We start from the raw sequence: 72089 nt of genomic DNA, 5'->3' as shown, positions 1-72089 counted from the left end.
GTCCAGACATATTGTATAATCGGAATGTATATGTTTTTTGTTGGTCCATCCTCGTGAGCTAGGGTTGGAAAGATATAATATAACAAAATGATCACAGAAGCAACAGTATTACATTAAAGCGTATTGGGAAAAGCTTATCCTGTTATCCAATTGGGTCTAACTCTAACATCAAAGAAATGGACGTGAGTAACAGAGGGCGGAAAAAAAGCAAAGAAGTGGACGTGAGAACGTGATTTTTCCCTTGGTACTCTCCCTTTCTTTCCCACTGTAACTTGTTGTTTGTGGCCACATGGGGCCCTTCCACTCTTTCTTGCCCAATATGGGCTTTTTGGGTGCTTTTCTTTGGCCCACATGGGGCCCATCCTCGATGAGCTCCTCTATTGCATTAGGGTAATACAATCAATTTTACATGGGTTGTAATGCCTACACACCATTTTTAGAGTAATACAACCAAATTCTATATGGGTTGTAATATCAACTCACCATTTTTACTTCTTACATATTTTTCTTAATTTTCGATCGTCGGATCAAATGAATTGAAGAAATATCTACACACTCATTTTTACTGCTTATACATCTCTCTCAATTTTTAGCCGTCGGATCGATGAATTGAAGAAGATTAATGACAAAAAATTAACAAAAGTGTGTGAGAGGTAAAAGTTAGTGTGTGAATAACACTATTTTCTATATTATGCTACTTCAGATTAATTACTTGCTCTACAAGCCTCTTGCCCACCCAAAATGTAATCCTTTAATTAGGACCTTCCATTGCTAGAATGAATTTAATCATTTGAGTTACAAGCGCTAGTCCTTTGATTAAAATCTTCCGTCGCTGGGATGAATAATTATAACTATTTGAGCTACAAATTTTTTATTTTTATTTTTTTTTATGAAAATGCAAATTTCTTAGAATCCTTCAATTAGGATCTTCCACTGCAATATGGAATAGTTATTTGCATGCCCATGCTTTCATGTTCCAAATTAATATAAACGTTTGCAGCATTTGGGTTTACTTTGCATAATAAAACATGATTAAGTATGCTAATCTTTGGCACATGGTTGCAAACTTGCAATATATGCTGCAATGGCTTTCAATTCACTCCACTAGCTATCATCTTTCAAGTAATAATCTACACTTAATTACTTCTAAACTCAAAAGGTCTAATTATTATATGCTTAAACGATTCTCAAGGAATATTATGATATGGGTTGGACAACAAGGAAGGTTCTAATAGAAAGTGTTATATATAGTAAATTATTAATCAAACATTGTTGGTAAAGAACAACGGCGGTCACTATTACAACTAATTAATCATTGTAACACCTATATGCTTAATACTTTGTTTCTTTCACCATTAATTTTCTACTTTCTTTTTTTTTTCTTCGAAGAAAAAAGAAGAAAAATATATATTTAATTACTATTAGAAAAAGATGAAATGGTACAACTTGAAAAGGAAAGTGACAAACAATCTCTATAACAAATATTTAACAGTTAAAACATTCAGAATATCAAGTACTTTAGAGTTTCTAAAAAAAATTCCACATCAATAAATAATCAAGTGTGATAAAAGTAGGAACCATTCAAAAACATTATTCTAGCTGGCTAGCTAGCTTTGTTGATGGGTCACATTCATGTAATTACCTCTAGATCCCACATGGAAAATTAATAAGTTGAAAAAAGATAAAAAGAGAGAGAAAAAAAAATCATTAATTCCATGAGGTTGAGTGACACGAGTCTTAAATTGTTCTTGGTGGGCTCCTTGAAAATTAATATGTGATGCATAATTTTTTGTTATTAATTTAAGAAAAAGGTAAATAAAAAGGTGGTAGAAAATAAAAAATACAAATAAGAAAGAGTTGGCCCAAAAAAAAAAAGAAAAAAAAAATCAACTGGGTGTGGGCATGCTTAGCTGGTGACAGATAAAATCCATGGGGTTAAACCACATGGTAGACAGAAGTATGTGTGTACATTCACATCACATGTCCACCCATGTGAGTAAACCCTTTTGTCCACATGTAAAGTGTAAACTTTATTTTTCCAAATGGGCTGTAATTTATAAAATTCAGCCAGCTCTACATACATATTTCTTCACATTATTGTCAGATATTTCACACACGCTTCTTTATCATTGGTTATCGAGTCAACTATTTTACACACGCGTCTTTATCTTTCATTATCGAGTCAAAAAATCAAATGAAAAAAACCAAAAATGATAAAATAAATATGTGTTTATCATTTCTTATAATACATTTCTATATACATATATATTGGTTCAAATATCACCTTTCAAATATTCGAATATATATACACATATACAAGTTTCAAAAGAATTAGTCAAATAGAAAAATTGTCTTTTGATATTGTTGTGGAAATTTTCATTGTTAACATGCAATATTGTGTTCGTTTATTTACTATATTATAGTTCGGTGATTAAATTTTTTTTATTTGGCTAATTTTTGCAATGATTGTTTTGAAGTTGATTCAAATGTGTAATTAACGCCGTATCAACTTATTAATCGGTTGGTGTTTGAAGGTTTCCCTATATATGTTTAATTAATGTTTTTTGGTTCCGCTAATTTTCGCAAGGGTTGCCTTCAAATAATTACCGATAAACATTTAGACCATGAGATGACTTGTGGAGTGCACTCAAACATATAATTAACACTGTATTAACTTATCGCTTAGTTAGTCTTTGAAGGCTTCCGTAGATATATTTAAATAATTTCCTACATCTAATAAAAAGGAAAAAGAAAATGATGATAATGCTCCAAAACATTTTCCTAGTTCGAGGCATTTGTTTGTCTTATAAAAGTGAGGTAATCGTACGATACTATAAATAATATATATTACAATTACAAAGTAAACGTTGTATTTTAACCCAGCAGGCACAAACTGCAAAGGTTGGATCATATCGAAACGGTTCTGTTCCTATTCATTTAAATTTGTTGTATTTTTTTCGGTTTCTTACATTTTATAGCAGAATATCTGGCTTTCACAAGTCACCAAGATTGGTTTTTCCTACAAGTTGTTGCAGTAGAAGACAACTACGATCGAAAATAGTATTTCATTTTATCAATATTAGCAAGTGACGTATACGCATGCGTGTATATACGTTAATATTCTCTTTACCACACCTAATGTATCATACAAATTCTTATCTTGGAAAACTATGAATCTTGATTATTCATAAAAGTTTGCTTCTTTTTGATAGTATGACCGTAATGGCTGCAGGCTGCTATACACTACTGCATGCATCATGCATTCCTTGGTAAAAATGATAACTCGAGTCCAGAGTTTTATAGTGAATTATACAGTACAAGTACATTATCACTGCACATGTCATTATATTATTACAATAACGATGTGTTTGTACCATGTGAGTTCCGCAGAGAGAGAGAGAGAGAGAGAGAGTAGTTTACGTTGTAAAAGCTGTAAATACAGAATGGTAGAGAGAGGTAAGCAGTAGGTGTAAGGCTGTAAAATACAAAGTGGTGGGCATAGTGGAGGAAGGCATCTCGCTCGATCTCCAGCCAGCTAGCTTAGAGAGGTTGCACAAGGCATCTGTCATCTAAAGATCCTATCCAACTACAGATTTTACAGATATATATGTTCTGCCAGCTAAGCAGGCCATATATATATATGTGTGTGTGTGTGTATGTACAACCCAGTAAATCTAATGCCTTAATTATAATACAAGCAATATAATTAACATGTTTACTATTTGTTGATCGATGAGGCCAGATAATGACAGTTAACAATTGGTAATTAATTTGTGTACAACTTGTGCACAATCGATGGCGATTGTGTGATCGTTGTTTTCTAGTACAATATAATTATATATATAACTGGATTTGGCATACTCATTAGTCGATTATGGCGTACTGTCGACAACCGTCAAGTGTGCTGCTATCAGTATTACCCTATGTCATTATAGTACAACTATTAGAAGACAGGATCTCTTGCAGCAAGTTTTATTTAACTGGTAGTTGTTTTTGCTTAGTTGAAGATGTATCAAATTCGATTCATATACCTTATATGTATTTCTTATGTGTTTGATATTTAAGCGGAGGTTAACCCTATTATGGTGGCGTATGAATTACTCACTTCCAAGTAACGTCCTTCATTGTATAAATTTCATAATCAGAACTGTTGATCTTTTTATCACCATTTAAAGATATGATTTGTTGATTGTTACAAATAAAGTTACACATCACAATACTATAACAATTAGGTATGGATTCGAATTCACCATGAAGAATAGTCATCGTCATTCATGTGAGTCGATATGAGACCTACTCCAATTAAGTGCGGCCAAAGATCATTAGACCACAAGCCAATTGGTGCGGACATGATTAGTTAATTTAGTTGCACTCAGTCTCTATTTGGTTTGAGAAGGTTCAAAGTTTGACTCGCGTTAGTGAAAACTGTGTTTGTAGTGATTTTCAATACAAATGAGTGGTTCATTGTGATTTGGTGTAGGTGAGTTTTACCCCCCTTTATAAAAAAAATTCATGAATATCCTATCATTTGTTCATTTGTTATTTATCGATATTGGGCATAAGAGATTGGAGTAAGCCACAAGCCATGCCTAATTTGATACTAAATTCATATTCTATTGTAATGAAAGTCAAACTTAAAATTCACACCTAGAATAAGAGAAGGGGGGAACTTTCAATTTAGTCCTTGAATTATCACCTCAGTTAAAATTTGGTCCTTAATTTTTTTTTTTGGGGTAAAATAAGTATCAGTATTCATTAAAAACTGCTAATTTCATTCATAATATTATATTCAAAGCTATTTTATCCAATTTTCATCAGTTTAAGTCACATGACACATTTTAGATGATATTTAATGTCTAATTTATCATTAATGCTGTTATTTTCTAGCCTATGAGCCTTTAATGTCGCATATAGTTGCGAATTTAATGTCCAATTTATCCTTTGAAATTAACTCCATACATTATTTCTTCGAAGAAAATAAGTCTTTAACTTATGAAAATTTTCCAATCTACCCTCTAAAGTGTATTACATGCAAGTCACATAACTTAACTTGACGAAAAAGTGAATAGAATAACTTTGATCTAATATTAGGGATGTAATTGGCATATTTTTATTAGCTTGAGGACTGATTTTATAAAAAAAAAATAGTTTAAAGACCTAATTTTCACTATATTAATAATTTAAAGACTAAATTGACAATTCATCTTAAAAAAAAAAAAAAAAAAAGGAAAAAACTATTAACTAATTCGTAGTGCTATAGTGGCTACTCATATCCTATTCTTATAGTTTGTAAAGAAAATGGAAAACTAGTTAGTGCCAGTAAAAGCATATTTTAAAAGTGATTTTTTTTTTAAACAAATGATAACACATGGTGACTGTAACTAATTTTTATCATTATCAGTTACGTAAGGTTTACCCTTGTCCAAAATAAGGATTAAAAATAGACGGTGCTCATCCTTTCACGTTTACCTTACGTGTTACTCCACCTCTTCGTAATCATTTTACCAATATGCCCCTCTCCTCATCCTTGCTGATCGCTTTAACCAATCGCTTACGCTATTCGGTTGGCCCAAAATAATTACCCTCATCACACGATGATCACACAACTCCTTATATAAATGGTGGATTATATGTGTTAAAAGGTTAATAATTTAAAAATTAAAATTTTTTACACTTGCATAAAAACAAGTGATGTACCATCCGTATTTCCATCACAACTAAAAATTTCTCTCATCACACAATCTTCACGTTCTTTGGGTTTTTAACTTCCATTTTTATTTACTAGTGAAGGCGAATTTACATTTATTTCGTGTTTTGGTTTTCTCTGATTTTATTTTTTTTGATAGATTTCCTCTAATTTTATTATTAATTGATATGTGTTATCACGTTAGAAAATATTTTCGCAAATAAAATAAATAAATACAAAAAATTTGAACTCACTAATCCTAGTGTGTAAACATAAAAAGTTAATCTTCGATGATTTGTGCATTAAATGGCTTATTGATTCAAGGGGGTCCCACCTCGTTGCATTATATGGGTTGGGCAATCCACTTGTTTTTTCACCTCAATAATTGAGTTACGGAATTGATTGCAAATTGTAATGTTTTCAAAAATTTGATTTCCCTTTCCTTCTTCCTTTCCCCACAAGTTGATATATATATATATATATATATATATTTTTTTTTTTTTCACTTTGCCTTTTTATGCCAATATATTTTCCCAAAACCATTGTATATGCTAAATTCGGAAAATGATTAAACCGAATATAGGATCAATGATAAAAATTAAAGATTGGTCGATAATATTTATTGTAATTTATTTGAAATCTTAAAGAAAAACGTTGTATTATGCAACCATGTATGATCTTTTATCATATTCTTGTCTTTAATATACATTTTACTTTAGAGAAATGTTAAGGAGGCTCTCTCAAAGTAAAACTATTCATGACTTTCTGTCACTTTACAGTTTAACGTTAAATACTATTTCGACATTATAAAACATTGTCTAAAAAAATATGAGATAGCAAAGAATTTATAAAAAATAACATTTTTTTAGAGCGTCTACTTTGCATTTCTCTTTATTTTAAGAACATCAGTTGATCATAAAGTCCACCATGTACTTTAAAGAGTATTATAAATTTTCATGGATTTTTATGAGCTCGAAAAAGAAAACTACCCATAATTGCAACCCACTAGGTCAAAACTCATTTCTTGACCTTTGGCTAAGATAATGGCACAAGAATGAAGTTTTATTTGTTTGACACGGTAAGAGGGCATAATTCCTAACCGTGATAATTAACTATATTAATAAATAACGTTTTTAATAAACTTAATTGAAGAGATTTTAGATGTATAACATCTCACGCATGTAACATATCCAGACAAGTTCTCAAGCTACACGTTTTACAATGTTTTCGAAACTTATCTAACAGTGTAACATGTGATGTTGTCGTATTTGTAACTGGAACTTATGACTCAGAGTTATTGTACATGTTAGATATTCTGGAAAATTATAATTTTTTAATGCATGAAGGGTCAAAAATATTAATGTTAAGAAAACAAGTTTGCAATTCATAACAACCTCATAACAAAAAAGCAAAAGTCATATTCCGTTTCCAAGTGGAATTTAAAATACGAAAGAGAAATGTAACCATAGTAATAGTGTGTACAGTCGTGGCACAAATGGTGTATGTGTGGCTACAATGCTTTGATCATGACACAATTAGAGAACACATTGAATTAAATCACAAGCTAATGGTCCCAAAAATGTCCAAATTATTTCCGCATCCTCGTTGATGATTAGATCACAGCCGTCCAAAATTCCACAAAATTTATTGTGGTAGGTCGATAACCCAACTGAAAAATTGGCCCCCATTTACTCCTTTTCATAAATGGCTTTGGCCTAATAAAATGGCCTACATCTAACCAAAGAAAGATTAATTGAACTAATTCCAACAGTGGATCCCACTCCTAAATGTCTCTTTTAAGATAACAAATGGGTAACGATAAGGAGACTTAATTTGCAGACTAAAATTGCAAACTAAATTATTTGTCATTAATAGGTATGAGTACGTTTCTCAACGCTTAAGTAACAATCAAATCATCAGATCTATGTCATTTAGTTTACAAAATTTTTTCTATAAATTTAGCATTCCTAGTATTACCCGATAAGAAATTATTTTCTTTGCTCAATTTGCAAGAATATAATTTTGTCGAACTTTGATTGTCACAATCACAAGAGGCCCCTTAGGCGACATATTCTACAGTTATACTTCCACCCAACTAGTTGAAAAATATTAGGGGCATTTTTCTTATTAAATTTTTTAATTTAGAATAATACTACATAATATACTATATTACTAACATACTAATATTTAGTAGTTTTAGATAATATCGTTTGTTAAAAAAAGTTTGAGCATTTATAAGTTTTTACCAAAACAAAATGGCAAACAACAAAAAATTTGGTTCAGTCAAGTTTGCTAGATTTGTATGCTCCTTCATCTACCAACCAAGTTTAAATTCCTCTTTGTTATTGTTATTAATTTAGTGTATATTATATCTGGATTCACAGAGAATATATATGAGTATGTTTCAACAAAATCGAGGAAATTTACTTGCAAGAGTGGATTCCACATGAATATCGCTTTACATGTAGTGAAAAAATATGGTCGATAATATGTGGTCTAATAGCTTAATGGATAGAATGTTGAGTTTATATCCATGCATGCCATATTCGAAACTCCTCATCTTTTAAATTACGAGTAATATTACATTTACTACATATTTGTATTATATATCTAATAAAAATAATGCACACGGATCACATCTCTATTAAAAAAATATTATAAATGATGATACAAATATGTAATAATACTAACAATTTTGCTAAATTAAGGAACCAATTTCGAATACTCCCTTCACCTTAAAATATATGGTCAACAATATCATGCCAATAATTTTTATGTACTTTGAAATTTCTTTTAAACCAAGGGTGTTCTGGTAAATCCACGATTACCTAATTAAGCGAAAAAACTCTGAATTACATAAACAAAACCTGGATCTGCAATAGTACATATCCAATAAAATATACGTCACCAGATTAGCTTTCAATGATTAAAGGTCAATGGGACTCACGTTGGGAGTAAAGTGGTAATTTAACCCAATTGCACCCAACGGCCACTGAGCCTAAAAAATATGTAAATAAATAGAAATAAAAAATATCCTTAAGAGGAAAAAGCTGACCTAAACGGGACGGCTTTTATTTTACTTATTCTCTTCATCAATTTTTATGATTAAATATTTTTAATTGAATTTTTAAAAGACGTACGGAATAATTTATATATGAATGATCTTAATCATTAACACAAAAATTAAAAAAATCCTTAAAAAAAAGAAAAAAAGAGATAAAAAAGCTGACCAAGATGGGCTGGCTTTTTAACTAAATTTAGCTGGACACACAAAAACCAACTTATTATCATCATCGTCTCTTTGTGCAGCTGTTAGAAAATGTCTGTTGTAACACTACCACCGAAAAAAGAATAATCTCTTTCTACGTATACATACATACATACATACATACATACATACATACATACATATATATATATATATATATCTATATATATCTTTTCCTTCTGAAATAATACATTTTTGAAAAAAAAAAGAAGGAAAATGATCCAATAATGTTTTATTTCTTTTTACCAACTTACACAGAAAAATAAAAAAATAAAAAAAAGATTCCACAGAAAAAAAGAAAAAAAGAAGGAGATATATATATGTGTGTGTGTGTATACATAATAAAAAGGGAAAAGAAAAACAAGTTCCTTGAGATCGAGAAGCAGATCCCACCGAAATAAATTAACTTCACCCTTCACTCGTCTTCTTAAAACCCTTCTGTACAGAATTCACCATCTCTCTCTCTCCGTCTCTCTCTCTCTCTCTCGTGTGGGTGATATATTTTTATAAACTTCCATCAGCTGCTGTAAGTCGTAATTGTTAGTTTTATTATAGCTAGAGGTGAGTAATAAGAGAAGAAAAAGGGGAAGTAGACCAGCTGGTCCTATGCTGGGGGAATCTACTAGTGTCTTAGGGAGCTCCATCGGCCGCGATGCTGCGGCTGCAGCTGTGGCAGCTCCCGAAGGTGGTGGCGGCAGCGGCGATGGCTCGAATAATAATTCAGGTGAAGAAACGTTCAGAGGTGGTCAAGAGGAATTGTTAGGAGGTGGCGAGAGGAGCTTCGGTGGCAATCGGTGGCCGCGCCAAGAGACTTTAGCTCTCTTGCGTATACGGTCTGAAATGGACGTGGCGTTTCGTGATGCAAGTGTTAAAGGTCCTTTATGGGAAGAGGTTTCCAGGTTAAATTTTAATTACCATATCTATAAAAACTAGCTAATTATCTACTGCTAATTTGTTTTTGTTAATTTTTATTTCTTGATTAATTTTAGTGAGAATTTGAGCTCTTTTGGATCCATAGGGGGTTGAGATCTGAGGAGAACTGATAGAAATTTTCATTTCTTTGTACTATATTTTTATTTTGTTTTGTTTGCTTAATTATGATCTATTTCAAGTTCTTCACTTAGTTTAATTACTCTTTTGGGTAATTTTATTTTTGTTTTCATTTTTTGTGTCTTTCATTTGGTTTTAATTTTTACCTCTCCTTGGTCTATCTCAAGAAATTACGGAATCAACAATGGGAATAATAATAAATTCCACAAAAAAGTACAGAGAAATTTAAGACAAATGGAATCAATTCTTTCAATAATTGGATCATACAATTTCCAGAAGAGGTTACCGTCTTTCATCAATGAATCCCTTCTTGTCTTTCTTATTATATGTGTGTGTGTGTGTATATATCTGAAATATTCCTGCCAGCGTTAGCTGGATGTTAATTTCTTATATATTTATTTATCATAATTTTTCAAAATTTTATGTGTAAATGCTTTGTTTTTGTTGCTGAATTCAAGATAAACAGTTAATATGTTTAATTTATTAATTTTTATGTGTGTTGATTTTTGTGCAACTGTTCTTATCATTCAGCAAGCTAGCAGCGCTTGGCTATCATCGAAGCGCCAAGAAATGCAAGGAGAAGTTTGAGAACGTCTACAAGTACCACAGGAGAACCAAAGAAGGCCGCACCGGCAAGTCCGAAGGCAAGACTTATCGGTTTTTCGATCAGTTAAACGCCCTCGAAAATCAACCTCCGACTCCGGGCAATACTACTACTCATCATCAACCTAAGCCTCATCAGTCTACAACGGTGGCAGCTGCGGCAACAATGACAACAATGGCAATGGCTAACCCTCCCCCAACCATTTCTCATCTCAATAGTAGTACTACTGTTCCATCGTCAGCTGCCCCGCACCCTACAATTCCTACTGTGTCCTCTCAAGGCATTGCAACACCAACACTTAATAACCTCACACTCCCCAGTTCATTCCCACCAACAAACCCAATAGTTCTTCCACCACCGCCACAACCTCCGCCGCCTCAACCAACAACAACAAACCCTACAAGCAATCTCAGTTATCATCATCAGCAGCAGCACACTGCATTTCCAACCATACCCACTGACCTCCTTTCCAATTCCGCCTCTTCCTCCACCTCGTCTGACGAGGAGTTGGAAGGGCGGGCGAAGAAGAAGAGGAAATGGAAGGACTTCTTCGAGAGACTAATGAAGGATGTGATACAGAAGCAAGAGGATCTTCAGAAGAGATTCTTGGAGACCATCGAGAAACGTGAACAAGAAAGAATTGTAAGAGAAGAAGCGTGGAGAATGCAAGAGATTGCAAGAATCAATAGAGAGCACGAGATTTTAGCTCAAGAACGATCAATCAAGGCAGCCAAAGATGCCGCGGTCATGTCATTCTTGCAAAAGGTATCCGAGCAGCACCAAAACCAAAATCAAAACCAAAACCAAAGCACGCCGAACCAGTCACAGCAACTACCGTTACAACCAGCTCCACTTCCTCTTCCACTGCGGCAGCCTGCCCCACCACCACAAGCACAACCACAACAGAAGGTGACGACCTTTGACATTGTTCCGAAATCAAACAACAATGGGGAGAACGATAATTTGATGATGCCACCGAGCTCATCAAGATGGCCGAAAGTGGAGGTACAGGCGTTGATCAAGCTGAGAACCAGCCTTGATTCTAAGTACCAAGAGAATGGACCGAAAGGGCCGCTTTGGGAGGAAATCTCGGGAGGAATGAGGAAGCTCGGATACAATCGGAACGCAAAAAGGTGCAAGGAGAAGTGGGAGAACATTAACAAGTACTTCAAGAAAGTGAAGGAAAGCAACAAGAGAAGGCCTGAGGATTCGAAGACATGTCCCTACTTTCACCTGCTAGATAGTTTGTATAGAGAGAGGAACAATTTTGATCAGAACAATGTCAATAGTACTAGTACTACTAATTCTTCGAGCCAATTCAAGCCCGAAAATTCGGTACCTCTGATGGTGAGGCCGGAGCAACAATGGCCACCTGAGCCACCGCCGCACCAGCAGCAAGATCATCAGGGACTGATGACGGGTACTGATCATCATCAGAATCAAGGGGAGGATCATCATGATCAGCAAGATAAAGAGAACAATATCGGTGATGATGATGATGATGAGGAGGATGAAGAGGAGGAGGATGAGGAGGAGGAGGATGATGATGATGATGAAGGAGATGGGAACTATGAGATAGTGGCAAACAAACCAGCTTCAGTGGGTGCAGCAACAGCTGAATGACTGAGTCATGACTTAGAAAATGGGCAACATAACATGGATTCAAAGAACGTGGGTCAGATTTTGCAGGGCTTTCGGACGGGTGAGTGGGTCAAATACAATGTGGCGGGTCCTGAATTTTGGGAAGAAATTTAAAAGAGAGGCAAATGGTGAAGGTGAGTGGTGACTGGTAAGAGGAGAGTTACAGTCAGGTATCAAGTTATAATATGTTTATTTATAATTTATTTATTTATTTTTTTCTCTCTAAATAATAAGGTCACGAGGAAGAGATAAAGAGGGTTTATCAACTTCGAGTTCCACGATAAATAATAGACAGTTTTCAACTAGTGTTGTAATTTTCATTTTGGTTTTCTTTTTCATGGGGTTGGTGGTGTAAATTGTGAGTAAATGGTTATAAATTAGTCCTTGATCTTTCTGGATGCATTTATATTTTTTGTTTGTTTTCCTTAGCGCATCAACATTTTTAATTTCTTTCAGAGACATTAACAAACAAGAGTATTCATTTATCTCCGGATCTATATGCCTTCAAATCTTGCGGACCAAGTCATCTTGGCCGTTTGATTCATTTCATGTGATTAGATTTTAATTATTATTTCCCTTTCTTCTTCCACTTTCTTTACCACACCCTAATCTTTGCCTGCTAAAACTCCTTGAACCGGCCCGTATTTCGAGAAAGAAAGAGATAAATAGAAGGACATTTTCCAGCGACGAAGAGTGCGATGGCCGCCTGCAAGGTGGGGTGGCTGAGGGATTGGATCGTTGAGTAGCTGAAGGGGGTGGGAAATGACTTTGCGGAGAGAGATCGGTGGCTGCTGGTTCTAGGTTGTTATCGCCCCACGCGACAAATAAAAAAGAGAAGCCAAAAATAATTTCTGGCCTCAGGATGTGTGGGGAACCGCTATAATGAGTTATTCCGAACGGGATCCGCAAAAAATGATTCAGAGAGAATCCTGGACCGTCTATTTATATAAATATTAACTTTCAATTCAAACTTTTACTGACAAAATAAAGGGGATTTTGAACTTTAATCATTAAATAAGTTTGAAATCAAACAAATACCTAGTGTTAGATTAGATATTGATTCTAGTTTTTTTACTATATATCTAATGCGTATTTTCATTCCAAAAATTTCTCCTCGTCAATATTTAATTTTATGCTTAATTTCATCCAATTATAAATGAGAAAACATATCATAAACGTATTCGTGACACATATAGAAATGCAAATACATAATGAACCCAAATATATTAAAAGCTACTCAGTACTATGGTCTGGTGATATTCCTCTTTACTTGGAAGTGAGATGTCTTAGGTTCGAATCTCGTGGATGACGAATCTAATACCAAATTAGGTTGCCCATTGTGTGGTTAGCTGAACTCCCTCTCTCTTTAATGTAAAAATATCGATTTAGTAAGAAAAAATAAAACAAATAAATTCATATTAAAAGATTTACCTAAATGTATGTACTACAATATATTATATTGTACTTAACTATTTGTAACAAAATATATATTAATGTATCTAAATGTATTAGCGAAATATTATAATGAATTAAAGTATCTAAAATTTTATACTTAAATATATAAAATGAAACAATGTACCTAAATAAAGAACACAAAGTGTACCAATTTAAAAAAAAAAGTTAGTGTACCTAAATGTCTATATCAAAATACATTATGATGAATCAAAAGAAAAATAAGATTAAATGCAATACAATCTGTGAACACATGGTATTACTATTATAGGGAGAAAAAGAGTAACAAAATCTCAAAATACAAATAAAATGTGAGGTGAAAAATGCAGTGGCGGAGTCAGGATTTTTTAAATATGCCAAAAAACCTTCATTTGATCATTTTGTCGAGCACCTAGTAGGAACTTATCGATTCTTGCCAACATATGTCAACAATTATTATGATATGTTGAGGCTTGTCGAGGGTGACTATAGGAAATTGTAGAGTAATGTTGAAAATTGCAAAGGCTTGTCAACTGAGGCATTTCGTCAAGCATTTGGTATGCACAACAAAGACTCACACAAGAAGAGAGAAATAGAAGGCAAGGATGATAGAGAAAAATAGAAGACGAAGAAGTAGGAGGAGGAGGTTGTAATTTAGTTTGCCCTGACTATTTAGTTTGCCGTTGATTAAATGTATGTTGACTTGAACATTGAGTAAAAGGACTAGAATTAGTTTATAATCTTACACAAGGTTCTAATCCAAAAGTAATCTTTTTTCAAAGATTAAGTCTTTCTATAGAATAAATTGATTAGGAGAGAATGTAAGAAGTTAGAGAAAGAAAGCATATAGTATGGGTACACCGCTATTGTGTTATTCTGTGCTAGTAATATGGTGTAGACAAATATTTACACGTCTTTATATTATTAGATGGAACTATGTGGTAGTTTATAACCATGCCAAATTTACTTGTTACAAAATTTATGGTCACTCACATTCAGATTTAATATATGTTGGAGAATAGGATCTCACATTGAGTATATGACAAAAAAAAAATCTACAATTAATATATAGGAGATTTCACCCTAACATCACCGAGACATTTTTAGATAATACTTAACACCAGCCTATTAGTGATTAAGTTGAGACAATATCGATGATGTTAGTGGTGGACCATACTGAGCCTAAAAAGTTTATCAATATCAAGACTGGAGAATGAATGAATGTACTTTTAAATTTTAATATTTTAAACCCAATCATTAAAATGAAATCATTGGAAAGTATTCCACTCCACTATTTAGAGAGTGAGATAAGATAGTGTCCTCATATTGATTGTTTTGCGAACACGTTATTAACCATGTCTTGCTACATGTATAGTTAATTTGTGATCACGAACCATTTAATACTACTATCTATCCCGCTTTATAAACAATGTAGCGGAATCCATAGAAAGGCTAGTATATGTATGTATTATGTCAAGGGATTGAACAAAAAGAGTAATGCTACATTATATTTACAATATCATTTATACCATCTATTTAACAGAGGTAGGGTCCACCAACATATATATGTGGGTTCCATCTCTATTAAAGAGATGATACAAATGATGATACAAATATGTGGTAAGGTTGGGATCCACATTTTCTATATCACATTTGTATCATCTCTCTAATAGAGATGAGACACACATGTGTTGATGGACACTACCTCTATTAGAGAGGCGACAACAATGTAGTAAGTGTAACATTACTCGAAATATATTAAATTAATTAATGGTGTTGCAGATAAACAAGAAGATTAGGGAAAGCTCACTTAGGGCTCGGCTTTGTACAGTGCATAACAGCTTAAAAGGAGGGGACAATTTGGCTAGCCGTTTTTACAACAGGAGCCATATGTCCACAATATGTCAACATCCACATGTATTCATATTTATAGGGATCCCACCAAAAGGAATCTTCGTATTTCTTAAGCCTTTATATATTTACACCGGTTTTCTGTAAACGTCGAAGTCGTTTAATTTCCATTCAATTTAATTGATCAATTAATGTCAGTACCACAAAAGGATCAAGGGTCATAGTTTAATGACCTCCTCTACCTTCTCCTTTATTTAATTACTTATATAGTTATTAATTTACTTTGCTACTGTTGGGAGCTCCAACTCGATCAATATCTGCTGTAATAAACTGCGGCATGGAAATTGAGCTCAAATTAATTCATGTAAGATGATCGGTTAAAATGATGAACTCATTTTTCTGGTTATAAGATTACCATTAACTTAATTGTTTTGCTTGATGGTTGAATCACCGGTTTTATTGTGCACTCTAAAGTGAAGGTGAATTGGGTTAAGCTAAACAATGAATTAGTCACAATTAAGATTAAATTCAAAACAAATATTATGTGTACTTGATCATGTGAGTTGAACTTGAGATTTTTTACTTACAAGTGAAAACAAATCACTAGCCTAGTTTAAATGAGAGAAACTTGTGAGGAGTAAATGTTTCACTTCAAGGAGTTTTGAGATCCTACATTTTAGCCTAGACAACAATAAAAAGGAGTTGGCAAATGACGTTTTATCACAGTGATGGAAAGTAATAATGTCTATTCAATATGGTGCAAGTTTGATCCCCATTAATTTTCCTTCCTTTTAATATTTAGCAATTTAACCCACTTACGCTATCGGTATAACATCCAATATGTATGCATACAAGGTTCAGACATTAACCATTTAGAAAGTTAGTATGGCGCTACAACGTGTGTGTATATATGTGTGTATTTATGTATAGTGTGTGTGTGTGTGTGTGTGTATAAATTCGCCACACACATGTGCATATGAGAATGTGAAGGTAAATTAAGAGTCTCATATTGGTGAAAATAGGAATCTTGCAAGGGCTTATAAGAGGTTGGGCTACTTTCCATATGCAAATTGGTTTTATAGTGGAACCTCAACTTTCCTCATGGTATCAGAGTAGGTTAGCTCAAGTGTGAAACTCAACGGCTACACGTGCTCCACATCACCTAATTCGTGTTGTCCACGTGTTTGACTTGAAAATTCATCATGAATAAAGCGTTTGAGAATGTAAAGATAAATTAAATTCTCCTTATATTACCAATTAATTTTATAATAAAACATCAACTTTTTTAATTACAAACCATATCACTTTGTGCATCATGTATAAAAATACCGTGAGTTTCTTGAATATACATGCATGGTGACCATGTGCCCCACAAATTGATTGGACTGGCATATGGATGTGCACGAATAAATATTCTGCTACTCGATGCTACAGTATAAGACATAAAAGCAAATGTTACCATCAATATACATGCATATATAAAAGTATTTCCTCCTCCTAAAACTTTAGCGACAGCATCTTATCAAAAATAAAAAAAATAAAAAAAGAGAAAAAGTTACGACATCAACAATATCTTTAGAGCGGGTTTTCACTTTACTGCAGATTGAGGTACTTTTATGCAAAAGAGTCTTATGATTTTCACTGGTGGGTTTCGTATGTGAAATAAATTTACCTAGCTAGAACTAGAAGTGATACTTCTGGTCTTGAAATCAAACCCTAATGAAGCAAGGTTTTAATATTTACATAACATCAAGGTGGTTTTCTTTTCAGTCTAGCATATGTACGTTTGAATTCTTCAAAATACTTCACTGTTAAATTCCGCAAAATGTCATACATTACGGTACTTTATAATTTTCACATAATAAAATTATCAATTTCTTGATGGTGAAAATGACAATTTGTTGTTTGAATGTGCTGACCAAATTATTAGAAAGAAATCATTGTAGGTTGTATTTAAATTGCTGGAATTAGTAGATTTACAAGTATTTTTTTTAGTGTGCTAGAAATACGATCTTGTATATCATGTATCATAATAAAAATGATTGGATATTTAAAAAAAAAATTTAACCATTTATATAATAATACTTGGTGTGTTTCCGACCTATTGAAGTTTTTTTGCCTCGTCACAAGGTTATACATATGATATGATAGTTACTGTAAGTCTGTAATGTGCAAGTAATAAATAATAAAGAAATAGAAGACGCAAAGAACAAGCAAAGCATCTAATTTCTGCTTGTACAGAATACCCTTTTAATTTGGTTCCACCAGTCTGATTAAATAAAATAAAAAATAAAAAAAATTAGGTTCAACCAGTTGAAATTAATAGTAACGAACTAGTGGCCAACTGACACTGTCGTGTCTGACTCCGATGTTTAATGTTTATCTGCGATCATGACAAAATACAACTATTCGTATTCATTGGGGACAATTATTAATTTGCTAGTTTTTTTCAGAAACTAAAACCCTTGACAGATCGTAAGAGTTTAACTCAAAGAATTTTGGATCAAACTGAGGTGGAGATTTACAGTTTCAGTTCCTAAATACTTTAGATGGCAAATTCGATATTAATTGATTTTCTTATTCTTAATGTAAATTTATCGTTATATATATGTATATAAGTTATCTTGTACCAAAAAATCATAAGCTAAGTTTTGTGTAATAGAAAGAAAAAAATTATATAGATTCCGAGCCTCAACATATACCATCATCAGAATGCATTCCGTGTGGTATATGCATTGCCGTTTTAATATTGCCTTTTCAATTAATATACGTAAAACATGACTTCAAAATTCGATCTTTGTTTTGACCTAATGCGAACTTGGCTCAAGATTTGCGATGATGGATATCTTCCTACACTGAAAGTATATATTTATATAACATATATATATATATATATATTATTGTATCCTACGTCATGTTGCTCTAGTGGAGGGTAACGTGAAAGTGCCATGGATCATGTGATATGAGAAAAGGTGCTTAGAATTGCAAGGAGTTTATTTACTTGGACAACGTTAGACACGCGCAGGTGCGTCAGGAGCTTCAGACCAGAACCAAACCAACCCCCAACCCCCCCCCAAACACCAAAACAAAAATTTCATTTCAGCTTGTTTTGTTTTGTTGATTTTTGGTCCATATTTTTTTATTGCTTTTCGTTGCAATATGTCTTCTCACAATTGTGTTGAAGAATGTATTTATTTAAGCTAACCTTTTAATTTTTGTTTTTTGGTTTCAATAATGTTATGTTGTTTCTTTCAAAAATATTGGAAAGAAAAACAAACGGCTGCTAAAACAGAAGGAGTGGTCTTTGAAGGCGTAAGGGATCCTCTTTTGATAAGAACGCAGTATATACAATTGCACCGATAACTCATCTTTACATTATATTTTTTCAGATTGTGAATCTGAACACTGATAAAGTTTATTTACTGTTGACCTTAAAAACTACCAAACATACGTGGTGCGCAGGACGAGTAATTAATAAACTAACTACGTCTTTTGGTTGTGTATGGGACGTGCCAACTCGTCGGTCGAGCTCGGCCGAGGAGTAAAATGTGTTGATGTCACGTTAGGTGCACTGCTAACTTCTTGATCATGCGATTGCGGAGGAGGAAGGAACATGTCTCGACCTTTGAGTTCTAGAGCCTGAAGACAAGGCTGTTAGTTCTGCGAAGTTCAATATCAAATTCGGCTTTCAATGTGCCGAATGTAGTAACCTGTAACATCTCACTTCGTCGAGAAGGCTAATGAGATGACCTCTACCAATAAGGATTCAAAAATCCTTCTTGATCGAGACTTGGATAGATAACCAGTCGGCCTCGACGCAGTGCTATTTATCCAAACTGAAGGTACTCTACGGTTGACTAATTCTACGGTAACAGTGCTGTTTATCCAAACTGAAAATGTTTGCCGGTTGCCTTCACAATACTGTTTATCCAAACTGAAGATGTGTTGGCGGGAAAAAGAAAATAAAAATCTCAAGGTTGTTGAGATGTTTTGCATAGAGCGAGAATTTGCACATGACAGTTTGTCTGTTGAATTGGATGGAGCTCTACATGTTGCCTACAACTCTGTATTTATAGGCTTATAGCATCCATACTTTTTGCTTGGCACGACATGATATTTCTAGAGTCCAACTGCAATTCTAACTCGCGGGCCTTAAATTGATCTGTGTCTGAAGCCAAAATATATCCTTCAAATTACGGTTTGTGACTTTTCAAACAAGATAAAAACCTATCTAGGCTTATCACATCACATTAGAAGCCTAGCCCACCTATGCTTTTTACCTCATCATCAAGACTCCATCAGTAGCCTTGCTTTATCCCATTAAGCTGTCATTCATAACCAAGACTCCCAATGCAAACTATAAAGCTTTCTTTCCCACGACACCTGTGCAACCATGCATGCAATTTAATTGCAATATCAGCTAATCACTTGAGATGCCATCTACCATCAAATACCACTTTGCATAGGAGTCCTAATTATGCATATGTCACGTGGCCAAAGCAATACCACATATGCAAAACGTATCCCCAATATCTTTGCATGTTGTTATGTGATACCATGCCTTAATGCATATGCCCATATTTCATCATCATTCAAATTAGTTGGGATTTAGACAAGTATTAGGTTCAAATAATTTAATATATTACTAAGAGATAACATTATGATTAAAATCACAATATTATTTCTCAATAATAATTGAAAATTATTTCAACCATTTTGTCATTCAACGGTCTAAAATTCTACTCATTCAACAGCCTTGAGTGCTCAGACTGATAGTATAAAATCGGGTCCAAACATTTACACATTTGAATAATTTCTTATAAGCATGCATTTTTCCAATGTAGTTCGTTCAAAATTGAGGATCATCAACTTAAAAATTTGTTGTCAAGAAATTAATTAATATTTTCTTGTTAGAACTAATTAAGATATTCGAATTTCTCCGATCATTCAATAGGATTTTTTTTTTCCAGAATAAATATTAAAATTTCATAGCCGAATCAGTGATTTAGGACTCGTTTGATTGTGCTTTTGAAAGAGCCAAAAGCGCTTCATAATGAGTAAAAGTGCTTTAGTTAAAAAAAAATAGTTGTTTGGCAAACATTTTAAAAGTCCTTCACTAAGAAGCATTTTCTAAGAAGCACCTAGGAGCTGATTCCTCCTAAAAGTGTTGCACAAAGAAAACAAGGGAAGCAGTTTGCTCCCTTTAGTGAATTTTTTTCAATTCCAAAATTATCCCTATTTTTTAATTTGCAAAGTCTAAAATGCCATTCCACTTTGTAAAATCATCAAAACTACCATCACCAATTTTTTCTAGGGGTGCACGTTGAAAACCCAAAAGGTTTTTTATTTTCAAATTATTTTGAAGGCTAGAGTAGTTCACTTGGTCTCTATCTCTTCCTGTCCATCTTCCCAAATCTCTCTACATCTTCATAACCTGAAATTTTTGTGCAGTTATTTATGTTATTTCTTATCTTAAATTTGTACGTGGTGTGAAAATTTTTTTGATTATATATTATTTTTGTCGAAATCGTTGTGAATTGGCTCGAAAACAATAAAATATGGCCTTAGAATTGAAACAAAAAGGAGAAAACATAAACCAAACCTTCGGCCTCCTGTTGATAGAGAATAAGTGTTCCCTGCATATATGGATTTTTAAGACATCACACTGTTTAAGATAAAAGAAAGCCCTCTTATTATTATCTATAGCATTATATGAATCTTTAAAGTAGTAACGCAATACACAAAGTCATTCAAACAAGATGGTTTCTTATCCTTTGAGTCGAACATGCATATAGATTATTATTAGCCCACAGGTCATAACTAATTATTAGTCGAACATGCATATATATTATTACAACTTCCATGATAATATGAAGATCCCCATCAGGAATCTTGCCCTTGTTGTTAATATCCATGAGCTTAAATCCCTCATGTATGCCAGCAACTTCCTCTATCGACAAATGCTCAGTACTACATGTTAATTTAAAATCCCAAAAGAACCAAAAAAAAAAAAAAAAAAACCATTAGTAACCGCGCGAGGGCACATACAAATCGAACATACAATTAAAACAACTTAACAATTAGTTTCTTGTTAAGGTTACAAACACTACTACAATATTAGCTTTAGGTGGCAGATGATGTTGAGGGATATTAGAAAAATCCTGTCGGATAAATTATATCCGACACATCATTTAATTAGTGGCGGATATTAGAAAAATCCTGTTAGTTATATCCGACATAAAGTTCTGACGGATATTTAGTGGCGGATATCAAAAAAATACTGTCGGTTATAATCTTTTTTTTAAAATATTTTTGACATATTCTGACGGTTTTTAAGTTAATGGTGGCGGTTATAACCAATAGAAATTGACTATTTTATTATTTTACTTTCTGGCGGTTATTATTTTAGTATTCTGGCTGTTATAACTGACAGAAATGAAAATTTTATTATTTTAAAATATTATATTGATTAAAAATAAATAAATAAACACATATTTTAAATATTTTTTTTCACTTATTATTTTTGTAATAAGGATTATTCTCCCTCACAAGCAAGCAATAAGATACAAAGAAATTCAAACAATTTTTTCAATGCATCACAAAGCACATTGTCTGGCACATAAACACACATGAACATCTGGTGTACTCTATCATGTCTGATTTTATTATTTTAAAATGTTATATTGATTAAAAATAAATAAATAAATACATGTTTTAATTTTTTTATTTTTTCACTCATGGCCTGGTCGGATATAACTAACATGAACAAAGCAAAATTTTGGATGGCCACAAGAATAATTTCTGAATGTTTTTTTTTTTTTGTGATTTTTTACACATGCTATCTTGGAGTTTATACAAATATATTTGACGGTTAGATCGTTGAAATTAGTTTCATAGAATGCATATCCTATCAAATTGATAGACTTAACAAACACTGAAGAGTTAATGTTATACTTCCATTAAGTATAAAATAAGATTTATCCACTAGTGTAAATATTTTAAATTGAAGATCGAATTCATTCATTGCATTCTTATAGGATCGAGGAGTGTAGCTGCAAAAAATCATCAAAATCGGAGCTAAAATAACAGTTAAATTGTGATTTTTCGTTTATAACCATCGAAAACTTTTGTTCCGTTACCTAATCTCTAAATGTTTGTTTTTTGAGATTTTTTACGTATGCGATCTCGGAGTGTGTACAAACAAGTTTGACGGTTGGATCATTGAAAAACGTTTGGTAGAATGCGTATCGCATCAAAACAGTAGATTAAACCAACACTTAGGTTAATGTTATACTTCCTCATCAAGTATAAAATAAGATTTTGTGGTATCCACTAGTGTAAATATTTTAAATTGAAGATTAAATTCATTCAATGTATTCTTATAGGGTCGAGGAGTATAGCTGTAAAAAAATCATCAAAATCGAAGCTAAAATAACCGTTAAATTGTGATTTTTCGGTTATAACCGTCGAAAACTTTTGTTTTGTTACCTAATCTCTGAATTGTTGTGATTTTTTACGTATGATCTTGGAGTGTGTACAAATAAGTTTGACGGTTAGATCATTGAAAAAAGTTTCGAAGAATGTGTATTGCGTCAAAACGGTAGATTAAATAAACATTTAAGAGTTAATGTTATACTTCCATTAAATATAAAATAAGATTTTGTGGTATCCACTAGTGAAAATATTTTAAATTGAAGATCAAATTTATTCATTGCATTCTTATAGGGTTGAGGAGTGTAGCTGTAAAAAATCATTAAAATCGGAGTTAAAATAACTGTTAAATTGTGATTTTTCGTTTATAACCGTCAAAAACTTTTGTTTCGTTACATAATCTCTGAATTTTTTTTTAACCATTTTTTATGTATGCAATCTTGGAGTGTGTACAAATAAGTTTAACGGTTGGATCGTAGAATGCATATCTTCGTCAAATTTGCCTAAATTTTGAAGTGAGAAAAGTAATTTGTGCTAAATTTTTATTTATGTTTTTTCAAGTATTGATTAGACAATATTTAGTTTGTGTGATGACATTTTCATTGTACAATTATCTTTTTGTTTCTTTATTGCATATTTTACATGGGTTATTACTTATTATCTATTAAACCAAACAATTATTTATTTAGTTTTCAAAAACGTATTCTATTTAAATATATATTATTTATTTATTTATTAAACCAAACAATAATTATTTTATTTTTTAAAATCGTAATAAAATTTTGGGAGAGAATTTTGGAGGGATTTTTGCCGCCATTTTTTTTTGTTGGTTATAACTGACAGTAATGAAAATTTTCTGTTGGTTTTAACTGGCAGTAATAAAAAATTCAAACTTAAAACCCCTCCATCTCTTCCTTTACACGGATGCCTTCTCCCTTTTCTTCTCCTTGCATTTCCTTCTATTCTCCTATGAAAACCCGTTTTTGGTTGGATTTCTGTGAAGTTTTAAGATCAGAAAATAGGATCCTTCCCCATTTCCATCAGCCGGCCTTCTTTCTTTTTCTACAAATATCATCATGACCTTTTTAGCTTTTCAACAGCACCATCGTTACTTTTTATTAAATCTCTGTCACTTCTTCTCTCATGTCTCATCCTCCCAATTTTATTTTATTTCTTCTCCCCATCAGCCAGTTCTCTTCCCTCACATCTTTCTCTCTCTGACACACACCCCACTTTCCCGCTGCACTCTCCCTTCCTTCACGTTACTCCTTCTCAGCCACTCAATCTCTCTCTATTTTATATCTCTCTTTCCCTCAAACTCTTTCATTTCATTTGCACGCATAAAGAGCAGTGTTGCAGAGAGAGCAACGTAGAGAAGCAGGGGGAGAGGTCGAGGGTATGAATAAGTGCAAAGGCTTTCATTTGTTATCATGCAAAGGAGTTAGTCAGTATGCATGTAAGCTTAAGTTCTGGAGATTTTTAGATAGGTTGTCTTGTCAAAGCTCGAATTATCAAGGTGAGTGGGATCTTACATCTCTTCTCTTCTCCTCTTTCCTCATTTCCTTCTCCCTTCCCCCTTCCTTCCCCCTTCCTTCCCCCTTTCTCTCCTAATTATCTATTTCTTCGATTAAAGTGATGTAGCCTACGATGAGAAGCGGCAGAATTTGATTCGGAGAATCGATTTCGCTTGGGCTATGGAGAAGGACGAGAAAAAGAAGCAGAAGAAGTGCTCGAAAGAGAGCGCGGCGACGCAGTGACAATGGCAAAGCATGGTGGAGAACTTGCAGCTGGCGCACCAGAAGCTCTCCGTTATCATAGATCTCATCAACATTGTTAAGTATTTCAATTTTCATTTGATTTCAGGGAGAGATTCATTTGAATGAGCAATGCTTGCTGTGATTGAGTGATTCTGATGGAATGTGTATGCGTGCAGGTAGAAACACATGATGCTGTAACAGTGGCTAGCATGACGGGTCCTAAGCCGCTTCCTAATGAATCTATGTCTGATCTTACTGTGAATATGGAAAATGCAGTGAATGCAGGGAATATGGAAATGCAGAAAGTGGTTGTTTATATTTTTTTTATTAGTAGTAGATTTTCTGTCGGTTTTATCCGACAAGAAGGCTTTTATTTATTCTTATTAATAAATTTTCCGTCGGTTATATTCGATAGAAATTCTGACAGAAGTTCTGTCGGTTTTAGCCGACAGAAATTCTCTTATTTATTCATTATTAACATATTTTTTTGTCGGTTATCCGACACAATTTCTGTCGGTTTTAGAGTATTTTTTTGTCGAAAAATTCATTTCCTGATGCTGGCAATTCTGTCGCTTATTATATACGTCATTGCATCCATTTTTTGTCAGATTTTGCTTAAAATCCGATAGTAATATACGTTTTTTGTCATTTTTTGGACTGCCAGTTATAGATAATTTTATAGTAGTGAAATATTGCAAGCAGTGGTGTATTGCATTATATAGCAAGTATTAGATTACAAATCATGCATTATGGTTTTTAACTTACTTTCGTGTTGTTAGTTAGGACGTAAGCAATGGTGTATGCTCTTATTACGTGCTATGGTTTTTTCTTCCTTTCTCTTCATAGATATGTCAAAAAATATACTTAAGGATGTACAAGATGCACGTGGGGAAGGTAATGAAAAAAAAAAAAAAAGCAAGGCAATGTGGAATGATGCAAGTGTTGAGACATTTATAAGCATTTGTGTAGCTGAGACATTAGCCGGAAATCAAACAGGTGGTCATCTTAATAGGATTGGATGGAAAAATGTTATTAAGAAATTTTACTCAAAGGTCATATGTTCATAAACAACTCAAGAACAAATGGACATCACTGAAGAAAGAATGGCAATTGTGGACATCTTTAGTTGATAAGGAGACTGGCTTATGATGGGATCCTGTGAAGCAAACTCTCATTGCAAGTGATAAGTGGTGGGAGACAAAAATGAAGGTGAGAAATTATTATCTCAAATCAATGGAGAATCCAACTTCATATTATTTTAAGAAGGGAGCAACCACAAGCATCAACAAGATCAAGGGGACGAAGGGGCCGAAGAGGCCAACAATATTTATAGACTTTAAGCTTTGCTTTTTAGCTTTTGGTTTGTAACTTAATTATTGAAACTTTGGCTCATAACTAATTTTTTTTTATTTTGGGTTTGTTACTTTATTTATAAACCTTGGCTTGTAACTACTATTTTTGCTTTTGAGTTTGTTACTTTATTTATTACTTTATAATATGTCAAATTTTAGCCCAAAAACATAATATGTCAAATTTTAGTCCAAAAGCCCAAAAACATTTCGGGATTCCCGATTTGTCCCGAAATCCCGAAATTATTTTGGGATTCCCGAAAATTTGGTTTGGGATTGGGATTGAATTTGGGATTCCCAAAAATTTCGGTTTGGGAATCGGGACAATGGTTTCGGTATGGGATCCCATACGGAACCACCCCTACATATTTATGTTCTTTTATCACAATTTGTTAATTGTAGTTGGTAGTATTTCAGGAGAATCCTAAAGTTGCAAAATATCGAAATAGTGGACTGAAAATTGTTGACCAACTAAACGTTTTGTTTAAAGAATGAGCTGTTACAGGTGTAGGTGCGTGGGTACCCTCACAAGGGTTGATGAGTAATAATCTCCAGAAAGCTCCAATAGGTGAACAAAAAGACAGTCAAGATGATTTGGAGAATGAAATAGATAATAATGATGGACTTGACGACATAGCCGATGTTGAGACACCTTCCCCTGCTCAACCTTCAACGCAAGGAAAATGAACAAAAAGAAAAAGGGATTCTAAAAGAGTTGGAATTGGGGCCAAGATGATAAAACAATTAGATGGTATTTTAGAAGCTGTAAACAACTGTTCTAAAAGCAAAGATAAGCCTGGTTGTAGCATTGAGGAAGTGATGGAAGTTGTGGAAGGAATGCCTGAAGTTGTGAATGATGATGAACTCTTTATGAAAGCTGCTGATATCTTCACTGAAAGAAAAAAATAGAGAGATGTTTGTTGTATTGAAGCAATCTAACCGACAAATTATGTGGCTTAAGAGCAAGAAAGTTTGATTCGTCACATTTATTTTAGGAATATTGTATTTCGATATTATTATTATTATTATTTTAATTATTATTTTTTGCGGTTGAATAAGTATTTATTACATAATGGATTGTTTGAATATTTGCTTCTAATGTTTTTAATTATATGATTTTTATAACTTTCTCCAGATTGTGATCTTCATTTTTTGCCATGAATATATTTTTCTCTTTTATTAAATATTTCTTTGTGTTTACAGGTATGATTAATAGTAGCAGTGATAGTAGCAATACAAACACCTCTACTGATGGAAGTGATGATGAATTTTATCAACTGGTTTCTGCAGGTTGTGTCACTGCTGTGTCTGAATGGTTAAAGTATGTTGACAAAGAACCTTGTAGGACATCTTCATATACGGGACATAGATGGGTAATGGAAGTTTCAACACTTCGGTGAGACTGTCTCTAGGTGGTTCGGGATACTATTAGATGTTGTTTCTCACATGGCCACTAATATTATATGCCCACATGATCGGCAATTCAAGAGAGTTTCAAATAAAATTAAGGATGACAATTGATATTGGCCATATTTTAAAGGTTGCATAGGGGCAATTGACGGAACACATGTCCCAGTTGTGATGCCTAGAGAAATGCAAGTACCATATAGTGGTAGAAAAGGAAACATAACTCAAAATGTTATGGCTGTATGTGATTTTAATATGTGTTTTACATTTATCTGGGATTGATGGAAGGGTGCTGCTTATGATTCACGTATATTTATGGAGACCTTGAGAAGACCAGAATTGAAATTGCCTTATTTTTGGTAGTAATCAACTCTAGTCCTATATGAATGTGTTTATTCATTTATTATCTTACGAACACAAAAATCTTTATGTTTTTCTTGACAAATATGGTTTAGGTAAATGTTATCTAGTTGATGCTGGATATCCACGTATGAATGGATATATTGGACCTTATAGGGGTGAACGATATCATCTTCCTGAGTTTCGATGTGGAAGACAGCCAAGACGGAAAAAAGAGATATTTAATTAGAGGCATTCATCCCTAAGGTGCACAATAAAAAAAACTGGTGTTTGGAAAAATATATGGACAATGATTCGTCTAATGTGTAACTTCCCTTTTGAAAAATAGGTACAAATTGTTGTTGCTTTAAGGGCCTTGCATAATTTTATTAGAAATCATTCTAACACACCCCGACCAAAATCAAGGTGTGATGGCTAGCACGCCTTGATTTTGGTCGGGGGCGTGGTCGGGGCCCAAAGCGGACAATATCATGCTACAGTGGAGTTGAGCTCGGGATGTGGTGGGGCCTTGGACCGGGATGTGACAATTTGGTATTAGAGCCAATCCCTGGCCGGAAGTGTGCTGACGAGGATGTCGGGCCCCTAAGGGGGGTGATTGTGACATCCCACATCGCCCAAGGGAGTGGATCATGTAAGCCTTATATGTATATTCCTATCTCTACCTAGCACGAGGCCTTTTGGGAGCTTACTGGCTTCGGGTTCTATTGGAATTCCGAAGTTAAGCGAGTAGCGCGCAAGAGCAATCCCATGACGGGTGACCCACTGGGAAGTTCTCGTGTGAGTTCCCAGAAACAAAACTGTGAGGGCGTGGACGGGACCCAAAATGGACAATATCGTGCTACGGTGGAGTCAAGCCTGGGATGTGGTGGGGGCCCGGGTCGGGATGTGACAATTCCATGATAGATCAAGAGTTCCAACCTTATGATGATGATGATGAGCTACTTCCGCCTGGACATGAGGAAGATCATAGAGATGAACACATTGTTGATGAAAATTTTACTCATAGGCGAGAGTTAGATGTTGAATGAGAAAGAATTGCTAATCCTCTTATATCTAGTTAATACTTATTTCACATTTAATTGTCATGAAACTATAATGTGTTCTTTTTTTTTTTAAGAAACAAACATATATTCTCAATAAGTATGTATTATTTTGTTAATGATCATTATTTCTTTAATTGAATTTTCATCAACACTTTACTCAAGTTGTATGCTAATTATATACAAAAAATACTTATGAAAAAATTATTGAGAATTATTAAGGAAAAGCGCTTTTTTATTTGATAACCAAACACTCTATTTAATATAAAAAAACGCTTCTACACAATACAAAAAACACTTAGTGGTTGCATGTCAAACAACAAAATGCTTCCTCATAAAAGCGCTACGCAAAAGTGCTACAAACAAAAAACGCTAGTGAGTAAAAGTGTTTCCTAGAGTAGCACATCCAAACGAGCCGTTAATTACTTACTAACCAAATCAATATTGTCCCAATTTAACTACCTACGTAGTCCAGTAAGTTAAGTTTTATTACAAAATATTTCAGTATAATTAGGAGTAGAACCAGCTGTAATGTATCTTTTGAAGTTTCCGATGTCAACCTCTATTTTATAACAATAAACAACATTAAAGATAAAAAAAAAAAAATGTAACAAGAACGAAAAAAAATTATCATGCTACTTTTAAGGTAATTTTTATGTGTGGTTGATAATTAAAGATTCATATACAACAATGAATGGCTAGCTAAGGTTATTGTCCTTCTCAATTGGCAAGCCCCCGCCAGTGGATGAAGACCAAAATTAGTTTTTTTTTTTTTTTTTTTTTTTTTTTTTTTGTTTTTGGAACTGAACCTAATTATTAGTACGACGCGCATGTAATTAGTTTTCTTGAAAGGAGAAAATAGACTAATCTATGCGTTTTAATACAATTTTATTTTCACATTTCGCTGCAAAGAATGAAAGTTTGTTTCGCTTCAATGAACGAAAATTTTGTAAATACAATGATATTACACTAAGAGGTGGGAGGTGAGCTTAGATACACAATGTGTCAATCATAATAGTTTAGTTTAAAATCGCACTCGGAGAGTCAAACTCAAAACATTTCACTTAAAAAAGAAGAGAAATATTATTAAACTGTAGTACTAAGTGAGTTTTCTTGAGATATTATATATACGTTTCAACCCTAACATTTGTTGAATACTTTATTTTTTGTTTCTTGATTACCACCCCTTGTTAATTAAGAAGAATCGTCTTCAAGTTGAACGATGAGTAGGTTGAATGTATAAATCAAGGAAAAGGTTAAGTGGGAAAGTCAAAAGATGTGGATACATACAATTGATAATCTAAACAATTTTTTATGTAACTTTGAAGATTCCTTCAATATGGTGGTAGGGTCTTCAAATGGAATGGGATTACCTGATGTTGGCATGCTGTAAGAAGCCACCTTCTGCAAAGTGGAAAGGGCTTACTTCTCTGTCCTCTTCGTTTTTAGCTCATATGTTGTGTCCACTATATATCCAAGCGAGTAACAAAATTTTTAATTTCTGCAGTGCCAATCAAAACCCTCAGATAAAAAAATGCTTAGTACGTACTTAGTGGCAAAGCCAAGCTATTTGGACAAGTATTTTTGTCTGATCGTGGAGTTTGTTGATTCCAAGTTTCAAATGGAAAATAACACTTCCACTAATTCCCCCCCTTTTACATGAACACACAAGGAAAAATACAACTTTCTTTGCTTTCTTTAGTTTATGTACCATGAGGTTGAGGAATCTCCATCCCCTATTAACACAAAAATACAGAAAAATAAATACAACAATTATATGTATATAGCTTCTTCTTTTAATCTGGATATTATATCATGTAAATTAATTAGCTACAGGTAAATAATGCATAGAGAACCATCTAATCCCACTAATAAAATAAAACCAACATTAATATTACTGTTTAGTGATGTTCTTTCTACTTGTAAATGAAGGTCTTATATTTGACTCTTATAAATAAAAAATTTAATACCTAATTTTGAATCTCATTGTGTGACTTGACACAAATTTCCACCCTCTTGTAAGAAAAGTAAAAATAAAATCCCCACTAAAGTTACAGTCCATTATTTTAGGACCTTATGTATTGTAACATGCAAGAGATTGTGGTATCACTATACAAATGGTGGAATATGTATGCTAAAAAGTTAATAACTTGAAAAATAAATTTTTTCACCACTTCTATTAAAACACGTGGTTCACTACTTGTGTTCCCGTTGCAATGAAAAATTTCTCGTAACATGCGACTAGATAGGTGTATGCTTTCGAAATTTTCAACCTTAATCCACTTAGATAGAGAGGATCATTCTTTTGGTGCAAACCCACTTGATGATTAATTACTGGACTGAGATCAGTTCAGACCTGAAGAAAAATAATACAGTATCCCTTTTTTTGTTATTTTTTTTTGTCACGTGTTGGGACAGTTTTTGGGATTGACGTTTTACGTCAACTGGATCTGAAAATTATAACAAAGAAACTTAGTTATTCTATCTCACTCGTATCATGAATCCACCATGTCCATTGATGAATCTTTGTCGTTGGTTACCATCTCCATCTGGTCATCACTCCGATCTTCTTCCTCTGTACTCTCTCCATCTTCGTCGTCTCCATTTCGATCCCCGTTTTCCCTTTCAATATCTTCAATCACCGGCTGGTCTGGCTGGACCTTGATCAACGGCCGCATTGTTTCAGCAATGGGCTTCTCCACATAACTAGCATCATTCTTATTGTTCTTTTTACTGTGCAAGATGTCCAGCAGGTGAAAATATGGACATGTTTTTGAATCCTCAGAGCGTGTTTTGCTGCTCTCCTTCACCTTCTTGTAGTACTTGTTGATGTTCTCCCACTTCTCTTTGCACCTCTTTGCACTCCTATTGTATCCGAGCCGCTTCATCCCCACCGATATCTCCTCCCAAAGAGATCCTTTAGGCCCGGATTCTTGGTACTTCACGTCAAGACATGTCCTCAAGTTTATCAAAGCTTCAACTTCAACTCTTGGCCATCTTGTGGACCCTGCAGGAAATGGACTTTCACCCTTATTCAGTTTCGGAACCTCAAAATTACTACTTCTGGTCACTGCCACCGGAGCTGGCTGCGGTGGTGGCATTAGTACTGACATTGGCTGAGGCTGGGATGATGGTGCCTCTAGTGCTTGCATATTCGTCAAATTTTGTTGTCCCGAAACCTTGTGCAAGAATTCAATAACCGCGGCATCTTTTGCTGCTGCTAACGATCTTTCTTGGGCTAAAATTTCATGTTCTTTACTCATCCTCGCCATCTCTTCCATCCTCCAAGCTTCTTCTCTCGCCATTCGTTGGTGCTCGCATTTCGCTATTGCTTCCAAGAATTTCTCCTGCAGCTTTTCTTGCTTCTCCAGCACGTCCTTGGTCAGCCTTCTGAAGAAGTACTTCCACTTCCTTTTTCTCTTGTTGCGCGGCTGAACTTGAAACTCTTCGTCCGACGCAGTCGAGGAAGTAGAACTCGAAAAAAGATTGTTTGCTGCCAAGTTTGGCTTGAACCCATTAAGATTCTGATGAGAGAGATTGAGAGGTGATATTGTAATGTGTGGTGGTGAAATTTGAGGACCATTTGGAAGAGAGCCATTGGTTGGGGTCAGGATGCTTGGTGTTGAAGAAAGTGGAAGAGTAGTAATCGTGACATGAGGAACTACAAGACTAGGGTTGTTTGGATGGCTGTTGTTCATGGTTGGCCACAGTACTACTTGAGGTTTTGGTTGTATTGTTGATGGATGATGATGATTTTGATGAGCGAAAGCTTCAAGTTCATCGAAAAATCGATAGGTTTTTCCTTCTTGTTTTCCAGATCGGCCTTCTTTGGTTCTCCTGTGGTACTTATACACGTTCTCGAATTTCTCCTTGCATTTCTTAGCGCTTCGGTAATAACCAAGCTCACCTAGCTTTCTACAGAGAGAAGATAAATAAAAATTAGATAGAAAAAAGCTCATGAACTCTAATTTTATTTTTTTATGATCATCTCGTAAACTCAGTAACTAGGGAAAAAAAAAAGAATATTTACAAAATATGGACACATTATTTAAAATAATAAGATCACCAAGATTCCCTAATGAAACAACAAAATCTGTTTTCATCTCCACCTTGCATGCTACTGCTACCCTTCTATTTTTAAATTACTTTAGCATCATGAGAAAAACCATGACAACCCATGTCTTAATATGGATCATTCTTTCTTTTTATCAATTAATAACAAATAAATAAATTAGAGGGAACGAAAACAAATTACAATTGCAAAATATGAAATTGAATTCTTAAAAATCAACAAAACCACCTTGTAAGCCGAAAACAAATAAACAAACTAGCTATACCCAGATTGCCTGCAAACGTACGTATGAATTTTTATGGATCAAAGGTGTTCAAAATTTGTTGAACCTTGTAGCTTTAGCGATTAAGGCATTTACTTCGACTCTAAGGACAAAGCTCGAACCCTCTGGCCTCGCTTTCAACCCAAAAACCAATAATAAAAGAAAGAACAAAACAACATTAAAATAAAAGAAAAGGAGCGATGATCGATCTCAGATGCATAATTAAGGTTAAACATGTACACTATAACTAGCTAGCTTGTACTTTTTCGGCCAAAAAGATGAAAAGTTCACCTTGAAACATCTTCCCACAATGGAGCTTTGAGACTAGAGTCACGAAAAGCGTCATCCATTTGAGACCGTATCTTCAGAAGCGCCACCGTTTCTTGTCGAGGCCACCGGTTTCCTCCAGATAAATTCCGGTCACCCTTGTTTTCCTCTTGAACTGAATTTGACAACACGTTTATCGTTTCGGATTCATGACTTCCTTCAGGAACCACTTCTGCCGTGTCGGCCGCTTCGACACCGGAGCTCCCGCCAGATGGGAACATAGTTGATGAGTTGTCAGGCACAGCCGCAGGAACCGCAGGCATATACTTAGCGCAGTTAGAGCTGAGAAATATGTGACAAGAGAGAGGTGAAATTCTCTCTTGGGTTTTATGAAGGTGGGATTATATATCTAAGTTTCATTTTTTGGAATTAATTAACTTATTGTGGTGGGTTTTGCCTGTCAATCTCAATAATCCATTCCTTTTATTAATTAAAAATTATCAAACTTTAATTGTACACATAAGCTATGGAATCTTCAGTTATTTTTTTGGTTGTTGTTGGTTAAAAATGTCCATCACAGACTCATTTGGTTCCCTTCACACATGTTCTTAGTAATTATACGAGTGCCAGCAAGGTATAACCTACGCTATATTAAAAAAATACAAAAATGTATCACTCAAATTATTAATTCGAAATATACATTCAAGTAATAATGTAGTTTATCATTAAGCTTAAATGCAATTAAAAAAATACAAAAATATTTTTTGATTGTATCCCAAGTTTCTTGTGTATGTACTTGTATATATATTTACATGTTATGTAATAGTATCCAAATATATACAAATCTAATTTAATATAATTTGAATATATATTTTAACACCGTAACATGTCATCATGTGTGATGAAAGATAGTAATATTTTTTACTTTTTAAACAATCGTTATTGTACCTAAATTAAAAAAAAACAGAACAAGCTGCTCTAATTAAATTGTTTAATATTATATATAATATATATTTGAATTGATCATACATTTATCAGTAGGAGTGGCAACAGCTGCAGATAGCGATGAGAGGATAATAAGTTGGCCCATTTGTAGGTCAGCTTTGCTTATTGCCTCTTGCCCTCTCGGGGGGTTCGGCTTTGGAATTCAGTGGTCGTTGGGTGCACACGTAGCTGCAATGACTGAATTGCCCCTCACCCATCAAACATCGCACCCATTGACCTTTTAACTAATTTGCAGGCACTATTCTATTAGGGACATGACCTAATCAATTCCGTGAGATTGTCTCTGTAATAATTCAGATTTTTTTATCAATTGACTTGTAATGCCCAATTTGCCCTTGGTTATGAAAATTAATCAACAACTTTGGGAGAAGCTTTGGCGCTCGCGAGGCCACGTGGGCAACTGGGCCATGCGGTAGTCGGCCATTGACACGCTTTTATTTCCTCCTGTATATAATAAGTCACCCAAAAATTAATGGTCATAATTTTTTTTATTTTGTTGATAATGTCATAAATTCGAAGTGTTGAATTAAAGCCATTGCAAGTTAATAAAATGTGTATACATTTATGAGAGAAAGTATTGACCTTTTGGGTTAGGTTGCGACCTACACCAAAATGTCGCCTTTTTTGGACAGATTTTGCCTTTTTTTTTAATTTTTTTTATTATTATTATTATAAATTTTTGAGCATATATTATTGACCAAAGTAACTTATGTGAGACACACATGATTTATGATGACAACATTGTCTAAGATGATATCGATACTTAGTTGGGACTAGTTATGTTGTAGTAACGTAGTTTTGTTGTTACACATCGCAATATTAAACCTTTGTAAATATCCTTTTTTTTTTTTTTTTAGTAGAGAAAAATCGAAAGAAATAACCAGGTAGCAATAGTATTTAACATGCAGGTTTTCCTTCTCAGGTTTTAAAGTTCATCAACTTGGTATTAAATGGCTTCAAAGTAATCATACGTACACTTTGTGACGTTAATTAAATGACTTTTGCGTGCTTCCATTCATCCAAGATTTTATATATGAAAAGGACATATGTTTAGCTGACCGGTAAGGATTCATAACCGATTTCGATAATTAACCCATTCTTGATTTATTGTATTTTTATTTTAATAGAAGCGATAGTAGAGACATGGAAACTCAAAACCAAGACTTTAGGTGTGCATGGTTAATCTATTGAATTATTATTGTTTTTTCAATGTTAAAAAAAATTCAAAGTTCCAATCCTCCAATTTCATCTGTTAAAATAACGATAGATAAATACTTTAGACAGATGTATTGAGAGATAGAGGGGAGTATCAACTCAGTAACTCAATTATTTGTGATTCATACGAATAAATTAAAAAAGACTCAATTATTGAGAAGAAATAAAATGAGTAGACAGTGACATTATGCAAGCCAAGTGGGACCAAAGTCACCCAACCAATCACATTACATATTAAATGTTTTGAATCACCACCATAGATACATAACCCCCATAGCCATAGCTTATTTAGGTTGGGCATGGAGGTTAGCTTGATTCTATGCGAATAAAATTTGCCATTTTGAAGCTGTAAAAATGAAATTAGAGAAATGGTTAGAAGGTTATGTGCAGCTAGCGCACTGAGGATGGTAACATCTCTGGAGGATACGTAATTAAGATAATAAGACTCTAGTTAGAGTTAAAGTTTCAAATAAGACACTAATACTATCAATATTATCCTCATTTAATCAACCGTACAATTAATCAACAGTGCGCGGTTTTTATGCAAAAAGCCTTGATGCAACTGGAAGTGGAATCATTTGGTATATATTATGATTTTTTTTGTAAGATGACCGATGTGGACTTTTTTACCCTTCACATCGGACCACTTTGCAGTCGGCCAGACGTACGTGGAGCTACATTTGTCATGTTTGTAAATGATCCCAATAATTGGGGCCCAGATCTAAAAACTCACTCTAATACCAAGTTAAAGTTTCAGTGAGACGGGTCACTGTCCATTACTTATAACATCGATATTGTTCCCATTTAATCATTTGTGCAATCAATATGTGAGATTTCTATGCAAAAGGCCTCGATGCAATTAGAAATGAAATCATTTGATATAAGTTGTAATTTGTTTTGCAAGATGGTTCATGTGAGGCTTTTTGCTTTATTCAACAGTTAGTAAATTTGCGTTTAATATATTACACATGCACATGTTCATTTTCACATTTATTTGATATATTAAACTAAGGGGTAGAGATATGCCTGGCCACACAATGAGTCACATAATGTATGGTATCAAACTCATCATCAATAAGAGTCGAACTTAAGATCTCTTAAACCATCTCTAATGGAGTTGTCAAATTAAAATGTATTTTTATAGTTAATGTGACGAACTAACATTTTGTAAAGTCTCCTATTCTTACTGATGTCAAATTAAAATATTTTTTTGGTTATTTATAAAATCAAATAGGTCAGAGTTTAAGAATAAACTCATCAATAAGTGAAGAAAAATAAATAGAAAAAATACGTGGACCAAACATTATTGTAAAACAAAAAAAAAAATTTGATGTTGCCTTCAAATTTGACAGCAAAGTGGAGAATATCAATCCATGTAGGATTTTGGCATCTCTTTTGGAACCAGAAAACCACTTTGTTTTTGTCAAAACAGTCCACTTAGTATTTTTGACATCTACTTTGAAGATGCTCGTACTTATATAAGACAGATTGTTGTATTACTTACATGTTAAAAATCAATATATTCAGAAATCCTTTCCCTCTCATTCTTCTTTCTATTTTCTCTCTCTAGTTCTTGCTTTCAATAAACAGATTACAGAGTATATGTTCTTCGATTCATGAAGATTAACATGGTATCACTTGCCTTTCTTGTTGACGCGTGATCTTCGATCCTTCTTGCTTCCGCCTCTGTCAAATTTGTCTTCTTTGTCTTCAGATTCTCTGATCGGACTCAGACTTCTGCCTTTTCTGAGTTTTTCTAGGGTTTGGTTGTCGATCGTTCACTTTGATCAATTCTTCTTCAATTTGTATGTGATTTTTGCACATTGAGTGTTTGTGATAATCTCTCACTGAAATTAAACTTCTGTGTCAAGAATCTGCAATCTTGATTGAGCAATGGTGACTGCATCTCAGCTTCAGCTGCTTTAATCTCTAGTTATGGCTCTTATTTCTTCGATCTTGACCTCTGTCAATGTCAAGCTTGATGCCTCCAACTACCTCAATTGGCATTTTTAGATGCAACTCTTGTTGGAAAGCAATGGCATCATTGGGTTTGTGGATGGTTCGAACCCTTGTCAATCTCAACATATCTCTCAAACTGGTGAATGTGGTATCAATTCTTCTAACTTTTATACTTCTGCTAAGAATGATGAATTTGTGATATGATTACTGTGACTCTATCTCCTATAGCTATGTCATGTGTTATTGGTAGTCAAAGCTCGAGAGATATTTGGATTCGTTTAAAGGAGCAAGTTTCCACTATCTCTAAAACCAGTATCTTTCAAATGAAATCTAACTTACAAACAATTAAAAAGGGGTCAGATTTAATTTCTTTGTATCTGCATAGAATTAAAGAAGCTACAGACTATTTGTTTACTATTGGAGTGTTCTTTCAAGATGAGGATATTGTCATCCTAGCACTTAATGGCATGCCTGCTGAATACAACACTTTCAGATGTGTCATAAGAGGTCATGAGAGTGTGATTTCTTTGAAAGATTTTCGGGCACAGTTACTTGCTGAGGAAGTTATTGTTGAGAATTCTTCTAATGCATCTTTCATGACTACTATGGTTGCTAGTTCTAATTCTAAAAGTCCATCACAACCACAACAACCTTATGGTAACACTAATGGTCAATAACAATATGCTTCTGGAGGTTACAAACCTTATCATGGGAATAAAAATATGGTAAGGGTAAGTATCAGGGACCAAGATTTTACAACCCTAGACCTATGTACTCGAATCAAGCACATGTTTTTCCTACTCCTGCACTTGGACTACTTGGTCATCCTCATATGACTCAAGTTGGTCATTCATCTACAACTTTGATTCTACTTGCCAGTTATGTAACAGTGATGGTCACACTGCTCCATTTTGTGGTGCAAAACTCTAGATAGGCAAAATTGTTAGATCTGTGGTAAAACTAATCATAGGACTTGGTTCTGTTTCTATAATGACAAGGGCCTAACTACATTGGTTCTGCTAATTCATCACAATCTCAGGTTTCTCATCTGGCATATGGGTTTCCTCCTGCACCTCCAAATTTTCACATGCAGCATTCTCAGTCTCAATTTTCATATTAAGGGTTACCATAACAATCTGCATGTCATTCACAGCAATCTTTTATGCATGCTCTACACATTATGTTTAATCCTACACCTCAATCTGCTACTGCATCAGCACCTCCATAAGTTTGGTTAACTAATTCATGAGCAACCAATCACATGACTGCTGACATGAGCAATTTATCCTTGGCATCACCTTATCCTACCAATGAGACTATACAAACTGCTAATGGTGAAGGTTTACAAGTATCTCATATTGGAAATTCCATCATTCATACTCCAGCAAATCCAATCAAATTGCATTTTGTATTATATGTTCCCAAGTTAACTCAAAATTTACTATCAGTGCATAGGATTTGCCTTGATAATAACTGTTGGCTTATCTTTGATGGCTTATCTTTGATGGACAAGGGCATTAATCACAGGCTTCAATTTTTTTCTGATGGACAAGGGCATTGTACATCACAAGTCTTGTCCATACACACTTGAACAAAATGGGTTAGCTGAACGCAAGCATAGACATATTATCGGAACCACTGTTACATTATTACAAACAGCTAAACTACAATCTCAATTCTGGTCATATGCTTGCAAAATTGTTACCTATCTTATAAATAGGATGCCCACTGTTGTTCTTAAGAATAAGTCACCATTTGCACTATTGTTTGAGATTGTTCTAATTATTTCACACCTTAGAATCTTTGGTTGTTCCTGTTTTCCTCTATTAAAACCATTCAACAGTACCAAGCTTTAACCCAAAACCATCAGATGTGTTTTTCTAGGCTATGCATCTAAGTACAAAGGGTATCGATGTTATGAAGTGTCCAAGAGAAGGATATATGTATCTAGGCATGTCATTTTTTATGAATAACAATTTCCATATGCAGACTTATTGACACAATCAACCATTACTAAAACTACTTCACCAGTTCCTAATATATCTTCTCTTCTTATATCTGTGGTCAATAAAAACAATGTCATTGTGTCACCATCACCCATTCCTACTACTACATCATTACATGTATCGACTCCAACTTCATCTCATACACCAGATATTCATCCAAAACCAACATATTCACCTGTTAAATCTCAAGCCATTACTAGTGCAAATGAATCTTCACCTTAGCTCCATGTGGCACCTGATCCAAGTACTGCACTATATTCTGAGAACAATGAGTTTCATCTTGATACTCTGCAAGTAATGTTGTCCATTCCTCCTATCAATTTGCATCCAATGCAAACCAGAAGCAAAAGTGGAATTATTAAGAGAAGGCTTTGCTAGCATTTGTTCAAGATTTCTCGGGGCAGGGAGGGGGGTGTTGGTTTGATTTGTCAACAATTGAACCAAGTACATATAAGTCATCTCTTAAGAGTCCTATATGGTTAAAAGCAATGCAAGAAGAACTGGATGCTCTTCAGGCTTAGGGTACTTGGAGTTTAGTCTTTTTGCCATCCACTAAGAACCTTGTTGGTTGCAAGTGGATTTCCAAATTCAAAAGACACTCTAATGGTTCCATTGCAAGACACAAAGCACAATTGGTAGCTAAATGATTTAGTTAAGAACCTAGGTTTAGACTACAGTGAGACATTTAGCCCTGTGGTTAAGCCTTACTACTGTGATGTTAGTACTTGCTCTTGCTTCTAATTTTGGTTGAGATCTTAGGCAATTGGATGTAAAAAAATGCCTTCTAACATGATATTTTGGAAGAAGAAGTATACATGGCTCAACCACCTGGTTTTTAGGATTCTATTCATCCCAATCTAGTGTGCAAGCTTAACAAATCACTCTATGGCTTGAAGCAAGCTCTTAGAGCTTGGAACGATAGATTTACTAAGTTTTTGCCTGAGTTGGGATCTGTCAATACATATTCATATTCCCCTTTGTTTTTCAAATATGTTGATAATGAGATTGTAATTCTTCTGCTATATGTGGATGATATAATCATCACTGGGAATGCTACAAGTTCCATTCAATAGGTTATCAATGCTCTTACTTTTGAATTTGATATCAAAGATTTGGATTCACTACATTTTTTTTTCTTCTTGGGAATTCAGATTACCAAGACTGCAAGTGGCTTATATCTATCTCAAACTAAGTATATTCAGGATTTATTAGTGAAAACTGAAATGCTTGAAGCAAAAGCTTGTGATACACCCTGCCTTCCCTATAATAAACTTCTTAAAGATGATAGAGATCCTTATGCAAATCCTGGTACATATTGAAGTATTGTAGGAGCCTTACAGTACCACACTTTTACTAGGCCTAACATTGCATTTTCAGTAGATCAGGTATACCAATTTATGCAGAATCCTATGGTGGATCATTATACTTTTGTAAAACGGATTCTCAAGTATTTAAAAGGAACTTTGAATGTTGGTGTCACATACACTAGAGGAGATTTACAACTCAAGGCCTTTAGTGATGCTGATTGGGCAAGGGATCCCAATGAAAAGAGGTCCATTATTGGGTTAATTGTGTTTTTAGTTAACAATTTGATCTCCTAGTCATCAAAGAAACAACAAACTATGTGTAGGTCCTCTACTGAACCTGAATATAGAGCTCCATCTACAACTTCTGCTTAATTGGATTAGATTAAGCAACTTCTTGCATTTTTGCACATTCCCTTGCCTGCAACTCTTACTTTGCTCTGTGATAATTTGTTTGCCATTGCATTGTCCTTTAATCGAGTACAATATCAGAAGACTAAGCATATTGAGATAGATGTGCATTTTGTTCGAGAAAGGATAGCCAAGAAATAGTTGTCAGTGCAGTTTGTCTTCTCAAAAGAACCGTTGGCTGACATATTGACCAAAGGTTTAAGTGGTCCTCTATTCGAACACATTGTATCAACCTCATGCTTGGTTGCTTAAAGCATGAGCTTGAGGGGGGATGTTAGAGTATGTGTTCAATGGTCTATGATTGTGACACTTGTCACAATCATAGGGATTTAGTTAGTTAGATTAATAGCTTTCTATTTGTCTATATAAAATAGATTGTTGTATTACTTACATGTTAAGAAATCAATATATTCAGAAATCCTTTCCCTCTCTTTCTTCTCTCTACTTTCTCTCTCTAGTTCTTACTTTCAATACAAAGATTACATAGTATATGTTCTTCGATTCATGAAGATTAACAATGGTCTGGCCAAAATATTCATATTCATTTGTAAATATAATGTTTAAATTGAACTCTTTTGTTTAACTATTGGTGTGATTATTGTTACATTATTAATTTTTAATTTTGAATTATTGGCGTGATTGTGTGACTTAATGATAATATTTCTCATATATAGTTAAGTGTAACCATGCACTACTAGAAAATTGGCCTAATTAACCACACCATTCATAAGTAGGGACTAAAAAAAAACAAGACGCCCTTAAGTATAATTTTTTAATGAGTAATGCTAGAGGGATACCACATATTTATATCACAATAGAGTATCATTTCAAGTGACAATTGATCTATACAATCGAATATAATGAGATAAATCTGTTATTGATGTGCTATGTACACATCACTTGTCACATCAAATGGTATACCAATGTGGTACAAAAATAAAAAATATGATGTCCTAACATTTTCTTTTTAAAATAATTATAAGAGTCTCATTGTGTCATGCGGAATTCCATTTTAAGGTGAATGCAAATTAATAAGTTTTGGTTTTCTATTTCTATTAAGTTAGTAACTTAACGGTTGAACAAAACCATGTGACTTTGCTTTTGTTTTTTCCTTGCTAAGCTTGAACCAACCATGTCTAAGTAAGAATTCCTTTTGGTTTACAGTGGATATATCTGGAAGCTGAAAATGTTCTCCTTTTGGTTTACACGACGAGCATGTCCTTGGGTTGTTAAATACCATCCAAAATTACAGTGCCTTACAGGCTTACAGCCATTCCGAAACAAAATTAATAAAGCATATGCGTACATCTTAAGTCAAGATTGGGAACACGATGAATTGGTGCCAGGTTCTTCATGCAGACGATGTAGGCATCCTCAAAAGTTGATGGGTTTTATAATTGGGATAGAATAACTATTCCAAGTGTAGCTGTGAATGTGCTTCTCTTTGATTATACTAGACTTGGTTGTCAAGTGACTTCTCTCTTTATTGAAATTTTATTTTGCAAAACAAACAAATAAACATATAAGAAGAGCAATTTAAACGAAGGAGGGTCAAAATAGTTACACCTTACCCAATTAAGGGTAGGTAGCCAGTCATATAAAGATTTATATAATAAAAAAGGATCCAATAGTTTCCAATGAATAAAGTGAAATTTGTCACAATACAAGATACCATTTAATTCTGCTCAAGAAATTGTATAAAAGTTCAAGAGCTTAACTCAAAAAATTATAAAGAAGGAATGAAAAAATTGAGGGAATGAAAGAACTTAAAAATAGGAAAGGTGAGGAAGGGAAATCGCATTAACCAGCCCTTCCTATTTGATATGTTTATTGATTTTTAAGTATTTGATTATTGATTTTAAGAAAAAGCTAACAGTTTTTTAATTCATTGCGAGTTAGTAAACATAAAGGGAGAGTTTAGAAGCAAAATGATTTTCTCAAGAGGAATACCTATATTTTTATAAATGCTGAAAACTCAAGAATTAAAATGATTCCAATTCTCATTCTTTATAAATAAATATGTCCTAAATTGCATACAAAATGTCGACAGAAAGAGAGGGAAAATAAATAATAAGAAGCCTATTTCTATGGCTCAACGTGTGAAACTCAATGATGAACACGTGGGGCTAAATTATATACATTATGTGATAAACTAAGCCTCTTAACATGGCATCGAAACTAAGACTTGGTCTAACTAATAAAGTCACGTTGGCTGTGGTGGAAGTATCTGTGGTTAGGATCTTTTTTAAATTTATTGTGTTTCATGTACAACTCTCCTCCCTCTCCTTAATATAAGTTAGTGTAGAATACCACTTGTAAATTTAGATAAAACTAAAAGAAATATAAACTTGATCTAGAGGTAGAGGTATTCCTCTTTTCAATTTCAGAAGAAGTATTTAAGTTCTAACTACTAAAGGCATCTTATGTTGGTGATGTTCAATTCCACAAGTACTAAAAAATTTACGTTTGAGATTGAACTATCATTGACACACCCCGACCCGAAATGTCCACTAGGACTCCGAATCAAGCTGTGCTGGCCGATACTTGGAAGGTGACAAAGCCATAAAGTGTAGTGATGTAGAAAATAATAATAAATTTAAACCTAAAAGTGCCTAAATACAAGAGTGCATGGTGAGCGGGAATGAACCCAATTCACACATAACATCAGAGCATAAGTACAGTACAGTAAGATAGGGTGAGAATTATACCATTGAAGGTAATCGTCTACACTGAGATTTGCCAAGAATCATTATCGATACAAAAGTTCAACTACTAAAACCTAGAGGGGCGAAAAACAAGGGTGCATGGGTCCTGAAAATAAAGTTTTGGTAAAAACCTTTTGAAAATGTTATAACCTCTCGCTGTTAAACCTGCATAGTTTCCAGAAAATCATACTATGTATAAGTATGAAAACAACTGTAAATAAACAATAATGCCAGAAGTATGCCACAACAGAAATACTCAATAGCAACATAGATATGATTATGTGCTGTAATCTATACTAGCATGTCAGTTGGAGTCACCTAATGTGATATGTATGACTACACCTATCGCTCATCAGTCATACGCTAACACACAAGTCGAAGTCCCCTAATGTGACATGTACGACATGACTAGGTGTAATAATAATTGCTCTAGTGCTAGGATCACATGAAGACTAGCACTATGCGTGGGTCACTTACGAGTTGGAGTCACCTAATGTGACATGTACGACAGGACTAGCACCTTTTTGGATCTAAGGCAAGCGTGTAGTGCAGGAGGTGAACATACACGTGAAGGACTAGCCTGACCCTGGGCGGGAGCACTAACACCGGGGTGTAATAATGATGGGCATTCTATATGAAAAAGCATGCCATAATGATTCAACAATTTCAATCAACATAACCTTACCTGAACTTACATGCGCATCCCGTAGGATCAATTTTGGGCATTTCACAACAGTGCAACATTTCTTATAACATTATTTAATCATGGCATGATATGCATAAATCAATTTAAAAGCATTTGTGGGAACTATCAATCATATATATACTATAAAAAGGAAAAGACCAACTCACCTGGAGTCCGCGTTACAATTCCCTAGCACGAATATCAAGACGTCACGAATGATTGTCGCCTAGAACAAATATCAATTCACTAACTCAGAATTCTTATCAATAGAAAACGTAACTTACGTAAAACACATCCCCAAGAATGTTCTAGAATGATTTGAAACCCATTGACTAAAAGTCAATAGTCAGTCAAAGGTCGACGGTAAGGTCCATAACCTTACGTAACTTAATCCGGAAAATCCGCACCTCAAATTTCCGATCCGTAACTTCCAAAGATCCACATTATATTTCTAGAACATCATACTAAAATTTCATTACGATTCAATGGTTCGATCTCCGCCAATTGTAAATTCAAGTGGCAGTCAATGTTTTATTTACGAACTTACAACTCGATTTCGAGAAGATTCGTACGTCGGATTCCAGATCCGTCAGTTCCTATGGTCCTCAAATGTTTTGTACTATAAATTATTAAGGTTTGGTGATGATTCAACGGTCGGATAGTTAATGCATACAAGGGCCCCGTGGAGACCAACTAGGTGTTCAACTACGAAACTATACTAAAAATCATAATTTCACTAAACGGATGTCAAATATGGAATCGGGACACCAAATTTATCCTAGGATGGTCAGGTGGGGTCTCGGCCCACGCATCGCCGCACGCGGCGGCCGGCCACCTTGGCTTGTCGAAAAATTTCTCTATTTCTAAAAATTACCAAATTTTACAGGGATGAATATCTCAATGAGAGGAACAACTTTCATACCTGTGGCCAAGGCCAATTTGGCTAGGAAATGCCTTAAATTCCCCTCGATCCGTTGGAAACCCTAGAATGGGTGAGCTTCAATTCTCCTTCCTCGGTGTTCCAATGCCCCTACAACTAGTTGGGTCTTGTTCCTGGGTCCAAGAGGAGTTGATTAAGGTTGGTGGTGGGTGGTGCAATTCGCCGAAAAGGCGAAAACGCCGTTGAGCACCTTTGGTGCTCCAGTGGAGTTCCTCACGGTTTAGGCCTTAAAAACCCTTGATTTTTGGCAAAGATGGAAGGAGGGTAGCTGAGTAGGTTGTAGATGGTGGATGTGGATGAATCACCTTAAAAATGGCGAAGATTGGCCGGAGTTTGGTCGGGTCGCATAGGTTGAAAGGGAAGGGTTCTTCTCTCTTCTTCCTGATTGGTCCCTATTTTCTTTCCTTGAAACTGATTGGATTTCTTTCCCACAAGGTGGGAGTTCAAATAATTTATAATCTAAAATCTAAGTAATCAATTTCAAACATCTGTAACTACACTGTTATAATCTGGACTCGCAAACGGTTTTTGTTTATGTGTTTGTACCAACGAGTACTACACAAATACGCTAAAAGAATAAGTCATACGTTCTCTAGACGATGGTCAACGGAAGTCAAAGTCCTTGCCTTTAGGGCATTTTCGTCAATTCTCTAGATTAAAATAAATAAAAATGAAATTTTAGGGACGGGTTGTCACAGTCATGCAATAATTTTTTTTTTTTTTTCACCTACTTTTTTTGGAAAATGATAAACACATTATTTTTAGTCTTTTAACACACCTATGTTCAAATCACATCCGTTATTTTTATTTGATTTATTTAATCATACGGCCAATATGCCAATATGCCCAAACTGCAGTGAAGGTTCATTGTGACATGAGGCTGCATGCATACAAGACCTTTATTGGTTTTGATATCCTGGGCTTTTTAAATATGGTATATAATATGAAGGCCGCCTTAAAAATGAGACCTCTGTCTAATGTGTGGCTCACGTCTTAGGCCTTACTCGTCTTGGGCTTGGGCATACCTTGCATAGTTTTTGCTTGGGAACTCCTAGATTTCGAACAAAACCGTGTGGTAGATTTGGCAATTTCATGCATACATGATAACTTGAAACAAAAATTAGTTTTCAGGTTGAGGCTTAATGGGCCGGATGAGTTATCAGGTCAATCCATTAATCATTTGTTAAAATAATAGGTTAAATCAAGTTTATTTGTCGGTCACCCGTTAAACACTGGTTAAAATAACAAGCTAAATCAAGTCTATTTGTAGGTAACCCATTTTAACACATTAAACTAATTCTTAGCTCTCTCAATGTTAATAGATACGCCACCCCACATTAGTAATATGATGTGCTTTGAAGTATATTTATGTGACATATAGATGAAGTGCTTAATGATAATTTTGCAGTTGTATAGTGAACCAAAAAGAACTTAGAATGTTAATATTTTAGTAATTTGTCTGAAATTTTTGTATTTGATTATTTATTAATATACTGTTCTTAATGGGTGCAAATCGGTTGTGCTAGGTAACTCGTTAATTTTAAGGAGTTGGGTTGAGGTTGAATTTTTAAATCTGTTAAGATAATTCAATTAACATGACATGTCCTAATAGAATAATGCGTTTGACAAAAAAATGTCACAAACACGATACACATGACAAGTTTGCTAGGTCCATGGTGAGGTATAGCTCGAATTAGACTCAAATCAGTTGTTCAACCCAATAGGTCCATGTTGGCATCGCTAAACACATTGCCACCCAAGCAAATAATCCAATCCACCGAAACCATTCTGAAGCGGGCTGGCTGGGTACGTTCCACGAGTTGTGCCTAATTTTTTTTTTTTTCTTTCGTATTTCTATTGTGTGTATGAGTGACAAATATCTAAGGTTAATATATGTTAGGCCTAAATTATGTGAACTTAGTATTGTACAATCACTACATATTATGTAGTATTCAAGTTTCACTTTTTTATGTTTAAGAATTGTTTAAATGTGATTACTTAGTACTACAGTTTAGTGATATTCCTATTCATTTGTAAGTGAAAGATCTTATATTCGATTCTTGCCAAAATCAAATTTGAACCATATTATTGCTAGTCTATTGTGAGGCTAAACCCATATCCTTTCATTAGTGTAGATAATATTGGTTTTTTTTTTCAAAAATAATTGTTTAAATGTGGATGGGTCGGTTTCAATCGAGTTAATAAATGTTCCAACCGACTCAATCTACCTAGTGAATGAGGCAACCGGAATTTTATCATAAATTATATTTTTAAAGTTTAAAACCTAACTCGTAATCGTTTAGGTTGAATTGATCGGCTGACCTACTAAAGTGCCCACCCCTAATGAATGATTGGAGTGACGAAAATATCATCAAAGACTCTGCAACCCATCGTTTATTGTAAAGCTCACACCCTGTTTGTGTCAATTACCATCACCACAACGATGTTTCATAAGAAAGAATTAAGGGCTTTTTCAAAAGTGGTATATGCAGAGCAAAGCAGCTTTTAATAGAACAATTAGCCTAATTTTGGTGGACACACATTCCGCCCACAATCAAGGACTAAAGAAAAAAGCCCGCAAGAATATACTGGGATCCCATGGTTCATACCCAAGCTTTGGACGGTGACGACGACGGACAAATCAACTTTTTGGTTACATTTCTGCTCTTCTAAATCAAAAAGTTGTCTACGTGCATGAAAGTTAAATCCAGACGCCAAAACCCTAGTACTTTACTATTGGTGCACGTACCCTACTCCGAAGTTCCCAAGTAGTTCATAGAAGTAGCAAAAAGATATGGAGTTCTCTTCGTTCTTAAATTGCCCTAGCTAGGAGATTGCTTGGACAATCTTCGTGTAGGAAGAATAGCAATGTCCACAAACCATGTATGTTGATAGTCAATGTTCATGGATAAAGTGGCTAGGATTGAGTTGAGTGGCTGTGGGTTTACAAGTCACTTTTAATAGGCATTAGGCCAGTTGCTATTTATCAATAGTATTGCACAAAGAACACATGCGTTTTTGCGAGAAAGAGACCTCAAAACTTTGGATGGCCTATTAGCACGTTAAGTTAGTTCTCAACGTTGAGTACCATATTCCATACATATAGAAACATAGATGCATGTGGATGCATCTACTACAGTTTCTATCTGGCTACAACATGCACACACGCACCCTTATATATGTATATTAATTGATTGTAGAACATTATGTAATATTAAAATATGTACAGGTATACATAATATAACCATGGGAGCGGATCCATGTTATCATTTTTTTTACACAACTTTTGACACATGTTTTTGGGAGGCTCCCTCCATAATGTAATTCAACGATCCGAGTCATCTATCTTTTAGAACATCATTCATAAATTATCCTTGCAAGAAATTAGACAAATAAAAAAGTCTTAAGACATTCATTTGTAGTGAAGAAAATGAATAAATACGGTTTTACAAACCCTAAACTCTTAATCCAAGGGTCACATTGTTCCAAATTTAGGTAATTTTTAGCAGACATGATTTTGAGGAAATACCTTTGGACAATAAAAAAACATGTGTAAAAAATTATGAAAAAAAATGATGCTAGGAATCCGTCCCCCATAACCATATAGAGATAACTTTATTATTACAAGCTGCTAATAGCAATTGTTTATGTATGTATGTATTTGCTTATCCAAAAAACTACTATGTATGTATTCATGTGTGTGTGTTTAGATTGTCAATTTGAATCAAGTACGTTTAAGTAAGAATTAACTTTATCAATGATTCATATTCAGTCTCGTATAGTAATAATCATCGTCGCTAAACAATTTAGCAAGAGACCATTTCCCTACTTATGTAAGAAATTCTTCGGCAACAATGGCTTCTATTGTATTAAGATTATTATTTATTTTCCTGCTACTTTTTCCAGATGGAATTTATGAATTATTTTAGATTCTACCCTATGTTTACAATGACTTATGAAATATAAGATCATTTACCTCACAATACTCGACAAACCCTAATTGAAACCGAAAAAAAAAAAATGAGTAATGCTATTTCGACATATAAATAACACTATACTATGAAAAAAATACGCACACATATATAAATAGGAAATGTTTTTGGCACCAAAAAAACATCATGATACAATCTTAGGAATGTTGTTTCCCCTAAATTTAAGGTATTGTGGCATAGGTCTGTAACATAATTAGGTTATTGTGGCATAAGTTTGTAATAATAGGTGACTTATTTTTCCACATATCAACAAGTTTAAATTTCAGGTTTTACTTGATGTTTAAAGATAGATGAATTTAAATTTAAGAAACAAGAGTTACAAGAATCTATCTCTAAACAACCCTAAAATTATTTATTCGACAAAAGTGAAGAAGTGCATGATTGCAAGTGGATGGAGATATTTTGGTTAGGGTTTTCTTTTTATTTCTTACATTCATAAAGAGAAAGTGAGAGCATGTAAAGCATAATCTTTTAGATGCCCATCCAATGCTATTGCTAGACAAGCTTTATGTATTTTATGCATCTCCACCACTCCACTCTTTAACAGGAGACGGTATCGTGGGTAGCTTCAAGTACTGTCGATGATCGATCACTTGGTATATATAATAAAGGCTTTCTTTCTCTCTACTAGCTACTCTCCTTTATGTAGATCCATTATCTGTGTCAATTTGTCTCCCAAAAATACGGCAAAAAAAAAAAAAGGTGCTTTTGTATTTATGTACTGTGATTCCCAAATAAGGTTCACAGATATGCCCCATATAAATTTTATCATGGTCAAGCTATACTATTCTCTACCAAATCCAAATTATCAAAGAAAAAGAGAGACTATATTATTTACAAATATTGCGTCACTATATAACTCAGTTCTTCAAAGTAAAAGGATATATCATGCACTCTGTTTTTTAATGGGAATCTGGAAAGCTTTCTATCAATATCATGCTCTGTTTTTCTTCTTTCTTCTCTCTCCTGCCCCTTTTCTTCTTTTTCATTATTATTCATACCTCGTGATCATTAGGCCATTTTAAAGCATTCATGTCCTTACTTCCAGAAAACAAAAGGGCAGCATGCATGTCCTGTAAGGGTAATAAATAGGGAGGTGGATTGTCTGCCTCTTATTTCCATACATTTTTCATGCTTTTATGTGATGTGTGGTCACGGTTAAGTCACGTTAACATTTTATATTAATGTTTTTTTTATAGAAATAATAAAACAAAAAGTAATATGAATATAAAATATTGACGTGACCTAATCGTGATCACACAAACAAGAGGGTATGGGGAGAGTATGGAGACAATCCACCTCCAATAAATAGACAAAACGAGTGGACAGATGTCAGCATAGCGTTATTAGTAGATAGATCCACTTGATCCACCACTTCTACGTAATGCCTGGTAGGGTTCCATATGTAATACAAGAATCATCAAAAGCCCTTTTCCAAATTTTAAGCATACTTAATATTTGAATGGTGTGTACATATATATATATATATATATATATATATATATTACCCAGTATCGATCTTAATTAGGTTCATAAATAAGTGAGACGCAACATGAACAAATAACAAATCCTCACAATATCACGATTTATATATGTATGCATAGTATTAGTCGGCTTGAACATTTACACGTATGATCTTGAAACTTTTAGGCCACAACTAAATCTTCACATGCAATTTGATCTTTGAATGTGTAGAGTTTGAATTTGGACCACGAGACTTGTTGCAAAAATTTAGCAACCATTCTATTGGAGAGCACTAGCTATACTCCAAAAGATTCAATGTGTTATAAATGAGCTAATCATTTTTTTTGGTCGAAAATGAACTAATCTATATCAAGCTAAGATAAGTATTGCTAAGAAGCATGTGTTAGGAAAGCAATGGATAGCAACAGTGCTGGCCATCAATATTAAGGAGGCAGGTTGTCTGCCCTCCTGTTTGGATGCCCTTCCTATTTGTACGGTCACGGTTAAGCCACGTCCATATTTTATATTCTTATTGCTTTTTATCTGATTATCTCTATTAAAAAATCAATATAAAATGTTGACGTGACTTAACCGTAACCGCACAAAATAGGAGGGGATGAGAATGACATACAAACAGTAGGGTAGACAATCTGCCTCCCAATATTAAAGCCAAACTACCATTATTGTTGTTTATGATTTGTTCTTTTGACAGAATGAGATTTTTCAGTATACTAGAAACATGCTTTGGTACACCAAGTGTACCGATTTAATTGGTTGGAAACTTGAAAAAAAAAATCCAACTAATTGTATTATGACATTTGGTATACCAAACCGTGTTTTCGACACATTGAAATATTTCTCGTGAACGAATTTTTTGTTTGTTTGTTTATATTGGAGGGTTTCCAACTTCAACCTAACTACATACCTATCACCCCACCACCCTTTCTTGAGCTAACCCTACTAGGTTAAGACTCAGACAAATTAATAGTAAGAACTGCAACACATGCAAAATATGGTATTGAAATTAGAAAGACAAAGTGTATAAGAACTTAAGAAGCCTACCCATCTTTTCTAAAGCTTTGCCCGCCATCAGTAACTGATCAGTGAGACGTCTGATACATAAGAAAGTTAGGACGTAAAAGATATGAGAATAATTCTAAACGCATACACGCATCAGATGCTTAATTAAAACACGCATCAGATGCTTAATTAAAATGTTAACGTAATAATTAAGATAAATGTGAACATTTTCTCGACGGCCACTCTATTATGCAAATCAATGATTGAAATCATCTACTCTTTTAGTCGCTCTTTACAAGTTATCGTTTCATAAATTTAGGCAAATCAGTAAATGTTTATGTCTAAGTTAATGAAATATTTATGTCCTTTTTATTGGGTGCTCAAATATACCTTATAAGCACGAGCCATTAGTGGGATCTGAAATGGAAGGCAATGACGGATAATATTGACCCCTATTTGCCAGCAAAAACTCAAGATAGCCACTTGATTATTTGGTTTCAAATCAAATATCTATGCTAGGGTTTTACTGCTGGCTAGATTTTTTCTTTTTTAAATTGCCAGATCAATAACTGGACCCCATACTATGTCTACCTGTCCTCAGACTATATCATGTCATTATTAAAATTAATTACAATTAACATTGTTTTTAAGAGTCCCTTTTTCAAAATAAAGAAAGCAATTTTTGCACTTTTTTTTTTTCTTTTTGTACATTCATGTTTATTTATTGGATTCAAAATGCCAAAAAAAATTATGATATGCATGAAGAGAAAAAGAATGTAGAAATTATTTTCCCCAAAATTAACATAGTAGAACAGTACGTGCCTTCCACAAATAGGCAACGAATTGCCAAAATATACTGATCAAATTCCGTATCATATTATGAGGATAATCTTACAATTTTTTTTAATACAATAATGCTTTTCTTATTATCTATTTATATCTGAATTTTATACCAGAACTTAGGTGGACAACTACATTTTTTTTTATAAATAATTTGAATTTTATTAAATAAACAATTAAAAAACCCAGAAAGAAAAAACAATAAAGCCTAGGAACGTGAAACTACTTCTCCCTTCCCCTCCTCCTTCCTTCTCCTACTTTCACAATCACCATCTTCCTCTCAATCAACGCTTGTAGCAAAATCTAAATCATGTAGGAGCGTTGATTGAGAGCTTCATGGGATCACTAGGCTTTGTTACTTCGATAATTATACAATACATCCGATTGCAGCAATAATTTTAAATCAACTAGCGAAACCTAGTCTACAATAATGTAGAACAAAAAAAAAAAAAAAAAGGAAAGGCATACAGACCAATTAAAGGAATCAATGAAAAAATAGTGATAGATGTTTGTATAATCAAAACAGGGACGAAACATGCAGGAGCATTGATCGAAAACTTCGTGGGGGAAGACGGTAACTATGAAAGGGTGGGGGAACGAAGGAGGAGGGAGAAGGGAGAAGGGAGAAGGGTTTCACAATCCTAGATTTTTTGGGTTTTTCTTTTCTTTCATTTCTTTTGGATTTTCTAACTATTTTTAATTAAATAAATATGTAAATTATTTTAAGGGGTTTTTGAACATTAGTCCTTGTAAAATATTAAAATTTAAAAAAAAATCTGGTGCTAGATTACATATTCAATTTGATCCCTTGAAGTGTAATTTTATCAAAATTTACATTCATTTTTTGTTATTTAATGTGTATTTTTATTTAATCTCTCTGCATAAAATTTTAATTTTATTAATATGCACATATTTAGTTTTTTAATTATAAATGAGAAAATATTAAAAGAAATTTGTGATACAAAAATATATAAACACATAAGTGTACAAAAATGATTGTGCCGAAATATATAATTGACTTTTTTGTACCGAAATATTTGTACCTACATGATTGTACGGAAATATATTATAATGAACCTAAATGTATTATATTGAATTAATATACCTAAATGTCAATACCGAAATGTATGTACCAAAATGTACGTACCTAAATGTCAATACCGAAATGTATGTACCTAAATGTCAATATCGAAATGTATGTACGTATGAAATGTATGTACCAAAATGTACGAACCTAAATGTCAATACCAAAATGTATGTACCTAAATGTCAATACCAAAATGTATGTACCAAAATGTACGTACCTAAATGTATGTACCAAAATATAATATATTGAATTAATGTACCTAAATGTCAATACTAAAATGTTTGTACCAAAATGTATGTACCAAAATATAATATATTGAATTAATGTACCTAAAAGTCAATACTCAAATGTGTGTACCAAAATGTACATAATGAAATGCATTATACTGACCGAAATGCATTATATTGAATCAATGTAATGTTTGTACCGATGGATATACCGAAATATTCAAATATATTAATGTACCTAAATGAAGAACATAAAAAATTGTTATCGGAATATATATTATAAAAAAATTAGTTCCCTAAATGTAGACATTAAAATATATTATGATGAATGAAATAAAAATAAAATTTAAATGTAATTAGTACATTAAAATAAAAATAAAAAGATAAATAAAACATCATAATATAACTAATAAATGATATGATTAAATGTACTAGGGACTAAAATTGGATTTTAATCTTGCACAAGGTTATAGTCTAAAACTCATCTTTTTTAAGGATTAAAATGAAGTTTTCTATTATTTTAAATAATGTGGCTGTTAACTTAAGATGACACTTGAAATGGTATTAAGGTTCTAAAAAATAATAGGTGCTAATTGGACGGTGGGCTGGCGCCTAGCGGCTAGGCGGAGTCTAGGCGGGCGCCTAGGCCGATTTAGGCAATTTCTTATATAGCTTGTAAGTAAGTGCATATTAACACTTACAAAAAAATTATACTTATATGAAATTCATGAATACAATAATAAATAAAAAATGATAAAATGTAAAACTAGTATCCAAAGTTCAATATTTAAAAACACACATATATACCATACTAGCTAAGATATTTTAAATAATTATATCTAATTTTCATAAAAATAAAAATAAAAATCCCACATGTGTGGTGTGAAAAGGTGCATGCATCCTCCCCAATTTCAAAAAGCACCACGTGTGTGGTGTGACCGTTACCTTCCACCCCTAGTCCGCGTCCCTCACATCAGTCAAGATCCTCCTTTTTTGATGCCTTGAAATTGAAAACGTTTGTTCATTTTTATTCTTTCCTTTTTCTCATCGTCTTCGTCTCGTCTTCTTTCCTTTCCACTTTTTCTTCTTTCTTTTTCTTTCCGTTTTCCTTCTGTACATTCTCCCTTTTTTTTTCTTGTTTCCTATTCTTCTATTTTGCACTGTAAGTTCCTCTTCTTCGATGGATTTTAGAGAGAGGGAGTCACAACAGCTAAGAAAGTTGTGGTCTACAGAGAGAGGGAGTCGAAGCGGTGGAATTTCTTTCCAGGAAACCTCCACTCCGCCTAGACTGACCAAGCCGCCTAAGAGTGCCTAGGTGAGCACCTAACAGCTCTCCGATTTTTCTTAATGATTCGGACCTAATCACATCAGCACCACCACACCCAGCGTCTAGGCGGCCGCTTAGGCCCTTTTTTAGAACACTGGATGATATAAAATTATGATACAAATAAATGATAATGTAGCATTACTCTATTTTTTTAGACATGTAAGAGTCAAATGTTTTTTTCTTTTCAAAATTGTAATAAAATCTATCCTAGTTACTGGTTTTTGGAGATAAATCTTTGAACTTTTTCATAGCTGAATTGTAGAAATGGTCTGAACTATACCGCGACTTGCATTTTTGTTTATGACTCTAGTAATAGTTGCTCCTGTTCCCAAATTATGTCCAATGTTGTTCTTTTCGTTGATTCTATCAATTTTCTAATAAATTGAGGGATAAATAGAAATTTGATCACCAGACCATTTATGTAAATATTTTCGATTGGCTAATATTTTGTAAAGAAGATCTATGATATGCAACTTAAAAAATAAACGGTTCAAATCATTAAAGTTTAAAATGGTGTGGACTCTACAACTAATTTCTATTTTTATAAAAAAATGGGGATCTTCCCTTAAAGGCTTCCATTTGATCACATCATTAATTAAAGATGAATCTAAAATAAGAAAACAATTAAAAGAAGTTAGATTTTTCTCTGTCTAGATGAGAAAAGCAAGCTTGGAATTTGGAGAAAGATCAGTATTTATAAATTGACATGCACTAATTTTTTTTATTAATTTGAATTCATAAACATGGACATTTAGAATTTTGTGCGACAAAGAACTTCAAATTTGGGACTTCTAATTTTTAAGTTTAAGCCACTTACTATTACCATCTGGGGGTAGTCATTTTTCACTCTTAGGGACAAAGCTTAAAATTTTAAGACAGAATTTTTGAAAATTGTAAGCCATAACCTAGAAAGTGCTTTTCTTCTTCAATGACTATGGTTTAAAATTTCAGCACGAAATTGTTAAATAATGATTTTAGCTTAATTTTTTTTTCTATAATTTTTAAAAATCATACAAATACATAGGTATTTATAAAGTTTTAAGTGAAGTTCGATTTTAATAATTTCTTTTAATTATTTTAGATGTTAGCCATTAAATTTTTTTTAAACGTTATATTTGATTTAATTTGATTACAGCTGTTGGATTACAAGTAAAAAACCAAAACAAATTTGAAATATGACAGTTTGGTGAATTCAGAATAATTTAAGCCAGACTTAATTTCTGAAGGAAATATAGCCCAATATGTCACATCCCGGCCCGAGTCCCCACCACATCTTGAGCTTGACTCCGTCATAGCACGATATTGTCCGCTTTGGGCCCTGACCACGCCTTCACGATTTTGTTTCTGGGAACTCACACGAGAACTTCCCAGTGAGTCACCCATCTTGGGATTGCTTTCGCGCGAACTCGCTTAACTTCGAAGTTTCAATGAACTCCGAAGCCAGTGAACTCCCAAAAGGCCTCGTGCTTTATAGAGGTGGTCATGTATGTATAAGGACATAGAGGATCCACTCTTCTGGACGATGTGGGATCTAACAATCCACCCCCTTAGGGGCCCAACTTCTTCATCGACATACTTTCGACTAGGGATTGGCTTTAATATCAAATTGTCACATCCCAGCTCGAGCCCCCACCACATCTTGGGCTCGACCTCATGCTATATAGAGGTGGTCATGTACGTATAAGGCATAGAGGATCCACTCCTCTGGGTGATGTGGGATCTTACAATCCACCCCCCTTAGGGGCCTGACTTCTCGTCGGCACACTTCCGGCCAGGGATTGGCTCTAATACCGAATTGTCACATCCTAGCTTGAGCCCCCACCACATCCTGGGCTCGACTCTGTCGTAGCACGATATTATCCGCTTTGGGCCCCGACCACGCCCTCATGATTTTGTTTTTGGAACTCACACGAGAACTTGCCAATGAGTCACCCATCCTAGGATTGCTCTCGCGCGAACTCGCTTAACTTCAAAGTGAACTCTGAAGCCAGTGAGCTCCCAAAAGGCTCGTGCTATATGGAGGTGGTCATATACATATAACGCATAGAGGATCCATTCCTCTGGGCGATGTGAGATCTAACACAAGATATATTTTATCTCCAAGGCTTATTTTACCCCAGTGGTTGGAGATGGTTTGGAGGGGATTTAAATCATATATTTTAAGTTTTATCCCATGGGTTATAGATGGTCTAAGTGAGAGAACAAACGTTTGATGACGAATTTGATATCAATTAATTCTCTCACCCTTTAGTGCAAATCCATCGATCTATCTAGAAAAAATCTAAATTTAAATTCTATATAAATAGTTGTGATTTCTAAATTTCATGAATGAGTGCTTAAGAACAACAAAATAAAACAACTCATCATTTTATGCCAACATCACCTCCACTACTCTTACATGCCCACCACCATTGCCGCTACACCACCTTCTATCCTTAACCACCACATCTCCACTGCCCCAACACCATCATCATCACCATTATCAACATCTTCTCATGACCATGACCACAATGTTCATAACTGTAGAAACATAAATTAACCACATCTAATAGGAGAACGACACGTGAACTTTTAACTCCATATAACGGTTGTTCCATTTACATCGTAGCAGACCATATGCTAGACCTTAATAGGCTAAGCATTTGCTTGCCCTATAGGTCTTAGGCCTTCAAGCTCATAAACATATCAAAGAACTTTTGAAAAATAACACCAACTGCCACCCCTCTACTGCCCACCACTACGGGATTCTCTCCTCATTTCTCTTGTCCGGCCGCCAAGCCCCCAGCCAATAACACCAACGCGAAACTTCCATCTGTACCCACTCTGGAAAGAAGGTCCTTGAAAAGGCAATCGTGAAGTCATCCATGCAAAGAACCTGCCATTTGGATCGCACAGACCAAATTATTGTGAATGCTTTGAAGTGCCAAATTATTTTAAGTTTTATCCTGTCGTACAGACCACATTAGGTGGTTCCGACTCGTAGGTGACTTACGATACTTCGCATAGCCTTCACGTGATCGTAGCACTTGAGCATATTTATTTACACCCAGTCTGTTGTACAAACCACTTTAGGTAGTTCTGACTCGTGTGCAAGATTTGGTAGATGAGCTATTAGCTAGCATATTGATGAGCTATTGTCTAGCATGTTATTGAGTTATTGGCTAGCATATTGATGAGCTATTGGCTAGCATGTTATTGTATATTGATGAGCTATTGGCTAGCATGTTATTGCATATTGATGAGCTATTGGCTAACATGTTATTAAGCTATTGGCTAGCATGTTATTGAGCTATTGAATAACATTGATTGATGAGAGATGGATAAGTCGTACAGGTCACAATAGGTGACTCTGACTTATATGCTAGCCATGATTAATGAGATATGCGATGAGATATGAATAAGTCATACATGTCACTATAGGTGACTTCGACTTATATGCTAGCCATGATTGATGAGATATGTGATGAGATATGAATAAGTCGTACAGGTCACTATAGGTGACTCCAACTTATATGTGCTAGCATTGATTGATGAGATATTAATTTAGCCGTACATGTCACGTAAGGTGACTTCGGTTAACATGTCGATGCGATATATATATATATATATATATATGTTTATTGAGATCTATGGCATGATATTCATGTGGACTTTGTTATGACGTGTATGGGATTGAGATAGATATGTATTCTATTTTCTGGGAAATTATACAGGTGTTACGGCGAGGGGCTACTGATTGAAATTGGTTTGAAAAGTTTTGTTCACTCACTCACATTTTTTATTTTTGCACACCTCCAGGTTCTAGCAGCAGAGTTCCGTATCGACGAGGATTTGTGGCACCTTCCAATACAGATGTCTTCTTATGATGGTATAATCATTATCTTACCTTACTGTAATATACCTATGCTTTGTATCACGTGTGAAATGGGTCCAAACCCAGTCACCGCGCACTTGTGTACTTAGGCACTTTTAGATTTTAAATTTATTCACATTTTATACACTATCACACTTTATGGCTTCGTCACCTTCCAGGTGTCGGCTAGCACGCCTCGATTTGGAGTCTTAGTGGATATTCCGGATTGGGGTGTGTCAAAAAATAAGCTCATTATTGGACCAAATTCCTATTCGTACAAGTATTACCCTACAACATTAGGATGTTACATATGGTAAGGTTCCACCAAATTTTTAGTTAGCTGATATCTTGTCTAATTCATAATCCACTCAACCATTGTACTGGTCTGAGTGGTTTTCAATGGCAGGCTGATGGATGCTTAACAATGGTCTTTTAAAATTGATTGGAAGACCTAATATCTCTCTAGCAGGCCTCACTCACGATCCTAAGGGTGGAAATGTGGAATTATCCAAGCCTATCTTAATTACACCAATAATATTGATCTATATGTATTTTTGGTTTGGAACTGCAATATTATTGGTTTATTCCATAATCAAGTATCGGGCATCTTCCTTGAGCATGTCCATATATATTATGGCACAAGCAGTAGTGTGCTTATGTATGACATAGCCATTTATCTTAGGATTTTTACCTAAAATTATTTTTGAGATTGGCATAATTCCTTATTTTGGTATCTGACATTGAAAATCGATAGAATTGGTCCCAAAATTTGTTCACCGTCAATCATTTTGTAAAAAATGTCTTCTAAAATACATGATTAGGTCGACCATGCTCAAGAAAAAAATTCCTAGAGGTGGTAAAATTTTCTGGCTAGGTGGAGCATTGCTCAAGAAACTCCTAATCGGGGGTGGAGTTGCAAAAATCCATGCCACTCTTGGTACAAGCATGGACTTAATCTTGCACTGAAAAAGTGCCAAAAATATAATAAAAGTAAATACATGGTTCACACTAAACATCGCAACATTTTAAGTTAAAATCATGCACTTAGATGGGTCAATTAGGCCTGAGCGACCTTGTTTTGAATCTACGTTGTTGAAGTGGAGACAATATTTTTGTTGGATTGATTTAGTAGTGATGCCAAGAACTTAGATCGATCTATATGTTCAATGGTTTAATTATTAACAAAATAAATGGGATAATTTGTTTGAGGTGATAAAATATTTCAATACACACTGATTTTCGAGCAATGGTCTCTGAACTAAAAATTTGTGAGTATTGATTCCTGAACTTGTTATAAAATGAACCAATTGTCATTTTGGTTAACTCCGTTAGAACTTCCATTCATTTGATGTCCCTTTAAACCCTTTATCTTGGATGGAAATTATAACAAAGTTAGCCAAATGGATATTTGCTCCACATTATAACAAATTCAGGGACCAATACTCACAAATTTTTATTTCAGATACCAAAGCTCCAATTGAGACAAAGTTTTGGGACCATTAATCCAATTTTCTTATTTGTAATGGAGAAGTAAATGGAGAAATTTTAGCATGTTGTGTTAACCTTAGTTGGAGAGAAAAATGTTTTCATTGATCTTAGTTGCATAGAAAAATTGTTTCTACTAAACTACGTTAAAAGATGAAATGTCTATCGATCTATGCTGAAATATAAAATTATTCATGTGGTAAACAAAATTTTCCATTCGATGTTCTAACACCTCAGTCTTGCTATGTGTGTATATATATGTGGGTGCGCGCGCGCGCATAAAAGTAGCACTAGCCAATAGGGACTTAAAGCAGATATGAAAGCCTGCAAATTTAGACTCTAGAGCAAGCATCGTTGTCTATATATATATGGAAATCCGAGCTTCTCAAATTGGAGGCCAATGCCATAGATGAAATGAAGAGTTTAGTAATGGAGAGTCATAAGGCTTATATTGCAATGCTCTTCATACAATTTGTGTATGCAGGTATGGCCTTGTTCTCTAAGGCAGCAATTTCTAAAGGAATGAACCCCTTTGTCTTTGTGGTTTATCGTCAAGCTTTTGCCTCCCTTGCCTTGGCTCCCTTTGCTTTCTTCCTTGAAAGGTAGTTAATTACTCCTTCATTAGTCCCACTCTTCCATTTAGTTAGTGTTATATTGTTTTTGAATTTTGAATTTTTCTGAATTTTCAGTTCAATAGAAGCTCCTCTTTCCTACACCTTACTCTGCAAGATTTTCTTAGTTTCCTTATCTGGGTACGTATGAATATGGTTTAATTAGTTTTTGCTCTCATCAACATTTCAATTAATCAAGTTCTCTAATCTGATATTACATATGCTCTCTAACAATCATTCATACATTTTTTTTTAGGATTACCCTGAGTTTAAATCTCTACTATGTTGCAATCAACTACACCTCTGCAACCTTTGCTGCAGCCACCACCACTTTAATTCCTTCAATCACTTTTGTCATGGCGGTTTTATTAAGGTAATTAAATTAAACTATACATAATATTTGACATGTTAATTAAGGTATGTATACAGTTAGTTTTGTCAAATATTGAAGTAGAAATTTGGTTTTGAACCAACTATTTTTGTGCAGGATGGAAAGCATTTCTATGAAACGTTTGTATGGAGTGGCCAAGGTGTTGGGTTCTGTCACAAGCCTTTCAGGAGCATTGGTGTTTGCCTTAGTGAAAGGGCCCTCCATAAAGTTCAACTGGGTTCCATCAAATCAAGGGCAAATTCCAGATTCCTCCTCATTATCTTCCTCCACAGGAGGAGAGTGGTTAAAAGGTTCCCTCATCATGCTCTCAGCCAATACTGCATGGTCTTTGTGGCTAATTCTGCAGGTTCATCTCATCCCCACCGCTAGCTTTACTTATTCTCTGTACACGAGAGATTCTAACTCAAGACCTCATGCGCATCTAATCACCACCATTATATTTAACTACTGTATTGAAGTGGAATTCTTCTTTAATAGATATAATTAAGAAAAAAAAGTTTTCTTACGAGACAGTGAATTTGGAATAAGTCAGCCTGACAGCGTAAGTCTGTAAAAGAACAATTTTATCTGTAAGATTTTTTTTTTTAAGGAACTTTAACGAAAATCTCTTGGTACTGTTTACTTTAACGAAAAATCATATTTTTGCATTAAAAAGTAAATCATGATACTATTCACTTTATCTTTATCGTTAAAATTCAAAGTTTTTAGACCATTTTTATTAGTTTTCTTTTTTTTATTGCCTTGTTAACTAGTGCTTGTGTTCTAGGGTCCCATTATCAAGCAATATCCGGCAAAGTTGAGGCTCACCACTCTCCAATGCTTCTTCAGCTGCTTGATGTCAGCTTGCTGGGCCATTGCATTTGAGAGAAATCCATCAGCTTGGAAGATTGGATGGGACATTCATCTTCTCTCTGTGGTCTATTGTGTAAGTCACTAATATCCACCCACACATAAGTTCTTGCATACAACACGCATGCATTTTGCACGACGTTTCTCTAATTTAACTAATAACAATGAAAAAGAAAAAAAAGTGAGTAAAAAAGCAATTATATACATCGGTTGTATGCATGAAATAATTATTTTCGATCAGCATGTGTAGTTTAATCATTTTTTATCCAACCACGAAATTTTTTTTTACACGTATATGTTTTACACTGTGTTTCTTTCATTTAATGGATAATATAACAATGAAAGAACAAGTGGTAGAATCATTGCATACACCCGGTGTATGCATGAAATTACTATTTAAAATAATAATTTTTTTTTTTTAAACAAACGATATTATCTACATTAAGAGGGAGGAGGTGAATTTAGTCTCACAATAAGTTAAGCAATAATATGGTTCAAATTCATTTAATGGATAATATAACAATGAAAGAACAAGTGGTATAATCATTGTATACACCCGCTGTATGCATGAAATTACTATTTAAAATAATAATTTTTTTTTTTTTAAACAAACGATATTATCTACATTAAGAAGGAGGGGGTGAATTTAGTCTCACAATAAGTTAAGCAATAATATGGTTCAAATTCGCCTTTAGTGAGAATCGAACCTAATACCTCTCACTTACAAATAAAAAAGAATACCACTAAGCTACAATACTAAGTGACGTCCAATATCACTTTTATCTATGCATGAAATGACTGCATTATAAATAAAATAACAATTAACATTTGGAACAATATCACAAAGATCTTTTGTTTTAAGAACTAAATCACAATGAGAATTGCATGCCATTTAAATTCCTTTGGATCATTCTGGGGGTGCGCTATTCACTTTTTTTTTTTTTTTTGAACTTTTTACATACCCTTTGTTCATTTACGTTATTTGATTTTCTTCAATTCATTCAATCCGACTACTGAAAATTAAGAGAATGTGTAGAAAGTAAAAATAAATGTATGGACAACACACCTCTATATCTAATACAACATATAATATATAAGTGGCTCAATTTGGCTGGCTCAATTAATTCATAAAAAGGTACTATTTGAAAATATTCTGGGTTGTATATGGCTCCTATTCCCTCCAAAGAGATAGGATAAGATTCATTTTTGGCCTATTAGTATTCAGAGGGTTGTTATGAGATCACACACATATTTCTCCAGCATTACATATATATACATGGGCATGCATAAACATAAACTTACACACACACACACACACACACACACACATATATATGCATAAACATATATATATATATATATATATGTATGTATGTATGTATGTATGTATGGAGAATATCGCTCAAGCATTAACAAGTTAGTAATTTAATACGGTGCTAATTATGCATTTGGGCCCTTTGCAATGGTTTTTATGATCTAAACCATTTATTTTTATTTTGAATTTTCATTCATAAGTCATCGTTATAGATACAGTGAAAATTTCAATGATAATAACAGGGCGTAGTTGTAACTGGGATTACTTATTGGCTACAAGTTTGGGCCATAGAGAAGAAAGGCCCAGTTTTCACTGCAATGTTCACTCCATTATCACTAATTATAACAGCCATCTTCTCAGCATTGATATGGAAAGAAGCCATCTACTGGGCAAGGTCCATATCTATATCTATCATACATTTATTTATTTATTATTATATTTCAACGTTTCATTTTCAAGATTGAGAGGCACCAACCTTTATCTCAACTTCTTAAATATCATCTCATCATGTCACAGATTTGAGAGGCACCAACTTTCATCTCATCATATCACATTTTCTATAGTACAATTAACATAGAATATCGTTTGTATTAAAATATATATATAAAAATTGAGAAGGGATGATTAAATTTCTCTTTTGGTTCATCTCTATTATAGTATTGTGCATTGCTTTTTCCTTTTTCTTGATCAAATAGTACTATATATTTCTTGAAATAAAGAATTTTAGATTAAATAAAACTTTATTAAGAACATATACAGAGATTTAGAAAGTAAAGGATAACATAGAGGGCGTAATACTTATTGAATTCTCGTTTTTCAAATCAAAGTTGGGACAATCAATAATGTGTTTAATGATACTTGTTAATCGTTGATGTCAGATTACATGTATGAGTAAAATGAATACGATTATTTTGTTGATTGAATTTAGTTTTGTTGCAGTATTGGAGGGGGTGTATTGCTGATTGCGGGTCTCTATAGCGTTTTGTGGGGAAAGATGAAAGAGGAACAAAAAAGCAAAGAAAGTGATCAAAAACAAGAAAACAAGCAAGAAGTCGTATAATATTAAATGTGATATAGATGGGAGGTGGATTGAAGAGAATTTGCTTCAATGATTGAATCAATAAAACGCATTTCACACATAAAGTTTAGATGCAGACCATTTGGAGCAGTCATGATCATCTTTTTTGTAGCTACCAATCGAGTGCTAAAGTTTCTATATTTTTCTAAGATTTCATTTTAGTAGTATTCTAAATTTGTATTGCATATGTATATATAAATGGGTGTTATCAAATAGATATGTATTTGCAAAATTTGCGAGCGGAGGCGCGCTAAAATTTATGAATGGTTAAACTTCACGGATTAAGTGTAAATTCACATAGTGGTGCATCTATGGTTAACTTTGCAAGGCAGCAATAAATATTTTTAGCTTGAAAAATTCTAAAAGAGCAAAAACGCACCTAAGATAAGCAGAATAATACTTGGGAATTGACCAACCTAAATATATGGACTTATTACATGGTTCAATAGTTCTACACCATCTATTCACTTTCTCAAAAAATTTCTATCTTTATAACCAAACACACCCCTTTCCTTCCTCCCATTGCTTATGTCATTAGAAAGTATTGAGCCATGTAATAAGTAGTATATTTGCAAAGTAATAAGCAGCATGTTTGCAAAGTACTGATAGCATACTCTGTGAGGCAGCATTACTAAAAAAAAAGTGTTTGCCCAACACAATTTGTCGGGCAAATTGTTTATTAGTATAGTCTACTTTAGGATTAAAATTCAAATAATTTTTTATTTATTATTTAGTTACCTAATGGAACGATAATATAGAAACAATACTTAAATCCTCCTTCAAATATTCCGGGTAGTCCTTCTTCGAATATTTCGAATAGTTCACAACAAAGTAAGGGCACTAAGTTAGATGAAATATTGGCTAATCTTCTTGCAGACCTTAGACATAGACATCATATGCTCGATTATCCACCTAATTATCACGAAGCAATTCCTAGATACTATATCCAAAATGAACCTTGTCAACCTAAATCCTACATCATTCCAAGGAAAGTTAGTTACAGTCGATGTCTTATCACTCTTTGGTTTGATAATTTTGAGTGGGTGGAGTATAGTCTACTAAAAGATTTTGCATTTCGCCATTATTGTTATCTTTTCAAATGTGATTTTGATAATGCAAGTACTACTGGAAGTGATGCCTTTACTGAAAAAGGGTTTACAAATTGGAGAGGACCCAAAAATTTTCGAGATCATGAGGGAGATGTTGGAAGTCTTCATAATAAAGTTTTACAACAAGTTAGAGATTTGATGACACAAAAACAACACATTGAAACATTTGTGATAAAGCAAACCAATGAAGCTTGCATTAATTATCACACTTTATTGAGTGGAGCACTTGATTGCACAAGATGGTTATTGTGACAAGGTATCATCAAAATCAAGCAATACAAGTAATTATGTGGAGCTTATGCAATTTTTTACCGATCATAATGAGATAGTTAGGAAGAGGCCACGAAGAGGCCACAAAGAGATTGTTTGCTACAATAAATTTGAGTATGTTCAAGTCACGAGGATATGATGGAGCTATTAATATGAAAGGTGAGCTAAATGGTCTAAAATCAAAGATTTTGAACAAATATCCTCAAGCATTTTATGTTCATTGTTTTGCACACCAACTCCAACTAGCTCTTGTATTCGTAGCAAGGGGAAATGAGAATGGTGCCAATTTCTTCAACATGCCAATCCTTTGGTGAATCTTATTGGATCATCGTGTATGCATCGTGATGCATTTAGACAGAAACACCCAAAAAATAAAAATAAAGAAAGCTCTTGATATTGATCTTGCAACGGGTAAAGGGTTAAATCAAGAAAGTAGTCTCATGAGTTCTAGTGATACACGGTGATACTCACATTATGGTACTACAATTAGTATTGTTGTTATGTTTGAAGCCGTGGTAGAGGTGCTTAAATGGATTAAAGGTGATGACAACCAAGATAATCTCGGTGAAGCAAATAGGTTATTTAAAGACATACTAACTTTTGAATTGTGTTTCACCTTGTTTTTTTATGAGATTTATATTGGGAATTACAAATGAGTTATCACAAGCATTACAAAAGAAAGATCAAGATATTATGAATGCAATAGCATTAGTGGAAGTATGCAAGCAAATATTACAATCCTTGAGAGATGAGAACTTTGGGGACTTGTTTCATGATGTAAAAAATTCTATGAGGAGCATGATATTATCGTTCCTAACATGGAGGATTTGCGTTTCGTACCCGAAAAATCAAGGTGTAAAGCTCCAAAACTCCCAAATTTCCATTGCTATCTTATGCACCACTATTTTCAAGTCCTTGATATGCAACTAAAGGAATTGAATGGTTGCTTCAATTAGGTAAACACCGAGTTGCTTCTTTGCATGGCATGTTTGACTCTGATGAATATTTTTGCATCTTTTGGCAAAGCAAAATTATTCGTTTAGCACAACTTTTATCCTCAAGATTTTGATCGTATGGACTTCATGAATCTTCTAATTTAACTTGACAATTCATGATATGAAGATGCACGGTGAGTTTTCATCATTAAGAGGAATTAGTGTTCTTGCAAAAGAGTTGGTGAAGACCGAGATGTGTGCAAGTCATATGTTAGTGTATAAGCTTCTTACATTGGCTTTGGTGTTATTGTTGCAACCACTTCGGTGAAGAGAGAGCTTTTTCTGCTATGAAGATTGTGAACACATCATTGCGTAACAAAATGGGGGATAATGGTTAAGTGATAGTAGTTTGTTTATATTGAGAAGGATGTATATGCTTTTATTGATAATAAGCCTATCATGTGAAGTTTTCATGACATGAAACCTCACTGGGAACAATTGTAATTTGTTTGTATTAATAAATTATGGAAGACATTATTAGATAAAAGATTTGGTTGTTGCCATTTTTTGAACCTTGTACATTTTTAAATTCGCCCCTCGCCCTGACAATTGTTGGCTGTGCCACTGCCCCAGGGACACTAAATCTCCAGGGGATCCTCAGTCTCCTGGCCATGGTCGCTCTCCTGTCAACTTTTCACCTCCGCCTTCCATGTACAATTAGAGACAACAGTTTTTGAGCAACAAAGCATTTCAATCAGCGGATTTGGTTCATCTTATGACAACTTAATTAGTGAGATAGACTTCGAATCTCTCCCTTAATTCGTCTATCCCATCAAAATAAGTAAAACAGGAAGATGCTTTTCAAGGATCCAGTTGATTTTGCAAAAGCTAAGTCATCTTCACCTTCAAACCCGAATAGGTTATGTTGAGTTGTGCTTATCACTTTATCAGTCAGTTAGCTCTGGACCTTGTTGATGAATGCTTTAATCATAAGATTACCTGTCACTGAATAAATATTGGTAGGAACATTTTCGGTTATGCTATTTAGTTGGTAAATTTTCGAGATGTCCAGCACGCATTGCATATAATTCAATACATTGATGTACCTTATTGTTTGATTAGTTTGATCTCAGCTTGTTTTGTTACGCTCGGCCAAATTATTCTTTATTGTGTTGTATGGATTTGTATGCATGTATGTATGCATGCATGCATGTATTTATGCATCAAATTTTCATATTGGTGGATTAATATATTTAACCACATGGACTCAATAAATTGACATTCAATATTTTGGTAGGTATGTCATATACCTTGTGAGTAAGTCATCGTTACAACTACCATTGTCTGGAAATGAGGCATTCTCTGATGCTGGCCAAAAATTGTTGCCGGACGGATGGCTGAGGTGTACATCGGAAGATTTTTGCATGGTGTTAGAAGTGTGTAATTCTTGCCATGATCTTTTATATTTGACATCAAAATGATGATCAGAGAACTAGTGACATTAATAACATCTCCCAACCGTTAGATCAAAACATAAAATGACAGGATGCACACTCTATCACAAGATTAATCATATCATCGTGGAAACGAAATTTAGTTAAACAGTGATGAGTATAGATTGAGCCCAAAACGTAATTTAATGTTGGATATTCTTGTGCTATTAAAACACCTGTCAGCACTTAATTCGCTGGCCCATCTATGTGGACCAATAATATTAAAAACCTGTCATTTTAGTTTTCTCCCAAAATTTTGCTATCATTGTAACCAAACACAATTTTTCCTTTAAACCCGTGACCAAACAAAAGCCTTCTTCCTCCATCTCCATTTTGAACCAGGGAGACCAATTAGACCTCGTGTTCGTGTCCCTATCATGACATCCTCAATATTTTAAAGCGTCATGTAAAACCCGTTAAAATGAATAAGTAATATGATTCGACCTGATTTTGACATGTTAATATTAATAAGTAATGTAACCTCACCTGTTACCTGTTACCTGTTACTCATTAAAGAAAATATATTTTACTTCAATAAATAATCAAATGAAAATCTTAATACTAAATCTGTATTTACATACCACATTTTCCCGTAAATATTACTTCAAAATATAAAAACACATTTGTCTTTTAAGTGAGATCAAAGAATCCAATGGTAAGGATTTAATCTCACATAAGTGAAATTAAATCATATTCCAATTGTTGTAGTAAGGTTTTCTAAATAATTTTTTAATTAATGTAGATGTGTAAAAAAATGTAAAAAAAAAAATGTTCAAATGCTCATAATGAGAAGTTTTACAACTTTTATGAAAAGGTCAACTTAGAAATTCGGCACCATAATCCCATAAACCATAGATTTAAATTTAACTGCTGACTGTCATTTACGCTCACGCTCCATTCTTCTCACTGAATTTTAATTTTTCTTTTTCAGATTCTTTTTTTTTTTTGAGAAGAAATAGATTTTCATATTTGAAAACATGATCATTTAGCAGTTGCAAAGAGATAAATGGTTCAGATTGTTGATATTACATTCAGATTTTCACGGTTAGAGAAAACATTGTTTGGAGTTTATAAAGTCTCTAAAAACTATATGTTGCATCCCGCCCCAAAGTAATCGTATTGTGTTCCTTGACATTGGGAAAGCTTTAAAATGCCCTTGAAGGGTTTAGTGGAAATCCTATGTGAACAGTGGTAGATTGTCACATCCCGTCCTAAATTTAATCGTATTGTATCCTTGACACTCAAAAATTTCTAAAATGCCTTGATGAGCTAAGTGGAAATCCTCTGTGAACATTTGAGTCTTAGTCATGCTTTGTCCCTTTTCACGTCTTTCTAGGTATTATGTATCCTTACAAGCACTTGAGCGTGAATGAGGCGTAAATTGGACAGTTTACGCACATTTCCCAAAGAGGGGCAAAATGGTAATTTTGCACTCTCAAGAATCCATTACTTGTTTATCGAGATAACAGCGAGGTGTCAGTTCTGCAGACTGTGATATCGATGACCTATTTGTAGGACTAGTTAAGCAAGTGGCAAGTAGGCCCGTCTCCGTTAGTATTTTATTAATTAGGCATCGTGCCTAATTAATTATTGTTAGGCTTGACTCAAAGACACACATACACACATACTACGACATGGTGATCATGAAAACTATAACTGTGACATGTAAGTCACATTTCACCACATTGAATAAAAAAACTCATCAACTTAATTGATAAATATTTTGACCGTTCAATTAAATATCCAAAATGTGTAAATTGAAACAATTTCAAAACCTTTGGTGGGCCCTTTTTTAAAAATAAAAAAAATTGAAACCTCACGGTTCATTTCAAAAATAACCTCAAACCTTGAGGGTGTGAAATGTAATTTGCCTTTTTTTAAAGATAGTACATGATCAGTCCTAACTGGTCAGAACCCAATATACTGAATTTTGATAATGACATTTTGAGGTGGACCAATAATATCGAAACAACTAGCTCTTTAAGCAATTTTTCGTAATTAACCAAACACCACATAGCCTCTTTCTCAATATCCAAGCACTCATCTTCTCTCTCAACAAGAAGCCAAGTAGGCACCGCCATTCATAAGTGTCCACAGACAAGTGTGGCCTCGTCGGATCAGGCATCGTTTGCAAGCTCCAAGATGAAGGCTACATTAAACTCGTCCTGCATTCATGTCGAGCGCGACCTCACTAGCCAAACAGTTTCACCACTGACGCAGTCGAAAAATTAGGGTATACTGTTTCGTGTTTAAAAGCTAAGCAGACACCCCTATCCATGGGCTATGTAGTTTGAGCTTATGAGATCTTGTACTTCACAAGGCTAAAGCATTTGACACGATGAAGTCTCTCAGGAGCTACCAAAAAGTAGGATTGTACTTGTAATATGAGGTCACTAATCCTTTGAGCTTTGTAGCCTATATCGCAACATGATAAGGCTATGTGCAGATACAAAAATCGCTAACTAGTCACAACAAACGTGTGCAATTGTACGGAAACTCGTGGGCAGCTAATCATGGAGATATACATTATGTCACCAATCCCTTGAGCTGCGTAACTCGTAGGTAGAGTTATATGTGGGCATGAAAATCGCTAACTTGTCATACAAATGTGTGCAAATGTGTGCAAATGTGTGGAAATTTGTGGGCAATAATTCAAGAAATGTACTACACTTTTGAGGCCATGAATCCCTTTAGTTGCCTAGCGCATCATGAGAGAGTTCCGTGTGAACACAAAAATCGCTAAATTGTCACAACAAACATGTATTGTTGTGTGAAAATTCGTGGGCAGCAGTTCAAAGAACATACTGCGCTTATTCTTCTCCTGATAAAGAAGCTCGGATCCCCATGGATTGGGCCAAGGGCCCATAATCCTTTAGCTAGGTCTGACTTGATAAAGCCTATATATAGTGGCTAATTCTTTGAAACACAGGCTTAGGTTGCATTGGATAGCCAAGTACATCCACATCTGGATATCCCGGCAATACCGTTTCTCAGAAGAGAGCATACTAAAAAATTGTCGAGGTATTAGTTTACCCTC

General features: G+C 34.1%; 3 protein-coding genes and 1 long non-coding RNA gene across 5 annotated transcripts; 3 read left to right on the top strand and 1 right to left on the bottom strand.

Annotated features, from left to right (window-relative positions):
* The first annotated feature begins 9510 nt into the window (after positions 1 to 9510).
* On the top strand, positions 9511 to 12651 carry LOC103958013 (trihelix transcription factor DF1). Its single transcript, XM_009370237.3, has 2 exons — positions 9511 to 9853; positions 10536 to 12651. Exons 1-2 carry the CDS (start codon positions 9561 to 9563, stop codon positions 12229 to 12231), a joined length of 1989 nt encoding a protein of 662 aa, XP_009368512.2. The 5' UTR covers positions 9511 to 9560; the 3' UTR covers positions 12232 to 12651.
* An 18527-nt stretch (positions 12652 to 31178) lies between these two features.
* LOC103958015 (trihelix transcription factor GT-2) lies at positions 31179 to 33906 on the bottom strand. Its single transcript, XM_009370239.3, has 2 exons — positions 33501 to 33906; positions 31179 to 32790 (listed from the first exon to the last, which is right to left on the bottom strand). The coding sequence occupies exons 1-2, from the start codon at positions 33797 to 33799 to the stop codon at positions 31371 to 31373; spliced, it is 1719 nt and encodes a 572-aa protein (XP_009368514.2). The 5' UTR covers positions 33800 to 33906; the 3' UTR covers positions 31179 to 31370.
* Positions 33907 to 55031: 21125 nt separating this feature from the next.
* Positions 55032 to 60158, top strand: LOC125472495. The gene is made up of 3 exons (XR_007254467.1): positions 55032 to 55651; positions 59462 to 59531; positions 59923 to 60158. It is a non-coding gene; the product is annotated as an uncharacterized LOC125472495 (long non-coding RNA).
* Positions 60159 to 61272: 1114 nt separating this feature from the next.
* Positions 61273 to 65537, top strand: LOC103958017 (WAT1-related protein At1g43650). 2 transcript variants are annotated; one of them, XM_009370240.3, is made up of 7 exons: positions 61275 to 61603; positions 61691 to 61753; positions 61869 to 61985; positions 62100 to 62349; positions 62770 to 62928; positions 64410 to 64561; positions 65107 to 65537. In XM_009370240.3, exons 1-7 carry the CDS (start codon positions 61416 to 61418, stop codon positions 65225 to 65227), a joined length of 1050 nt encoding a protein of 349 aa, XP_009368515.1. In that variant the 5' UTR covers positions 61275 to 61415; the 3' UTR covers positions 65228 to 65537. The 2 variants fall into 2 exon arrangements, with proteins under 2 accessions (XP_048445910.1, XP_009368515.1); XM_048589953.1 differs by lacking the exon at positions 64410 to 64561 and having other exon boundaries at positions 61273 to 61603.
* The last annotated feature ends 6552 nt before the right edge of the window (positions 65538 to 72089 follow it).

The sequence above is a fragment of a genome, unplaced genomic scaffold (assembly GCF_019419815.1).
Source record: "Pyrus x bretschneideri cultivar Hongxiangsu unplaced genomic scaffold, Pyrus_bretschneideri_v1 Contig1, whole genome shotgun sequence".
NCBI lineage: Eukaryota > Viridiplantae > Streptophyta > Magnoliopsida > Rosales > Rosaceae > Pyrus > Pyrus x bretschneideri.
This window is presented reverse-complemented; position numbering and strand designations above follow the sequence as displayed.

What these genes read in the sequence shown, in the direction of transcription:
- LOC103958013 (XM_009370237.3), top strand. Translation starts at nt 9,561, where the DNA reads ATGCTGGGGGAATCTACTAGTGTCTTAGGGAGCTCCATCGGCCGCGAT. An exon ending in TTATGGGAAGAGGTTTCCAG is followed by an intron (nt 9,854 to 10,535) that starts GTTAAATTTTAA and finishes CTTATCATTCAG; the next exon opens with CAAGCTAGCAGCGCTTGGCT.
- LOC103958015 (XM_009370239.3), bottom strand. Translation starts at nt 33,799, where the DNA reads ATGCCTGCGGTTCCTGCGGCTGTGCCTGACAACTCATCAACTATGTTC. An exon ending in TTGTGGGAAGATGTTTCAAG is followed by an intron (nt 32,791 to 33,500) that starts GTGAACTTTTCA and finishes TTCTCTCTGTAG; the next exon opens with AAAGCTAGGTGAGCTTGGTT.
- LOC103958017 (XM_009370240.3), top strand. Translation starts at nt 61,416, where the DNA reads ATGAAGAGTTTAGTAATGGAGAGTCATAAGGCTTATATTGCAATGCTC. An exon ending in GTCATGGCGGTTTTATTAAG is followed by an intron (nt 61,986 to 62,099) that starts GTAATTAAATTA and finishes ATTTTTGTGCAG; the next exon opens with GATGGAAAGCATTTCTATGA. An exon ending in GAAGCCATCTACTGGGCAAG is followed by an intron (nt 64,562 to 65,106) that starts GTCCATATCTAT and finishes GTTTTGTTGCAG; the next exon opens with TATTGGAGGGGGTGTATTGC.